We start from the raw sequence: 72,089 nt of genomic DNA, 5'->3' as shown, positions 1-72,089 counted from the left end.
TTCTGGGTGAAGAAATACTTTAGGCTTTTGTGGTCTGTGAAGATTTCACATTTCCCTCCATACAGATAATGCCTCCAAATCTTGAGAGCATACACCACTGTAGCTAATTCCAAATCATGTACAGGATAGTTTTTCTCATATTCTTTAAGTTGCCTAGAGGCGTATGCAATAACTTTACTGTGCTGCATCAACATGCACCCAAGTCCCTTCCGAGACGTATCACTGTATATAACAAATCCATCATCTCTTGATGGAATAGCTAACACCGGGGCAATGACCAACCACTGCTTCAACTCCTGAAAGTTCTACTCGCAAACATCGGTCCAATCAAACCTTACATTTTTCCTCGTGAGTCATGTTAGCAGACTCAACAATCTAAAAAAATCACCCACAAAGCGTCAGCAGAAGCCTAGCAAACCCAAAGAACTCTTGACCTCCTGGACATTTCCTGGCCTCACCCAACTCACCACTGCCTCTATCTTACTCGTGTCCACTGATATGCCATCCTCAGAAATCACATGCATGAGAAAAGTAACCTGCCTCAACCAGAATTCACATTTCTTGAATTTGACATATAATTTCTTTTCCCTTAACACTTGTAATACCAGCCTCAAATGATCCTTGTAGACTCTTCGAGTATACTAGTATATCATCAATGAATACCACAACAAACTAGTCTAGGTACTGATGAAACACCCGATTCATTAAATCCATAAATACTTTCGGTGCATTAGTCAATCCAAACGGCATTACCACAAACTTGTATTGCCCGTATCGAGTTCAGAAGGCAGTTTTTGATATGTCTTCTACCTTGAATTTCACTAGGTGATAACCTGATCGAAGGTCAAATTTGGAGAAGACCTAGGTCTCCTGGAACTGATCAAATAATTCATCTATCCTGAGAAGAGGATATTTATTCTTGACTGTTAGTTTGTTTATTTCTCTATAATCTATGCACATTCTCGTTCCCATCTTTCTTTTTCACAAACAGGACTGGAGCTCCCCAAGGCGAAACATTGGGCCTAATAAATCCTTTAACCAGCAATTCCTGTAATTGATCTTTCAATTCCTTCAACTCGGCTAGAGTCATTCGGTACGATGCTTTAGATATCGGTGCCGACCCTGATAGTAGATCCATAGTAAATTCAATCTCTCGATCTGGTGGTAAGCTAGGTAAATTCTTCTGAAAAAACATCTGAAAATTCTCTAACCATTGGAATATCAGCTTGTTTCATTTTTTTCTTTGGCAACTCTATTATGTAAGCAACATATCCCAGGCAACCACCCTAAAGCAGTATCCTCATATGAATAACTGACACCAACTGTGGCGAGGCACGCACATGTGAACCCTCAAATCTGTATTCTTGCTTACATGGGGGTCTAAAAATTACTTCTTTCTGATGACAATCTACCCAATATTACATCAAACCCCTGCATATCTAATATCACAAGATCAACTGGTAGTATTTTGCCCTGAAGGTCCACTGGAAAATTCTTAAGTACCTTCCTACACCTCATAGTAGATCCAGTTGGCATGGCTACAACCAACTTAACATATAACAGTGCTTCAATCCCAAGTAATTTAGCATACCCCGATGAGACAAAAGAATGGGTGACACCTATGTGAAACAAAACAACAGCTTTATATGAAAAAGCAATAAAGATACCTGTAACAATGTCTTTAGCAGCCTCAGCATCTCCCGGAGTCAAAGCATACACCCTCGTCGGTGCTGTGTTCCTATGCTGGAAACCCCGAGGTATGGGCCTCTTCCTCTGACTTTAAGCTGCAAAGCCTTTTTGCATGCCACTCTCGATTATTGTAGCTCTGTCCACAACCTTCACGAATGTCTGAACCTGAAAACTGATAACCTGCTCAAATAAATTCTGCCTCAGGCGTTCCTCAAACTTCCTTGCTTTCTTCCCATCGTCCGATGTCAAAAGTGGGGCAAATCGAGACAACTCTATGAAACTGGCTGCATATTACTGTACTGTCAACTGTTCCTGAGTCAGGTGTAGAAATTTTGCTACTTTCACCCTCCTAATGGTGGCAGGGAAGTACCAGTCAAAAAACAACTCCCGAAAATGGATCCACGTCACCACTACCGGATCAGACCTCTGTTCCTCAATCAACCTCGCTGATCTCCACCAGCGTTTTGCCTCCCCAGTAAGCTTAAATATCGCAAACAATACCTTTTGCTCGTCAGTACATGGGAGGACCGTCATCATATCCTCAATATCCTAAATCTAGTTCTCAGCCGCTAGAGGGTCTGCTCCTCCAAAAAATGATGGAGGTCTCATCCGCATAAACTGATCGATCGTGTAGGTACACTCCCCCGAGCTCTTTGGCCATCTCAGCCATCACCTGCTAGGTCATGTTGTGCAATACCGCATCGGAATCTCTACCCCCCATACTGGAAGGTCGTGCTCCATCACCCCCAGCATTCATACCACTACTCCTTGGATCCATCCAAAAAAGACAATAAACATAATTTAAAGACCCTATCTCCCTTACATATCTAATTTATTTCATCTAACTGAAATCTCATATTCACAACTAATTACCCTCCCTAATCTTAATAAAAAATTCAATCCTGCAACCTAGATACACGACCCGACAATAGTTAACTATGACTTTCCTGAAATCGTCACCCTAGGAAAGACATAGAAACCACCATGAAAATCTTGTACCCAAACCATAGAACAAAACCTCAAATTATTTTCCTATATTTTGGTATTATTTCCACTACATTCTTGAGTCTATAGAACCTAACAACCTAGGCTCTGATACCAAACTGTAACAACCTAAAAATTATACCATTTAAAAAAAAAAAAAAAAACATAACATTATGATACTCCTGAATTGTCTACTATAACCTCCCAGGCCCTAAGTGAGCACTGGGGAAAACTTGATTATATTACACACCTATGCAGCGGAAAAATATAAAACTGTTCATCCATATAAATAATACCAGAATTTAGTAACTCTTCCCAAGCCTTACACACATATATACACATCACCCTAGAATCATCTACTCAAAAATACTATCTCTCCTATACACTTACCCGACAAATAGAGTAGTGTACTTTCCCTCTCTATCTGCGAGCCTCATCCGCTCGCCTAACTGGATCACCTGAAAAATATTAAATCACTGGGACGAGACAACGCTTAGTAAGAGGAAATATGCTATTACTAGTGTGTGACAATTGGGCTTTCAAACATATTATACTGACAAATAACTGAAACTAAATTTAGCTAATAAAACATCTCATAGTACATCGTATATCCATATAGTTTAAAATACAACTAACATCTCTGAGTACTATTTATTCTTAATTCTAATACTATAGAATATTTGCTGTTGTTTTGTAAATCTATATACATAAAAAAAACTGTGATAATATGCTGTAAAACTGTACATCATGATTTAACCCCTCATGACAAGGTTGTGCGGCCCATAGGAGAGACTTAACACAGGTTGGCCTACCAAGCTTGATAAGTCAAACTGCACTCCACCAATCCTTAGCCTAGCTCTAACACAAACTCTATGGCACGGTAGCTGGAAAACTACACTCCACCAATCCTCAACCCGCCCCTGAAAAAAACTCCATGGCACGGTAGCTGGTAAACTTGTAACGACTTGCTTAACTCACCATATAATAAATACCTATAATATAGTCAACCCAAAGCCATGGGTAACGGGGACGCACACCTGTCATGCACAGTAGACACCTAAGCAACAGTAAATTTAAATTGCATCCATCAAACCATAAAGTACACAATACCAGAATTGTCTACAATCCATCATAACATTGTATTTACGTACAATTCCAGAAACATAAAAAATGTATTTATCTAGGATTGCTCAACAAAATCCTTCTGATCCTAGACCAAAAACTTACCCTCCTAGCGGGGTAACAACAACTGTTTCAATGGCGACCTTAGTCCGTCGATCTATCTGGGTTTCCTGAAAAGTCATTTAAACTGGGGGTAAGACACCTCTCAGTAAGAGAAAATAAACTAAATACAGATGTGTGGTAACATGAATATTTAATGTTACAATAGACATACAATACATTTCACATACCAGAGAATACTGAATATATCATGGTTGACTAAACATATAATTTCATAATTCTAATAAATCATAATGTTCATGAAATATCTGATATAACTGACAATACTATAATTTACCCAAGATGTATAACTAGCTGATGTCATGTATTACCCCCCATGACGGGTTGTGCAACCCGAAGGTGGGACCCGACAATGGCTGGCCGACCACTGCCGAGTCAAAAATGTCTGTAAGTACGATGGGTCCACCACACCCTGGTTCGGACTGTCAGGTGGACGTCTACAACTGTACACTAAAAGCCACATCGACTATCCATCTCCCACCCCCTCTACTTGTAGGGGCAGTTAGCACAAGTCTGAACTGCAATAATCTGATCTGTATAACTAGGGTACCGTACTCCTAAAACTGAATTGAACTATCATCCGGGTTCTGATAACATATAATACATGATAATATAATGTTTAACGTAAATAGATTGATAGCATTTCTGTAATAACATACATACATGCGGCCTTGCATAGTTTACTTTCATATCTGCGGCCTTGCGTCGAAATCATACATACATACGGTCTTACGCCGAAATCATACATAATACATTGCCTTGCGCCAGCTATCAATCACGGCCTTGCACCGAACATTTCACACATATTAATCTGAATAAACATATTATTTATCATATATTCAAAAATCATAATGTACTGCATTATTCTGTAATTTCTAAGAATCACTGAAACAAACTTAATTTATAAAATTGCCTTAACATATTACAATTTGCGTAAAATAATATTCATGCCACACATTGCTGAGTGAAACCATACATTCTATTCTCAAGTCATATTTTTTGGCATTTTATACTAAAACATACATTCCAGTGTAACAGTAGTATTTTCCCAAATATGCATTTTCTAAAAAATACTCAGATATAATACATGCTTTCTGAACAAAAATATGCTAATAATTTAATAATATTTTTTATGAAAAATTACTGCTTTAGTTTATTCCCTTACCCGACAATTGGAAAATCCCCTATGAAATTTTAGTCCTGCACCCACATGGTTCCCCATTCAACACCTTGAAATCAACATTTCACTAAACAAAACTTCAGTATTTCTCCATGTACAACATTTCCTATAACTATGGAAAGACCAAATTTTGAATAAAAAGCCTTACCTTGAATTTTGGATGAATTCCAAAGTAGCCCTACTGACGATCCACTCCAGCAGATTTGTAGAAAACTTTCCCAAGAGTGTCGTGGTGGCTTTAGATCATCGAACCGGCTAGAATCTGGCCCGAAATCTTAGAGAGAAGGGAGGAGGGATGAATTGAGGAGAGAGAGAGAGAGAGAGAGAGAGAGAGAGAGGAATTTTCATAGGATTTTCAGCCAAAAATGAAGGTTAGGCCTATTTATACACTGACTTTTGTCAACGAGCCACGTCACTTCATCGACGAGGTCAAGAATAGAATTCGTCGACGTGTGCTCAACTTCGTCGATGAAATTCAAAACTGCGTTATACATCTCTCGGTATCTTCTCGTCGACGAGATACGTCCCCATCGATGAGCCCCTCATGTGCGCTCATCGACAAATCCCCTGCGTTCGTCGACGAGACCTTGTTTAATTTCCTTCTTTCCTCACCTCTTCCAAATATTAAATCATGATAATTATCCGGGTCTCTACAGTCTCCCCTCCTTATAAAATTTCGTCCTTAAAATTTACTGTCCATATAACTCATCATCCCTTAAAGGTAAAACGGTCTACTTATTTTATTACTTACCCTCACTTATGGCGGAGGAATACTGTGGTTACATTCCAAGTTCCTAGTCCTTCAAAACTAAAAGACTACTCGCTAATCTAATTATTACATGCACCTGCAAAAGACATACCGTATATTTACTTACACTTCCTTGGTTATGATTGAACTTCTTGGAACAGTTGTGGGTATTTCTGCCTGATCTGTTCCTCGAGTTCCCAAGAACCCTCTTCTATTGCATGATTTCTCCACATGACTTTTACTAGAGAAATCTTCTTATTACGTAATTCTTGTTCTTTCCTGTCCAGAATCTGTACTAGTACCTCCTCATAAACTAGTGAATCACCAAGTTTTAATTCACCATAACTGATTACATGAGAAGGGTCTAGGACGTATTTCCTCAACATAGAAATGTGAAATACGTCATGTATCTTGGACAATACAAGTGGTAAAGCTAACATATAGGCAACCAGCCCCACTTTCTCTAGAATCTCAAACGGACCGATGAACGTAGGGCTAAGTTTACCTTTCCTTTCAAATCTCATAACCCCTTTTAACGGAACTATTTTCAAAAACACATAATCACCAATATCAAATTCCAATTTCCTGCGGCGGTTATCGGCGTAACTCTTCTATTGGCTTTGAGCTACACTGATTCTACCTTTGATAAGCCGAACCTTATCGTACACTTGCTGCACTAACTCTGATCCCACAACTCGCCGCTCACCCATCTCGTCCCAATATAAAAGAGAACAACATCTCCTACCGTACAGTGCTTCAAATGGTGTCATACCAATGCTGGCTTGATAACTGTTATTATACGCAAACTCTACCAACAGAATGAATTAGGTCCAACTACTCTCAAAATATAACACGCATGCTTGAAGCATATCTTCTAATATCTGTATCTTCTTCTCAGTCTGCCCGTCTGACTAGGGATGGAATGCTGTGTTAAAAGATAACTGAGACCCTAAAGCTTCCTGCAAGATTCTCCAGAAACATGACATGAAACGCGGGTCTCGATCTGACACTATAGATACAGGCACTCTGTGAAAACAGACTATCTCCTGAATATAAATCTCTTCCAAATGGTTAAAAGAGTAGCTGATCTTGATAGGAAGGAAATGGACGATCTTAGTCAACCAATCTACAATCACCCAAATTGCATTCTGGTCATGCAATGCCGATGGTAGCCTTGAAACAAAATCCATGGATATATGATCCCACTACCACTCTGGGATAAATAGTGGCTGCAACTGACCTACTGGCCTCTGGTGCTCAGCTTTTACCTGCTGGCATGTCAAACACTATGCTACATACTCGACAATCTCCTTCTTCATACCACTCCACCAATAAAACTCTCGCAGATCCCTATACATTTTCGTATTGCCAGAATGAATAGTGTATAAAGATCTGTGAGCCTCTTCTAAGATGGTCTTCCTGATATCAACATCAGCAGGGACACATAATCTAGAACGAAATCGCAAACCTTTGTCGACTATAACACAAAATTCTTCTCCCTGACCACTCTGTACTCTAACCATTACCTTTGCTAATTATGGATCCTCTTTCTGAGCAACTTTAATCATTTCCTGCAAAGTAGGTTGTACCACTAAACTGGAAATACGTACTGAAGAATCACTTTCCACCAACTCTATGTTGAGTCTCTCTAGATCCATCATGATCGGATACTAGGTCTCCATAGATGCTAACACTTGTCTTGTAGGCTTCCTGCTTAACGCAACAGCTACCACATTTGCTTTTCCTAGGTGATAACTAATGGTACAATCAAAATCTTTAATAAGCTCCAACCTCCTTCTTTGTCTCATATTCAGTTCCTTCTAAGTGAAGAGTACTTTATACTCTTATAGTCGGAGAAAATTTCACATCGCTCATCATACAGATAATGCCTAAAAAACACAACTTTCTCGAGCTAGAATTCGCATTTACTGAACTTAGCATACAACTTCTTTTCCCTAAGCGTCTACAAAACCTGTCTCAAATATGTCTCATGCTCCTCATAACTCCTCGAATAAACCAATACATCATCAATAAAAACAACAAAAAATTGTTCTAAATATGGATGGAAGATCCTATTCATCAAATCCATAAATATTGCAGGAGCATTTGTCAGACCAAACGACATAACAAGGAACTCGTAATGTCCATACCTGGTCCTAAAGACTGTCTTCGATACATCTTCTGCCCTTACTTTCACTTGATGATAGCCTGATCTGAGGTCAATCTTAGAATACACCTATGTACCCTGGAGCTAGTCAAACAAATCATTTATACGGGGTAGATGATACTTATTCTTAATGGTCACTTTATTAATTTCTCTATAATCTATACGCATCCTCATAGACCCGTATTTCTTCTTCACAAATAATACTGGAGTTTCGTACGGAGATACACTGGGCCGTATAAAACCCTTATCAAGCAAATCTTGCAACTGACTCTTTAATTCTGCCAACTCTGTTGGCGCCATTCGGTAAGGTGCTTTAGAAATTGGCGTTGTACCTGGAAGCAGATCAATGGAAAAATCTACCTCACAATCAGTTGGCAAACTCGGTAATTCATCTGAAAACACATCTGCAAACTCCTTTACTACTGGCATACTAGTAAGCTTCACTTCATTCCTTGTTGTTTCCTTCACGAAGGCCACGAATCCCTGACAACCACTCATGAGCAGTCTCCTTACCTGAATAGCTGAAACAAACTGAGATAGAGAATGCACTCGTGACCCTATAAATCTGAATTATGGTCTTTCTGGAGGTTTGAATATCACTTCTCTTGAACGGCAATCTATACTAGCAAAGTTAGTCACTAGCCAATCCATGTCGAATATGACATCAAACCCATGCATGTCCAGCACTATTAAATCAGTAGATAAAATTCTCCCATTAATGTCAACTGGACAGCCACGAAGCACCTTACTACACCTCACTACTGAGTCAGTCGGTGTAGTCACTAACAATTCAGCGTCTAATAACTGTGTTTCTACCCCACACAATTTAATACATCCCATAGAAACGAACGGGTGTGTGGCTCTGAATCAAATAATGCAATAATTTTAAATGAAAACATATTAACCATACCTATCACCACATCACCGGTTGTCTCAGCATCACCCGACGTCAGAGCAAAAACCCTGGCTGGAGCCATATTCCTCTGCTGGCCTCCTTGTGGCGCCTGATAGCCTCCCAGAGTAGGTCTAGGAGTGGGAGCAGCACCAATATGAGCTTGACAATCTCTCATCACATGCCCTGGCTCCTTACATCGGTAGCAAATGCCTCACCTGACACGACACTCACCCAGGTGTCTCTTCCCACAAGTCGGGCAAATTGGAAGTGGTTGCACATCTTGGAAACCACGATTCCTTGTCTCCTGCCTCCAGTCTCTGTAGTAGCCACCTCTCTTCCACGAACCATGACTGACCCCCTGCTAGGAACCAGAAGGTGTGGATCTCTTCTTCTGTTTATGCTCCTCAGCCTCCAATCGCTCTCCAACCTCGGCTATAGCTGCTCGGTCTACTAACTCAGCAAAATCTTGCAATTCCAGTATCGATACCTGCTTATATATCTCTCTCCTCAGACCCCTTTCAAACTGTCTTACCTTTCTCATCTCATCTAGGATAATGTATGGGGCGAAGGGAGATAATTCAATAAATATCGCCGTGTATTACTGCACTGTCTACTGTCCCTGCTTTAGGTTCAGGAACTCCTCTATCTTAGCTTCCCTTAATAAGGTTGGAAAATATCTATCAAAGAATATCTCCTTAAATCGCTCCCATGTCATCTCCATAGGTACTTACCTCTACTGCTCTAGGAGTTTCACTGTCGTCCACCATCTCTCGGCCTCTCCAATCAATTTATATGTAACGAAAAACACCCTTTGCTTCTTAGTACACTATAGCACTAAGAACACTTTGTCAATCTCCTGCACTCAGTTTTCAGCGACTGCAGGATCAGTTCCTCCTGAGAAAGCTGGAGGATTCATCTTAATGAACTTTTCAACCGAGCTACCGTGGCCTGTAGACGAACCACCCAGCTCTTTAGAATTCCTGGAAATTTCAGTCATGACCTGTTGTGCCACGCTGCGTAATACTACATCTGAATCACTGCCTGCAGCACCTAAGGGCCCAACACCCTCATTTCCACTAGCATGGGCGCTACTGCCTACAGGGTCCATCCTGAAAAATAATAAACTTAACTTAGGACCCTATCATTGTAACATGTCATCTAATTAATATATTATATCTTAAACTAATTCTTCACCCCTGATCTGGATTCAAGGTTCAATCCTGCAACCTAGATACCTAACCCGACGGTCGTTTAACATGGCTTTCCTAAAATCGTCACCCTAGGAAAATCACACAAACCATCACGGAAGTTCTGCATCTAGACCAAAAAACTAGACCTCAAATTCCCTTATCCTATACTCTCGTATTGTTACAGCTGCATTCTAGAGTCTACAGAATCTAGTATTCTAGGCTCGGATACCAAACTATAATGACCTACTTAACTCACCATATAATAAATACCTATAATATAGTCAACCTGAACTCGTGGATAACGGGGACGCACACCTGTCATGCATAGTGGAAACCTAAGCAGCAGTAAATTTAAATTACATCCATCAAACCATAAAGTACACAATACCAGAATTGTCTACAATCCATTATAAAACTGTATTTATGTACAATTCCCGAAACATAAAAAATGTATCTATCTAGGTTCACTCAACAAAAACCTCCTGATCTTAGACAAAAAACTTACCCTCCTAGCGGGGTAACAACAACTGCTTCAACGGTGACCTCGGTCCGCCGATATATCTGGGTTTTTTGAAAAGTTTTTTAAGTTGGGAGTAAGTCACCTCTTAGTAAGGGAAAATAAATTAAATACAGCTGTGTGACAACATGAATATTTAATATTACAATAGATATACAGTACATTTCACATACTGGGGAATACTGAACATATCATGGTTGAATAAACATATAATTTCATAATTCTAATAAATCATACTGTTCATAAACTGTCTGATATAACTGATAATACATTAATTTAACTAGGATGTATAGTTAGCTGATGTCATGTATTACCCCCCATGACGGGTTGTGTAGCTCAAAGGCGGGACCTGAAAATGGCTGGCTGACCACTGCCAAGTTAAAAATGTCTATAAGTATGATGGGCCCACCACACCCTGGTCCGGACTGTCAAGTGGACATCTACAGCTCTACACTGAAAGCCACATCGACTATCCATCTCCCACCCCCTCTACTTGTAGGGGCAATTAGCACAAGTCTGAATTGTAACAATCTGATCTGTATAACTACGGTACCGTGCTCCTGAAACTGAATTGAACTATCATCTGGTTTCTGATAACATATAATACATGATAATAAATTGTTTAACGTAAATAGATTGATAGCATTTCTGTAATAACATACATACATGCGGCCTTGCACAGTTTACTTTCATATCTGCGGCCTTGCGCCGAAATCATACATACATATGGCCTTGCGCTAAAATCATGCATAATGCATGGCCTTGTGCCAACTATCAATCATGGCCTTGCGCCGAATATTTCATACATATTAATATGAAGAAACATATTAATTTTCATGTATTCAAAAATCATAATGTACTGCATTATTTTGTAATTTCTGAGAATCACTGAAACATACTTAATTTATAAAATTGTCTTAACATTTTACAATTTTCATAAAATAATATTCATTCCACACATTTTTGAGTAAAACCATACATTCTATTCTGAAATCATATTTTCTAGCATTTTATACTAATACATACATTCCAGTGTAACAGTAGTATTTTTATAAATATGCATTTTCTAAAAAATACTCAGATATAATACATGCTTTCTGAACATAAATCTATAAATAATTTAATAATAATTTTCATGAAAAATTACTGCTTTAGTTTATTCCCTTACCTGATAACTGGAAAAGCCCTTATGAAATTTTAGTCTTGCACGCACAAGGTTTCTCGTTCAACACCCTGAAATCAACATATCCCAGGACAAAACTTCAGTATTTCTCCATGTACAACATTTCCTATAACTATGGAAAGACCAAATTCTGAATAAAAAGTCTTACCTTGAATTTGGGATGAAATCCAAGGTAGCCCTACCAACGATCCACTGCAGCAGATTTGTAGAGAACTTTCCCAAGAGTGTCATGGTAGCTTCAGGTCGTCAAACCGGCAAGAATCTAGCCTAAAATCTTAGAGAGAAGGGAGGAGGGATGAATTGAGGAGAGAGAGAGAGAGAGAGAGAGGAATTTTCGCAGGATTTTCAGCCAAAAAATGAAGGTTAGGCCTATTTATACACTGACCTTCGTCGATGAGCCACGTCACTTCGTCGACGAGGTCAAGAAGAGAATTCGTTGATGTGTGCTCACTTTCGTTGATGAAATTTCGAACTACGTTATACATCCTCTTGGTATCTTCTTGTCGACAAGACACGTCCCAATCGACGAGCCCTTCATATGCGCTCGTCGATGAATCCCCTGCATTCGTTGACGAGACCCTGTTTAATTTCCTTCTTTCCTCACCTCCTCCTACTATTAAATCATGATAATTATCTGGGTCTCTACAAAACTGATCTGAAATAGCAATGGTATCGTGCTTTATTGATAACTAATCTAATTCGTCAGGGTCTAATACTGTATATATGTATTATCTTGCCGTTTCATCATGATTTCAAAATAACCATAGCACCGTAAACTGATATGAAAATACTGTAATAACTGAACTAAAACATCTATAATAATTGACCTGTATTATCTGAACTGTATAAACTGTATTATCATAGTGTTATGGCTTTAAAGTTTTGGAAATCATGGTAATTTGTAAATACTGAAAATCATGGTAGTCTAAAAACTGTATAATGTAATTATCTGCTAATATATTGTAAAACATGATATTTGAAAGCTGTATAAATACCGTGCTAATCTGTTACGAGCTCATGCCACAAAACTAAATAAATAAAATCTCATGCTCGGGAATCTATATTTTAAAATGTACTAATAATTTGTGAACTGAATAATAATCTGGTAAAACATATAATTTTCTGATTACCATACTAAAATTCCTAGCAATACATATTTTCCTTACCTATCTGACTGGGAGGCTTGCCTCCAACTCTACCCTCACACCCTCGGCATAGCAATCTCTAAATCCTGCAATAATACATTTATACAAATTTTTGAGTGAATTGCTGAATTTCTCCAGAAAATTATCCACTCATATTTCCTGAACCTTCCTATTTACAATTTCTTAAACTTTAATATACCTGAGTTCCTAGAAACATACTTGCTAGGGTCCTCAACCCATGCCTGTAGGGTTTCAAAAACATCCTAACTCTGAGATCATAACACCCTAATTTTACTCCACAAAACTCCAGTATTTTCTTATATATTACAAAATCCAGACTCAAATAAGTCTGCTAGTACTAAAAATACCTAAATAATCTACTTACCCTGATTTTGGGATGATATCCAAAATGCCCAAACCAACAATCTACTCAGCAGACTTGTATAGAATCTCCCCAAGATGAAAGTGGCCGCTTCTAATCGTCGAAACAGGGCGAGAAATCTAGAGAGAAGCAGAGAGGAGTCGATCGATCTAGAGAGAGAAGGAAACAAGAAAAAAATGAGTTTCTTCGCTAAAATGTCATTTTTGGTTATTTATACTCCTCTTGCCATGTGGCCTCATCGAAGAGCCACGTTTCCTTGTCGACGAGTCCAAGAAGGAAGTTCGTTGACGAACACCTAACCATCGTCGATGAGTTTTAGGCCCCTGAAAACAGCCCCTTGGTAAACTTTCATCGACGAGACACACATGCATGTCGACGAGCCCAAGAAGACTGATTGTAGAAGAACGCTCTGTGTTCGTTGACGAGGCCCTACTGTCCCCTTTAAAATTTCCTTCTTCCTCTAATTTCTCTATTGTTTAACTCCTATAATTATCCGGGTTACTACATTTTCCCTCCGCCAAAAGTGATGGTATATTAATAAATAATTGGAGGTGCCACTGTAAGAACCCGATCCGTGGGATCTGAAATAAATAAATAAGAAAAGGGTAAAGTGGTAAATTGAGCAGGCTTCGTCGATGAAGGCCCTTCTGCTATCCAGCGACGAATTGTAGGTGCTCGTCGACGAGGAGAAGCTGGGAGGTTTCGAGAAATCTGGAAATCTCAGCCTCGTCGATGAGGCCACCGCTTTGTTGACGAACTGTCTACATTAACTCATTGACGAAGACGCTGCCTCGTCAACGATGTTGGCCCAAAGGTGCTATAAATATACATTTGGGTTGCTTAGAAGCTAAGTAATCAAGTTTTCTCTCCCTCTCTCTCTAAGAACTCGAACCCCACTCTCTTTTTCTAGATTTCTTCACCGCACGTTGTTAGAATCGACGATCCAACATTACTAAGAGGATCAGGGAATGATTCTCTTCGAGATTTGTGGAACGGATCTTTGTTTTGAGCGTTTTCTGGTTTTGACCCAAAATCAAGGTAAGGCTCGGTTTTCATTTCTGTTTTGGTAGTTCTGTAGGGAATGGAATTGTAAGTATGTTTTGTACTGTGATTTATAGGTTTTGGGAACTCGGTTCGTTGTTTAGGAGCCGCAGAGTTCGGGTTTTGGACTTTTGGGAAAAGGTAAGGGGATTTTGTTTATATCGGTTATTTTTGAAATCGGATTCGGTAGAACTGTGGTTCACGGTTCTGTGTGTGTTTTGACTACTCATTTGAGGGAATCTAATGGGTGAAAATTACAGGATTTTCATGTTACTGTTTTGGTAAAAAGGGGGGCATTGGGTTGCATATCTGGTTTCGTTAGAAAACTGTGAATATATATTATGATATATATTGTGTTATGGAGATGACCGTGCCTTGACTTGTTTTAAAATGTATTTTCTTTTGAAAATCTTGATTGTTGAGATTACGAAATGGGTATGGAATGAATTGTTATATGAGCATGCATGAGTTGTGATTTTCTAAAATGAGATATAGGAACGAGGTTCCGAATTGTTCCAGGCTTGATGTCCAGCTTTTGCCGAAGAGTGGGCAATACCACTAGATCGGCCGATTTTTACCAAAGGGTGTGTAAACACCAGATCTGCACTAGTTCAACGCTATGGGCTTATGCTTTGCCAGGTTATCGGGGACATTGACTTTTGTCGAAGGGTGTGAAATACCACCAGACAGTCCAGTTTTTGCCAAAGGGTGTGAAATACCACCAGACAGTCCAGCTTAGGCCGAAGGGTGTGACGACACCGGACCGTATTGCTTTGTATCGTTGGTATACTAGAACTATTTTTGTGAAAATACTGGAGCTTTATTGAACTGTGTATGTTTTATGTCATGATAACACTCATATGCCACACACCGATATGACCTGGATCTGCTTTACTGAGAGGTGTCTCACTCTTATCATTTGTACATGTTTTCAGGTCCTTCAAGTAACCAAAACTAGCATCCTTTTGTTGGGAGCATAGTGGTCGGTGTACTGCGTGAAGTACTTGTGTAAGTACTAGGACTATATCGGGTTGTCTTTTGGGTTTTGGCTGGCACCTGGGTTTACGTTTTGTATTATGGAGCTTAGACTCCTTTTGTATAGACTCTGGTATGGTACAATGTATGTATAGAAAGAACAATTTTTGCTGCATATATGTCATGTATGTGAACGTGTATAGGGTGTATGGGATTGGACCCTCATTCATTATTGTAGCATTGATATTTTGTATGATACAGGGACATGTTAGGTTACTAGTTCACCCTTGGGTCCCATTACCAGGTTTGGGGTGTGACAACCACCCTCCTTTAGTGAAAAAAAAAATTGATTTTACAAAAACACTCATTTTCAATTTCTAGATAGTAAAATATGAACCATAAAACAATGGACGAGTTGCACAAGATTGTCCCTCACAAAATGGGGATACACAAACTTGAGCCATTGCGATCTTTAACAAAAACGTTTAAGTCTTTTGCAATGAGACTTTGATACCAATTGATAGGAATGGTGTAATCCCAAGAGGGGGGAGAGGGTAAATTGGAGATTTAAAAATCTAGGTCGCTTTTTTCCTAATTTCAAACCACAGCCAGTATATCACAACCTAAGGTCTTTCTATACAATATCATATATCAATATCAATATATGCAAATATTTAAATCATGAACAACATTCAAAATAAATCAAATATAAACATATATGTGTTGTAAAGATAAATAGTAAATGGAGAGAGAGAATGACACTTGGATTTTTAACAGACGTTCGGCAAATCCCGCCTATGTCTTCGCCTTGTAAAAACCCCCCAAATATTTCACTATCCGCTTCTTAACAGGGTGAAGCTCCCTTTACATCCGCTTCTTCCCAGGGCAAAGCTACCCTTTACACACGTTTTCAAGTAGGGTGTAGCCCCCCTCTCCAAACGATACCCCATGTCCAGTCTGCTACTTCTAGGCGCAGATGCCTCTCCTGGCAATACCCCACGTTTGGCACTCCTTACAAGATGGAACCCTCCTTTACAATTAAAATTGAAATTTTTGTACAAATAAGTGCTTCTCAATAAGAAAAGATGTACAAATGAAATCTATATGCACTCTCGAATGATTTATTAAATGAAACTCAGTAGAGTATATGATTTTCCTCTCAAAAATATTTTTCAAGAAATGTGAGAGTATGGAAAATGATTTTTCTCATAACGATTGACCTTTGCAATATCAAATATGAGAAGCCTCTCAAGAAAGAATATATGAGTGAATATATTGCTCAAGGCTCTCTTAAGAAACCCAAAGAATTTTCTCCAACAATAATTTCAAATAAAAGGAGTAGGAGAAATTTAGAATATGATTTCTTCAAATAAAAATTGACTTTAGAAATCTTAAGAACAAGAGGCTCTTCAAGCAAGATATATTAAATGAATATATGTTCAAAGCCTAACTTGTATAACCCCAAGATTTTCTCCAAAAAGAATTTTCTAAATGAAAGAGTAGAAGTTGAACTTTGATCTTCAAAATGGAGTAAAAAAAATGAATGGAAATCAAAGAATATGCATGTATGCTTCCCAAAAGTTTTTCTAACATTTTCCAAGTGTCTTGGCTTAGTATTTATAGGCAATTTCAAAATATAGCTATTTTATGGCCATCGGGGGAATAAAATAATATTATAATTTTGAATTTTATGGCCATTGGGAGCTCAAATTGGCCTGAACCCGAGAGGTCTAGTCGACTGGCACTTGCTCCGGTTGAATGCCTTAGGCGATTTTCAAATCATTGAGGTTTGGTCGACCGGGGCTCAAGATCCATTTAGCCGGATCATCAGGCCGGTCGATTGGGCTTCAACAAGTATTTTTAGACCGGTCAGATGGGCTTTTACTTCTTTACTTTTTAATTCTTCATGGAATACACCAAGTTGTATGGGCTTTAAGTTCTTCCCGACTTCCATTTTACCTTTCCCTTATGTGTGTGTTAAGTTATAAACCTGCTTAAGCACTGAATGCACACATAAGATACTTGTGTTTTGTCATTATTAAAATAGGGATCAGACTCAAAAAGTCAACAAAATTAAATAGATGTATTGTTTTATAAAAGTTAAGTTTTTGTTCAGATATTAATAAATAAAATAAATGACTAAATGAGTATTGAATTTTGGTGAAATGTTAGATAAAAAAATTAAAATAAATAAATTATAGTTTTAAGCAGGTGTTTAATGGGTACTCGTCTATGACCTGTTTAATAAATGGTTTAATAAACGGACATATTTAGATTTATAAGTTATTTACCCGTTAATAAATGGGTTAACTCAAATCCAAACCCATTTAACCCAAACCCATTGATGACCTGCTCAAACCTAACCCATGAACCTAATTTTTTGTTGCAAGTATTCCTGTAAATTGGTTAATTACCTTGTCTTAAAAAATAATGGGTGTATTTGTTTCCTTGGTCTCCATTAAAATAGGGGGAATAGTAAAGTTTCAAGGTGGTTGACTTTGAGAGTGGATAGGACCTTTGTCCAACTACTATAAAAATTAGTTTACACTTTCTTTTCCCTTTTTTCCTTTGATTTTATTACTTTATATTTGTATATTTACTTGATTTATTTAAATTATTTTAAATTTGATACCAAGTACTTTAATTTTTATTAAACTCAATTCACCCCCCTTTTGGGGTTGTCACTTTGGTCCCTACATGACATCTCTTCTTACGTTTGTTTTGTACAGAAGAATCTAATGTGATAAACATGTTCACGTTCCTAGTGAATGAAAGGATTCCCATAAAATATGAGCATCATATTCCCATCTCCCTATTTCATGAGAATACTATTTCAATAGGAATCCTAATTTTTGAATCAAATTGCTCTCACTATTTTGACTTTTGGACAATAATGCCCCTATAAAAATAATATAATATAATTATATTATTATATTAAAATAATGAGTTAATAATAAACTATAATTAAATATTTTAAATTAGCATAAATATTAATAGTTTAATTAGAAAATATATATACCATGTTAACTAAAATATTAAATAAAATTTTAATTTAATTTAATTAATTTTTAATTAGGAAATAATTAAAATTTTTATTATAAATATTAAAATATTAATAAAAAGTTTAATTAATTTTTTAATTAGACAATATTCAAAGATCCTACTAAAAGTATTGATATTTATGTTAATTAACATTTCAATAGACATTTTAAATTTAATAACAAACATTGTATTACTATTTTAGAAAAAATTAGCATATAGTTAATATTTAGACACTATGTTGCCCTCAAGTATTTTGATTTTTATTTAAATTTAATTAATTTTTAATTAGGAAATAATTAAAAATTTTATTATAAATATTAAATTTTTAATGAAAAATTTAATTAATTTTTTAATTAGACAATATTTAAAATTTCTATTAAAAGTATTGATATTTATGTTAATAAACATTTTAATTGACATTTTAAATTTAATAAAAAATATTATATTATTATTTCATAAAAAATTAGCATATAGTTAACATTGAGACACTATACTACTCTCAAGTATTTTGGTTAACTGATTTTTAAATGTTAGATGTTTTAAATTTATAATCACCGAAAATTTTAGCGTCCAAAAATAAATTTATTCTTCTTATATTTGTTACACACATATCAAGAGTATAATAGTAAGTTTCTTGCCCCCATGAGCATGGTGCGGTGGAAAGACATCAGCACGTAAGAAGGAGCATCGGGGGTTCAATTCCAAGTAGATACACTCACGGAACCAGTGATGCCTGTGGATGGTGAGAATTTACTCTGTGAGTCAGCGGAGACCGTTGATGGTGAGAGGTATCTGTGAGCCAACGGAGACCATGGATGGTAATGGAGATGTGTCCCGGGGGTCGGGTTGGCCGAACGTCCAACTGATGCACGGAAATCGTGTTCGCATTTCGGACTTTACCTGATCAGCGAGACATAGGGGGAGGACGCTGATCCGTAGGTTTGGTGCCACACCAGGGATCTGAAGGGCTTGTTGATGGTTGGAATTCCTATGTAATAAAAAAAAAAATAGTAAGTTTCTTAAAATATTTTTAAAGATTGCCACATTGAACCAAAATTGACGCAGAAATTCTTTGTACATTTTTAGGAATCTTTAAGGCTCCATTTGGAACTTAAGAAATATTAGGAAAAGGAGAAAAAAAAAATCAAGAAATCCATATTTTTATATTTGATTATCGAGGAGAGTGTTTGATATATCCTAAATATATTAGGGTCAAACATTCAATTTGCAGCATTAAAACACATCCACAATCAAGGCCACCATCGCTCAAGGACAGCTGCCCTAAAGGGGTCAATCTCATATAAGCCAGAGCAATCCATGTTCGCGCCACAGACAAATGTTGTCAACTCCATAATGACCAGAGCGATTCACGCCCGTGCCATAACTCGCTAATAAATGGCCATACACCATTGGGTCAACTTTTGACATTATAAATAGGGACTTGGGCGAGAGGCCAAGGTAAGTCATTTTTAACCCACTTTATTATTGCATTCAATCTCATTGAAATATTCCCTTATTTAGGCATCGGAGTGATCCCTCGGAATATATCCCGGGTCCTCCAAGTCTATTTTGTTTTCACCCTTTTTAGGTCATCGGAAGTCGAAGAGCAATGTTGCAGGTCCCAACCATTTTTATCCCGCAACAGTGTTCAATATATTTGCATGAAAAAAAAAATTAAATAATAATTTATCCAGGCACATAAAATATATAGTTTTTTTTTTTAAATAATGGTGTCCAAAATTCTTTGAACACTCAACTAATCCATTGGAATAATGAGTCTGCCATTCTATTCTTCTCGACTTAAATACCAAGATATTATCTTTAAATGAAAACCCAAAACTCCCAAGATTTGAAACTAAAAATTTAGAAATAAATAATATTTTTTATAATTATCTGAAATGAAAAATAAAATTATTTTCCCAAATGAATAATGGCAAAACTTTTATTGTTTCCACTTATTTATTTATTTATTTTCGCATAGATGTTGCACAACTAAAAAAAAAAAGTAGCCCCTTTTAACTGTTGCAATTTTAAAAATAAGACATCTCTTCTCACTTTTGTTTTGAGCATATGAATCTAATGTGATAAACATGTTCACATTTCCGTGTGAATGAAATGATTTCCATAAAATATGGGCATCCTATTCCCACCTCCCCTCTTGTGTAAGGAATCCTACTTTTTGAATCAAATTGCTCTCACTATTTGAACTTTGGAACAATAATGCCCCTATAAAAATAATACAATATAATCGTATTATTATATAAATAAAGAATTATTAAAAAGCTAAAAGTAAAAATTTTAAATTAGCATAAATATTAATATTTTAATTAGAAAAAATATATATAAGATGTTAATTAAAGATATTAAATAAAATTGTAATTGAAGTTTAATTAATTTTTAATTAGGAAATAATTAAATTTTTTATTATAAATATTAAAATTTTAATAAAAAAATTAATTAGTTTTTTAATTATACAATATTCAAAGTTTCTATTAAAAGTATTGATATTTATGTTAATTAATATTTTAATTGAAATTTTAAATTTAATAACAAACATTATATTATTATTTTATAAAAAAATTAGCATATAATTAATACTGAGACACTATATTGCTGTTGGTCAACCGAATGTTAGATGTTTTAAATTTATAATCATTGAAAATTTTAGGGTATAAATTCACTTAAGTGCATATTCTTAATGAATTTTAGTGTCCACAAATAAATTTATTCTACTTATATTTATTATACATATATCAAGAGTATAATAGTCATTTTCTTAGAATATTTGTTAAGATTGCTACATTGAACTAAAACTGACGTAGAAATTTTTTATACGTTTTTAGAATCTTTAAGGCTCTTTTTGGAATTGAAAAAATATTAAAAAAAGAAAAAAAATCAAGGAACCCATATTATTATATTTGATTATCAATAAAAATGAGAGAAAAAAAAATAAACCAAAATTTTTAACAAAAAAATAATGTGATATTTAGTTTTTCTTAATTTTTAGTCATATTAAAATAAATTTTTATTTTTAATAGTATTTAATTGAAAAAAGAAAATATAAAAGAGGATGAGTTTTTTCTTTATTTTTCTTTTTTCTCAAGTAAAATTTTTTATGCAAATGAATTCTAAACGTGAACCAAATAAAAATATTTTTATTACATCTAATTTTAAGAAATGGAATTTTGAAAAACTTTAATTAATGGGAGTATTTTTAATACCGTCGACTGAACGCCTACCAAGTGTAGTTTGAGTTGCAGTTTACACTTCAGCCGTTGGTTTGGGAGCAAAACTGTCTTCCTTGCGATTCAAAGCTCATGCCTGCCCAGTTCGTATGCGCGTACTGCCGCCAAGAAGGTGAATCCGTTGGCTTCTCTCGCCTAAGCATCAAGACCAGTCTCCCTAAAACCATATCCTAGTTAATTTGTTACCAAGGAGCTTATGATGGATGCCGATGGCTCATCTCGAAGGACTCCAGAAGCATCGCGCTCTGTCTCTGCTCAAGACCCCAGATTCAATCAGAACCCTGTACCATCTGAAGGCTCTCCTCGCGTGTCTTCTTCGCGCCGGTCTTCACCAGAGCAGCTTTGCTGTTGGCAACTTCGTCGCCCATTGTTCAGCACTGGGGTTCATGGATTACGCAGCCTGCCTGTTCGACCAAATGCTCGAACCAAACTCCTTCGTTTGGAACACCATGATTCGGGGTTTCCAGCAAAATCACGAACCCAGAAAGGCTCTTCTCTTTTTTGATCGGATGAGGTTGCGGGATGTTCGGCCCGATTGCTTCACATTCCCTTTTGTGGTGAGGGCTTGTGCTGATACAAAGGAGATTTATAAAGGAATGTGCGTTCATGGTCAGTCGTTTAAGGTTGGTCTAGAGTTCGATGTTTTTGTAGGCACCAGCTTGATTGATTTTTATGGTGCTTTCGAGGATATGAAGGCTGCCCTGCAGGTGTTTGATGGAATGTCCGTGAAGGATACAGTGGCGTGGACCATTGTATTAGGTTTGTATGTGAATCAGTTTGGTGATATGGAAACTGCTCGTAGGTTGTTCGAAGAAATGCCCCTTAAGGATCTTGTGGCTTGGAATACAATAATTGGGGGTTATGTGAAAGTTGGGAACATTGAGCTTGCTAAGATGTTATTTGATCAAGCACCCAGTAAGGATTTATTGATGTACAATACATTATTAAGTGGCTACGCAAAACATGGTGAAGTCGATGTTTTGCTTCGTTTCTTTCGTGATATGCCTCTAAGAGATTTGGTGTCTTGGAACTCAGTAATTGGAGGGCTCGTGCATAATAGACGGATTAACGAAGCTGTTGCATACTTTCAACAGATGCAAATGGAGAATGTCAATCCTAATGAGGTGACACTAGTGACTATTCTTTCTGCTTGTTCCCAAGTGGGAGGGTTAGATATTGGAAGATGGCTTCATTCATACATTGATAGAAATAAACTTGAGTGGAACATAGTGGTCGGGACTGCTTTGGTGGACATGTATTCGAAATGTGGTGATTTGGAGAGTGCTGAATATATATTTAATAAAATGTTGGATCGTGATGTTGTTGCTTGGAATGCAATGATTATGGGGTTTTCCATGAATGGGCAGAGCAAAAGCGCATTAGAGTTCTTCTATAGAATGAGAAAGGAAGCTGTGGATCCCAATGATGTTACAATTCTTGGGGTCTTGTGTGCTTGCACTCATGCAGGATTGGTAGACGAAGGGCAGAAGTGTTTTGATAGTATGCCCCATGAGCTAGGCTTAACACCCAAACTAGAGCATTATGGTTGCATGGTTGATCTTCTTGGTCGAGCAGGCTTGCTAAATGAAGCCTACGAGTTGATCCAAACTATGCCTCTTGTGCCACATATTGGGGTCTGGGGGGCTTTGCTTGGGGCTTGTAAGATCCATGGCAATGTAGAACTTGCAGAAAGCGCAATCGAAAAATTGATCCAGCTTGATCATGAAGATGGGGGTTACCTGGCAATAATGTCCAATATTTATGCTAATGCTGGTAGGTGGGATGACGTTGCTAAGGTTAGGAAATTGATGAGGGACAAAGGGATTGGTAAGTTATGGGGTTGTAGCTCCATAGAGATCAATGGGGAGATTCATGAGTTTGGGGTACAGCAAAGGATTCACCCTAGAATAAAAGAAATCCACACCATGATAGATGAAATCTCCAAGCATTTAAGGATGGCTGGCCATATTGCAAGCACAAATGAAGTGTTTTTTGATTTGGAGGAAGAAGAAAAAGAGAAGGCATTATATTTTCACAGTGAGAAAATGGCCGTTGCCTTTGGACTTATTGCCACCGATAAGGGCACTGTGATTCGGATAGTGAAGAACTTGCGAATTTGTGCTGATTGCCATGGGGCTATGAAGCTAATTTCGAAGATCTATGAAAGAGATATAGTAGTCAGGGATCGAAATAGGTTCCACCATTTCAAGGAGGGTTCTTGTTCTTGTGGGGATTATTGGTGACTCCAGTTTTAACGTCAGAAAACTAGAATGAGGACCTGTAGGAAATCCAGTCATACACCAAAAAGGCAGGCAACCTGGCATGCATCTTCCAGAGCTAGTTTCTGTTTCAAAGCTGACTCCAACTTTGTCCTAATCATGGTTGATTACTTGTGACAAATCTCTAACAAGCAGAGACCGTACAAGCTTCCAAAACAAAACTCGATAAATCCATCTTCAGGTGTCAATTCAAATGCACCGAAGGGAAAGCGCAAGTGTGTGGCAGCAAAGCCAATTGAAATTAATTGTGCTGATCATTATTGAGCGGAGTAGAATGACCACCTTGAAAACTGGGATTTTGCATTTGTCCATTAAAGGTTTGAAAGTGAGATTTGAAACATTGTGTCATGCTTTTTTCTCCACATGTAAAATTAAAAAGAAGGCATGTAAAGGAAGAAAAATTGCTGCATCATCAAACAAAATGCAGAGTAATGGTTTTTGAGGACCGGTTTCTGTGGCATGGACTGCTGTTTTTTAAAGTTTTTCATATTTTGTTTGGGAGGTTCAAACTCATGAATAAATTTGGGTCTGAATTAAGAGATTGAGCATTAAATCATGCTTTCACTTTAATTAGTACTTCATCCACTTTACACTTGTCATGCAAGTGCTGTTTGATTCGAAGTATAGAAATCGTCATATCTAAACTGAAAATGGAATACCTATCTCATAGAAATATTTTTTCTTGGGTTTGCATTATGAGATTTGATGAATATACACATAATACCCGTATCAACATTTGACTCACAACAACGACAAGCCTTGAGTCCCATTAGGTGAGGTTGACTGCACAAATCCTTTTACGCCAATTCACTTTATTGAGAGTGCTTTTCTCTATTAGATTAACGACTATTAATTTTTTTTCCTACTATCTCATTTTAAGTTATTTTAGATCTATCTTTATCTCTTTTCATGCCAAAAATAATAATAAGTTACTTTTCCTTACAAATGCTCTATTAGACTTTTGAGTTTTAAATGCTTAAACTATCTAAGCTGCATCTCCTTTATCTTATTTTCAACTAGTGCTATGTTTAAATTATAACGTATATATTTGTTTTTTACTTTATATTTTAATGTTATACTACTCATCCACTTTTAACATTCACTTTTCAACAATTTTTACTCTTTTTTTTTTTGGATTACGCACCGGGTATCCACGTGTTTGTTTTACGATCCACGTGACTAATCTTGCGCCTCTTGAAGTTGACCCCACAACTTCAAAGGGATGGTAAATTCGGAAGTCCAGGGAAGGAAATAAGCCCAAGAGAGTTTGAACACCTGATCTCGTAAGAGGCACTCGCGTAGTCCGTACTACCACCTGAACCAGACCCTGAGGGTAATTTTTACTCATTATACGTATTTTTAGTTGCTCAACATTCCAAACCATAAAACATGAATCATGTCAACATTTGATTTGACTTGGAAATTGTAACAAATATTTTAAGAAGATTAATTACTCGTATATCCTTGATTTGTGTGTGGACACTATATGAATAATAAACATATATATATATATATATATATATATATATATATATATATTGTTAGTACAAAAACCCATTAAAAATATTTAAAAATTAAATCTACGTCCTAAAGATGTCAACCATGGTACAATGCATGCGGTCTTAAAACTTCAATGACTACGTTATACTATAATAACATAATAATTACTTTAATTAATTTTTATTATTATAATTTATGATAATTAACATTAACAACATGTAGTGATATTACTATTTTGTTCCCCATTGGGAGATGTTGTAAATAGTGGGGCTAGGTTCCTATGTAACTAATTAATCATGAGAGATAGTATGAGATTCTCTGTTCCTAGAAAAAGTAAAGTCACGTCACATTATTATATTTTTTAAATCTAAAATAAATATAAAAATAAGATGTTACTCAAAACTATTTTTTTTAAAAAACTCATAAACCAAACGACACCTCAATAAATGAATTTCTTTTTTTGTGTATATATATAATACATATACAAATTAGCTTAATTTACTTGTAGATAGTGTTATTTAAGCAATTGTTGATGCGTGAAAATCCTAAGATGGATTCAAAATGGAAACAGTTGATCAGATTCATGGATGTGCCGACTAGTCTCAAAACCAAGATGCCCTTCATGATGTTACATATACGTATATGTCCTATTTAAGTCTACTTTCCCCTCTGCACCTCTACCCCTTCTTTATTTCTTTTCTTTGTCTCTCTGTGATAATTCATTAGAAGATGAAGGAAGAGCAGGCGATGAGGAGGAGGCAAGCACGCATGCATGGAGTGATTGGAATGGTGGCGCTGGTGTTTGCATGCGGAGGGGTGATGGCGGCACTGTGGGCGGCCGCCTACTTGCTCAACCAGATGGTTCATCCAAACAACCCCAAACTGAAATCAATGCTGCCGGCGATTGCTGCCCTCGTCGGCGTTTGCCTCGTTGCCGCCTTCTCTTCCCTCTACTGCGCCGCCGCCGTCGGCTGCACCCTACTTACTGCCATCAGACGTTCCACCATTAATTCTGCCACCAACGTTCACGTAGACGCCCCTAACATCATCTTCTCTACTAGTCCCTGTTAATTAACTAGTGATTTTTCTTTATTTCTTTCTTCTTTCTGCCTCTTTTTAGTTTTAATCGATGGACAATTTTATTGGAACTTCGGGTTAGGTCATGCTTTTTTGAATCTAAAGTTTATTTTTTTTGAATATATCTTACATTGGATTTTGTCTTTCAAACACTGAGAGTAGGAATTTTGAAGGTTCCAAGTTTAATTGAGATCAACTTATATAGTGTTTGGAAGTTTTATTCTTTTGAATATATCTTACATTGGATTTTGTCTTTCAAACACTGAGAGTAGGAATTCTTAAGGTTCCAAGTTTAATTGAGATCAACTTATATAGTGTTTGGAAGTTTTATTTTTTTGAATATATCTTACATTGGATTTTGTCTTTCATATACTGAAAGTAGGGATTTTGACGGTTCCAAGTTTAATTGAGATCATTGCAATTCCTTCTTGTGACAAAAATAATTGAGATTATTGCAAAAGCAGAGGTTGTATTTTAATTAAGTGTATAGTTTACCGCATGGTTTATTGTACTTTTGATGTATTGAGCAAACCTATTATTTAGTTCTCGTCTTTGTGCTCACCATAAGATAAAATAGGGTGTTAGTTATATATATATATATTGACACTTACAACCCTTGAGATTTGATAAAAATATAACGACCTTAATTCTTAGGTAGACCTTCCCATGAGATTTCTAAGAAGACACGTTTATTTCACCAAAAACACAAATCTTTTAAGAGACATTTTTTTGATAAATTTCAAAAACAATTTATGACACTTTTAAAACCTAAAAATAAAATCAATGAAAATTTTAAAATTTCTACTTCTTTTTTACCAAACCTGAAAAAAGGTAAGTATCTTTTATCCTACACTGTACAAACCTAAACCCTAATGATTCCTTTAGGAGCATTCTGTAGATTGTCATAGCTTGCAATTAATTGTGACAAAAGGTCGCTCCATCAAGGCATGCATTCAGCTCTGAAGGCATTTTAGCAGTTTGCTTGGCTCTTTTAATATGTAAGTCATCTTTGCATAAAACCTGCTCAGCTTCTGGTTTGGTTCCCAAATTTTTCTTAGGAAAAAAAGACAAGTAAATATTGGTAACATTAACTTAATTATGAGTTTATTATATATTTGATTTCCTTTTTCACTTTCTTGATGATCAAACATGAATAAGTTTACTGTTCAGATTTTCCTTTTCTTCTAAATTCCAAAAGATGACCTAAAATTTTACTTCCAAACCCCACCATGTTAAATACAATAACTACAACTGTACTAAATATAATACTTGCAAATAAAATCATTGGGGGTAATTAATCCACAAAAATTCAGCAACCAGCAGAACTCATGAGTTCTTCCCTGCATTTTTTGAGGAAACCTGCCAACATATCATGCATATATAAACATAGAATTTTGCTATTCATCTAGAAAACACAAGTGATGTAACCTCCAATAATTTTTAAGTATGGGTTCACTTTTTGACACTATCATCAATAAATAAATAAATTAAAAAAACTAGCTGCTGCCTAGGCATCCTAATCCACAAGATATTTTTTCAACATACAACAATGTTAATGCAATGAATTTGAAAAACTGAATGTCATACAAAAATGGGGAAAAAAATATGTTAGAAGCCAAAACTTCAACTCTCAGCTGCTTTTGCAGCATCGACAGGCCACACCATGACTACAGATTAAGGACGTAACAATCATTACAAGCTACAAAAACAGTTGCCAAGAAGTGTCTACACTATCTTTCCTGAATGGGCTTATTAGTTTCTGAAATTATGATTTATGGGATGCATGAATCATTACAGATATGAAGCATAATTTTTAACATGGGGGGTAATCCCAGACCAGACCCTATTGTGTAACATTGTCCAGGAGGATAATGAAGAAAATGAATCATCTATCTGCCATTAATTTAAACCTAGAATGTCCATGCTCTGCAATATCTGCACGTTTGCACGATAAAGAAAATTGTTTCAAGTGCATAAGCAATTGATGCATCACGCAACTGAGCCTGATTGAACTTATGCAGAGAGAGAGAGAGAGAGAGAGAGAGAGAGAGAGAGAGAGAGAGAGAGAGAGAGAGAGAGAGAGAGAGATGTGGTAAGCCAGGATGGTCGATCGTCAGAAGTGCACCAAACTGTATACTAGAATCCATGCAAGCTGGACAACAAAAAAGAAAAGGGTAAGCAAGCCAGTGAAACAGCCAAGACCCCCATTGTTTAACTCCTGTAACACTGGGATTCCTAGACTGGAAAGAAAAATGAAAGTGTCCAAATTACCAAAAAGAGTGTTATAGAAGCAAAAAGTCCCTCTTGAAGTAGGGCTCCATGACCGCCAAATTCTTCTTCATCAATCTTTAGAATCATTGCATAGTAACCATATATAATACCGGAGGATAGCGCCAGGAATCTACAAAGCGAAAAACAGCTTCATATGTTGTAATAAATGATTACTCACTATTATCATGCATTTTCACTTCAGCTTCAGCAAATAAACAGTTCTAATACAACTAGAAAATGGCCCCAACAAAGCACACATGAAATTTTCACAACCAGCAAGGCTGCATTTTGGAATGAGATCTTGCTGCAGGACGCACCACAAGAAATTCACCCCTCAAATATTCAGTTTCTTCCAATGCCAACCTTCAATATGAATGATTACATCTGTATATATAGGGTCCTAAAATCTACTTTTCATAATTAAAATAAATATACTTTCCTAAAATAAATAACTGAAAATAAAATCAATCAAAATCTCCTAAATTTCATGAATAATGAATACAATTTCTATGCTAGAGTCCCTCTCCATGTTAGGCCATTGCTGCCCCCATTTTTCCCACCATAGAAAAGTTTTCATCCTTGAGCATTGACTGCTGGAAGGACTTGGTGCATAGAAACATTGTGGCCCGTACTCCAAATGGATCTGGATATTTGGGGAAAAGCTGGGAATGCAGTTCGTAGAAGAATGAATCCACATTGACGCTCATAGCATTTCCCTGCCCATTTTAAATCACATGATACTGAAAGTCTGAAACTGCCATGCTCTCACAATAACATGTCAAATGAATGGAAGTCACAAAGATAACAATGGAGCTGGAAAGTAACTCCACTCAACACTAAAGCTACATCCACATATGAAGAAACACCATCCTAAACCATGTCCGTTAACCAAATGCCTGCATTGTGTGGGTCCTAAAGAGTTGCAAACCCACCTTACAATGACAAGGGATCAAAATTATTTTGACTCCAGTGTGGCAGCATCCAAAAAAGTGTGCACTGGCTGCTAAGCTCCATTGCAGGCAACAACACTAAGAGCTCATTTAGCTTATGAGAGCTCTGTGCTGGCCTCCCTCAAACCCTAACAAAACTCATACTGCAGGTGACTGTTCACTGTTAACACCACCTCATCACTAAGCTGGCTTCAGTGGTTGTATACATAGTTTCTTTCTGTTCAAGCATCTCTTCCACCACATTCAAATGCTTCTTTTGGGGGCATCAATGGTAACAATGACCCTTCTTGCCACGCTCATAAAACTCCCACTAGTGTTTATTAGGCCAACACAGAGTGCCCATTCTTCTGGTCATTCTTCAGGCAAGCAACTTCATTTTTTCACATCCTCCACATAAGCTGCAGGTCACAGCTTGATCAAATGGAGTAAAAAAATGTTGACTATCGTTGTGCTTTATCCAGATCCCATGTTGTAATCCATCAATCCATTGGACAACTCACTTTCCTCAAACTGGCACCCTGCTATAAATTTGTGAAACTATTTCAAAATCTTTTCCATGCTGGGGAAAAGTGAGTTATCTAAAATAGACTGCCTTATTAGCCACAACGTTTCATTGTCTCGGTTTTGATGATAACAAAATATTTTGCACTAACCACTTTGTGTTTAAAGTTGTAAGTCAATAGGTTAAGCCATTAGGTGTGAAGAATTAAGAGAAGACTTGAAGCTGTTATTTCTTGATCATTTGTATTCATTTCTCTCAAATGTAAAGTGTTTCAATTTTTTATATCTATTAGAATACTATGGACATGGCAGTCAAGAACTTAAACTGGAAAAAAGCAAACAAAAACAGGAAATTGTTCTGAGCTGCTACCAGGGGTGGGCAACCAGCCTATATGGGGTGGTCGACCAGTCCAAGTGGTAGGTTGACCAGCCTAGGCAGAGAGGTCGAGTGATTGACTGGCCGAAGTGAGCAATTGACGGATTCAGCTTTTTAGAGACTCCAATAGTCAATTTTGCAGTCTAACAACTAGTGCCCAGTTGACTAGCTTGAGCAGAGAACCGACTTTGATGGGTAGAAAATGACTAGTTTTGCCCTAAACTCCATAAATATGCTCTATAAGCCCTAGGAACACAAGTGAGCATTTCCATATTGCTTTATCAATTGCTTAAACTCCCTTGTCTCTCTCAATCACTCTTGTGCTCAAAACTTGGTCATCTTAGAACTCTATGAAAACTCTTGTCCTAATCTTTTGAACATTCTTTAAGTGTTAGTTGTGCTTCAAAATGTAAATCTTTCCTTGCGAGATATTCTCTGTTGTAGTTCAAAATTTCTTCATTAATTGGTGACCTTGCCTTTGTCAAAGTAAGGAGCAGTGTAAAATGGTGACCTTGCCACCATTATAGCAACGGTTGCAGTGGAACCTCAAGGTGGTTGGCCTTGAAAGAGTGGCCATAGGATGGAGTGTTTAAATCTTTCTTCCCTACTCTCCTTAATTTAATTGCTTTATTTGTGTGTTTGCTTGATTTGTCTAAATTGCCTTAAATTCAGTAATCAAACACTTAATTTTATTAAACCTAGTTCACCCCAACCATTCTTGGGTTGCCACTTGGCCCAATATACCTAAGCATTGTTAACGGCATGATTTGTGGATGATAACTTATTTTCTTTGGTTCCAAATTTTCAATCTATTGTAGGCTCTTCCAAGTGGTTCCCATGCAATGGTTCAATATTTCACAACCATGTACTTGCTAGCCCCCCCAAGACAAGTAATAGCTAGATTTGCCTAGTATTCAATCCTCACTCCTCTGGTATTTTCCAATTGATTAAACCAACCACACAGATCATCGGTTTGCCTCCTAGTAAAGGTGAAGGTTTAGGTAAAGTGATTTTCATACTGTAGTCAGGTAGATAGGCATGGGACAACTTATAGATGGAACTCTAATGTGTGCTCAGTTGAGATGAACAATAAAGCTAGAAGAGGCACTTGCATTTGCAATCCTCTTTTTTCTGTCACACTACGATATCAAACTGGGACATAATAGTGCTCAATTGTTCGCCCAAATTTGCAAATGTCCGGTCCTGTCAGTCTTGACTCACATTCAATCTTTACATCATAACATGCATATTATCCCCTCAATCATTGAGGTTAGCAACATTGCATTTGCACATGCTCAAACAGGATGTCATTAACCTTTTTTTTCTGCATTCGTTGCACCAAGTTGATTCAATCAAACCAATTTAGACCATGCACTTCAAGTTAAGGGCAGTTTGGCTTGTCTACCCATTTCATGACTTAACTGCTTCAGAGAACTGGTTTAATAAAAATTAATCACTTATCCTTTGTCAATTTTTTCCCATGACCATTGCAAGGCCTCTTTTAATCAAAGGCCAATCAAATGGTGATTGTTAACAAGGGAATTCCACGGCAATTGGTGAGGGGGCTACATTCTCTCCTAAAGATGATGGTGAATCGTTGATGGTTGACTTTGACAATGACATGGGAGAAGGCTGGACAGGCCCTCTCTCAATTTTACCAAGAACGCAGAATGTTCCTATTTCTAGATCATGAATTGGATCACTACAAGGAACATGCTCTAAAATGTGGAATGTTAGGGGTAAACTTACATAAATACATTGGTCAAAAATGTGTAATGACATTTGTATCAAATATCTAAATGTTAAAAAGAGTTTCTTTGGTGACGGAGATTAATAATCATTGGGGGAAAAAAAAAAACACATGTGATAGTACTCCGGTTTTACAAACAACAGCTGTTGAGCTCTCCGATAGCAAATTGAGGCCAAATGGCACTCCAAGAAACTCGCAGGTAAAAACCCTAGAAGTCAAATATTCAATTTCTCAAAATTCCTAAGCTAACCTTTAACAGGATTATACCCACATATAGAGTCCTATAATCTACCTTTTCAATACAAAAAGAAATATACTTTCCTAAATTTCTTGAATGGCAAATATTGATGGATTCCAACCCCTCTACACATCGGCTATTACTACCCAATCAAATATCTTCCTCAAAGCAACAAACTAGGTTATCCAAATTCCCTATATGCCATGATATATTCTTTGCTACAAGCATGTGAGACATTTACTTAAAGGAAACCATCAATCAACATTTAGTAACACCAATAACAACTCTTATGACTTCTAGACAGAGTGAAACACCAGAAGCCACAAGCCATAGAGGTGAATAAATCACACTATTGATGATTGTTCTCTCCTTTAAAATATATAGGTACAGATATAGATGTCTTAGAAAAATACATGCCCTCCTCCGCCCCCTACAAGTGTGGTTTAGGACCTCATGTCCTTACACAAGAAACACAAGCAAAAGAAAAAGCTTCCATACATGAATGCACTGCTCCCCATTGCTGGTGAGGCTTGAAGCTCTTCAGTGCCCATGAAAGCAGGTTGCGCTGCAGGAGGATCCTTCAGAGAAACAAGATGATGAAGGTTATCTGTGCGGATGACGAAGAGGACTGTGATGAGTTCCACTGGTCACATTGGCGATGAGGTGGTGCAGGTCTGCAAGGAAGGAGGATCAATGGTGAACTCCGCTGCCACTGGTGGTAACACAACAGACAGCAAGGGTGCTGTTGTTGAAGGAGGATCAATGGTGAACTTCACGATTAACAGTGAACTTTTCTGTAGCTGACAACAGACAAAAAGGGGGCCATCATTGAGGCGGGAGGATGGATCGGTGGATGATGGGGGCATTAAAGCACCAGGTTGGCTCTTACACCAATTGCAATTGGTGCAGGACCACATCTTCGTCCTCATAGTATAAGGGATAAACCCTCACATGCTGAATACAATTAATTTACAATCACTACCATACCTAATGAAATAATACTATAAAATTTTATGAAAATAGAGAAATTTTCAGAAAAATAATAAATTACAAGATTTCCCCCAAAAAACTTTAAAATCCCAAACATGTTGAATTTGTGTTCTCAAGGCTCAAATTGCATCAATGTGTCACAAATGATGTGAGCAGAAACATCTCAACCAACCCAAAACTTCTCTTAACCATGGAAATGGCAAAAGAAAGAAGGGGGAAAAAAATATTATAAGAAAGCAATATATCTACAAAGTTCTCGAGAAATTCCCCCAATCATCTTCAAAGAATCTAAGGAGTGAATGAAGCAGAGATAAAATAAAGGATCGCCATAATTTAGCTTACTATATACAAATGTTTTGGACAGCAAATGATGTCCATAACATGCAATAATTTCAGATAGAGCTGCACATATCCCTCCATCAATATTAGTATTTTATTCAGTAAACGCATACCCAATCCCTCGAGAGAGTATCCAATCTAATCATGAAAACAATTTGTTAAATTCTTTGCAAATCATCTGTCATTGGGTAAACAGACTTAAACTAACTTGATCATGAAACTTGGCACCAATAGCAATCAAGAGATGCTAAGATGTTTCATGTATCTTCCCTTTCCAAAAATAATAGCTTCTATGAATTTCTAAGAAACTTATACCTTTTAATGTGGCAGTTGAGGTGCATTCCTTGAATGAAATGCAATTTCAAATTTATAACTCCAAACAGTACAAACAAACAGTTTTACATATCGTTTGCAATATGGTGGGAGAGGTAGCCACATTGGTTAGATTCCTATAATCTGCATGATAATTAGTTCAGTGCCAGATCAACAATCATGTATGCAATCTCTTCCATTGCTATTCTGTGAGGAGAAACCACAAGCACTTCTGAAGGCTTTGGGGGCTGGCAATATGTGACCAAGAATACATGAATCAGTTCTTGACTCTTACTATATCTCATTCTAAAATATCAGAGGGTTAACTATGTCTTGTACATTTGCCATCATCAACCATCACTCATCACTTATGCCACACATTCCCTCTCCCTAGACAAGCCATAATTGATCACCTTAATCATCCAATTATAATGATTCTTCACTCTTCAAGCTTAAAGGTATTTCAAAAAGTAAAGGACGTTAGATTGGTACACTAGTTAGAATAGGAAGAGAAGAGAGAAAAAGAAGGCAATCCCAAGAGTTGGGGTTGGATTTTCATGTCTTCAAAAGGCTTTCTAACCTTTTCTTACAGCAACTTGTAATTGGATCATATCACTCCATACAGATGCATTAAGTAATCTTTGTTGCATCAGCCCAAGAACAGCACTATGCAATCAGCAATGCTTGAATTTATGAAGGTTCACTAATGGTGCATAGAATATAAGGCTTCGCATGGTGAACTCTTTTCTAGATCAATCATGAGCATGGATGTAGATGCAAAAAACAGTTCTGGCCCTTATTATAGCCTCTAGTGTATAAATTTTTAATGAGAATTATTCAGCAATTGACAGCTCAAAATATCTTAGACAACTTCTACACCTAAGCACCACAGAAGCGAAACTCCCCTTCCAATTAACCTTAAGACTAGAACTAACTAAAACAATCTCAATGATATGCTTGCGAAAATTAAGTGCTTTAACTCAAGATTACCAGTAACAGATTTTCAAAATATGCCTAGATCAATAACAATCTAAATTTATGGCAGGAAATGTCTTCCAAGAAGGGGAAAAAATGCAAAAATGCATCTAATGATTTCATGTGCGCCATAAAAGGAAAATAAATACCCTTTATGACATGACTTTGTTTTAAGCTATTACAATTATAAAGGCAACCTTTCTTTTTGATGTTCCCTTCATTCTTTCCAAACATGCCCATCATCAAATTCAATAAAAAAGTTACATTGGAACTTGATTTCAAGTTCAAACTTATATTTTAAAATTTCCACTAAACTCTACTTCCCTGCAATCTTTCTACACTATTCTCGTATTATTTTCTGACATTTTCCTAAGATATAATTTGTTGTACCCACACAGTGGGTGCCACTTGCCAAGTATTCTAAGAATTGAGGCTCATAATTATGTTGCTGATCTACGTTAGCTTTTGAGGTAAATCTTCAAAAGCAAGTCCGACACAAACACATCTTACTTTAAATTCACTCCTATAGTTCAACTTATCCATGTGCAATAAAACTGCTGTATTTCAAAATAAGCAACTAGGACAGCAGCAATGCTTACATATTCGTACACAATAAGGCAAAAAAAGTTGACAAATTCGTACAACACACATTCATGTTTAACCAAGATTGCACGCAACTAGATAGGGAATTCAAACAATTGCTTTCATTAGAATAAATCTGGACAGCAATTCTAATGAAGGTCTTACATTTTACAAAGAAATGGTCTATGATCGCATAAGTTGCGGAAAAGGATTCATATAGCCGACCCCCCCTAGTGGTAGTGGCACTTAAGGCTTGGTTTTTTTGTTGTTGTTGTCGTCTTACATTTTACAAAGAACCAATTACGATTATGTAACTCTGCCCAAAATGTAGCACAACACTCATTTATCTTACTCTTTGTTAGCAAAATGGAATAGGAACGGAATGAAATTGCTAATAAATAGGAATGTAATTGTTGAAAATAGAAACTAATGAGATGGTGCTATTCTAAGACAACTATGCAAATGCTGGTGTCATTTCAATTAACATAGAACAGCATAAATATTAGTGAAATTTTGGAGTCATTATTCTTAGTCCATTCCATATGGGTTGGAACAACACCAACTTTTGTGTGGTATTAGATATTTGTATAAAAGAATTGGGAGAGAAAGCGACAATGCAAGAGGATTAGGTGGTGGAGTTTGAAGGGAGAAAATATAGAAAAATTTGTAGATACGATGATCAATGAGGGTAGTTGAATACTAGGGGACAAAGTAGATGTGAACACTATGTGGAATAGAATGGCTAACTCTATTAAAAAGATAGGAAAAGAGGTTTTAGGTGAATCCAAAGGAAGATTCTTGGGTAGCAAAGAAAACTAGTCATGGGATTATGATGTACAAAAAGCCATAAAGACAAAAAGAATTTGATATAAAACATGGCAAAGTTGTCAAAATATAGGAAAATCTTTGAAAAGTGCAAAGAAGCAAAAAAGGTCATTAGTAAAGTTAAACATAGAGCCTTTGATCACTTATATGCTAGATTAGACAGTAGACACTAAAGAAAGGGGAAGAGACATATATAAACTAGCCAGAGCTAGAGAAAGAAAGTGCAAAGACTTAGATAATGTAAAATGTATAAAAGGACAAGAATGATAATTTTTTGGCAAAAAAAAAAAAAAAAAACAACATAAAAGAGAGATTGCAAAGGTACTTTAATAAGTTGTTTAATGAAATCCAAATTGGAAGCTTAAACATAGAAGTAACAAATGAAGAATATACTAAAAACTTGATATTTATTCACAAAATTAGAGTCATTAAAGTTGACATGGCTTTAAAAAAGAGAAGTGGGAAATATATAGGGCCAGATAACATCCCAATTGAAGTTTGAAAATGTCTAGGAGATAAAGGAAGTATATGATTAATCTATTCAATACTATTATTATAACCAGGAAAATACCAAAGGAATGGAGGAAAAGCATGTTAAGACCTATATACAAAACAAAGGTGATATTCAAAACTATAATAATTATAGCACAATTGAACTCATGATTCGTATGATGAAACCGCGGGGAAGAGTAATTGAACAAAGAATAAGAATAGACATGAGGATCTCAGAGAATCAATTTGGTTTAATGCTTGGGAGATCGACAACATGATGTATTTATCTTCTAAGAAGATTAATGGAAAAGTCTAGGGAAAAAGAAGAGGGAGTTACATATGATTTTTATTGATTTAGAGAAAGCATATGATAGAGTACCTAGGAGGTCCTATGGTGGGTTTTAGAAAAGGAGAATGCAGTGGATATACTGATGTTATTAAGGATATGCATGAAAGAGTAACGACTAACATTAGGACAATAGGAGGAGGGTCTAAAGAATTTCCAATCACAATAGGTGTACATCAAGGTTCAACTTGAGCTCCTATATGTTTGCTTTTGTGATTGATGAATTCATAAGGAGCATCTAAAACTGGATCCCATAGTGTATGTTGTTTGCAAATGATACTATTTCGATTGATGAAAGTAGAAGTACATTAGAATTATGGAGAACAATTTTAGGGTTTAGAGATTTTAGGATACGTAGAAATAAATTAAATATATAAAATGTAATTTTAGCCATGTAAGGAGGAGTATTGAAGTAAGATTAAACTTGATAATCAAGCAATCAATAGGATTAGTAGATTCTAATATCTTACATCTATTATGCAAGCAGAAGGAGAAATTGATTAGGACATAGTACATAGAGTTAAAGCATGTTGGATAATATAGAGCAATGCTCCGAGTGTGTTGTGTAACTGTGATCGTAGAATACCATTAAAATTAGAAGGAAAGTTCTATTGGACAGCCAAGACCAACCTTGCTATATGAATTAGAATGTTGAGCAACTAAGAAACAATATATCCAAAAAGTAAAAGTTGTCGAAATACGAATATTAAGGCGGATGAGTGGTATAATATTAAAGGATAAACTAAGGAATGAACAAATTCGCAAAGGCATAGCACCAATAGTGTTAGCCCCAAGGTATCATGAAACTAGTTTTAATGATAACAAACTATTTTGTACTAATGACTTTGTGTTTAAGTTATTTTTAGCAAAATTTCAAGTTATTAAAATTGAAGAAATGAGAAGATTTGAAGACTTTATTTGTTTTATTTGTATCCATTTCTCTCATATTGTAATATTTTTTATTTTGTATATCTCTACGCATATCAAAATCATTACACTAAGGCACTTAAACTGGTAAAAACAAATAAAATTGATAAAATGTTTCGCATTGTCCTACCAAGGCAGTCTACTGGCCAAGAAAGGTGATTGATTGGTCCAAGAAGAATGCTCAGACGGTCGACTACCCATAGTGGCAGGTCAATTGCCCCTAGTGATAGGTTGACCCGCCTAGGCAGAAAACTTGAACAGTTGATTGACCTAGGCAGAAAGCTCAAGCAGTTGACTGGCCTAGGCAAAAAGCTCAAGCAGTTGACTAGCCCAAGAAATTGATTGGCCGGTCTTGCTTTTAGAGACTCCATTAGTCATTTTTTCTCTCTAACGGCTAGTGCTCAATCTAACAACCTATAACACAAGTAGACTGGTCAAAATAAAAAACTAACTCTAGCAGGCAGAAAATGGCTAATTTGATTCCAAACACTATAAATATGCCTCTAAAGCCCAAAAAACATTAGAAAAAATATACCTATATTGAATTTCCAAGTGCCCAAACTCTTTCTTCTCTCTTATATCATTCTTGTGCTTAAAACTAGCTCGTCTTAAGAGAAACATAAAGAACTCTTGTACCATCCTTTGCATATTCCTTAAGAGTTCATTTTTTGTACTTCAAATTGAAAATCAATCCTTGTGAGGATAATTTCTATTGTAAGCAACTAATGTAATTGGTTTCCAAGTAACAAAGGGTGTAATTGATGTCCTTACCACCATTAAAGCAAGATGATTAGTGGAATCTCAAGGTGGTTAGCCTAAAAAGAGTGGGTGTAGGCGAGGATAGCCAAACCAATATAAAAATAGTTTGCATCTCTCTTTTCCTACTATATTTACTTAATTGCATTAATAATTGTGTATTTTCTTAATTTGTTTAATTTTCTTTAAATTTGGTAACAAACATTTAATTTTTATATAACCCAATTCCACCACACCCCCCCTGCCTTTCTTGAGTTGCCTTTAGAACAATAGATAGAAAATAAGCTAAGGGAGGGGCATCTTAAATGGTTTGGAATTTAAAACAGTGTCAAATAATGCACTAGTTAGGAGGAGTGAGCTAGTTACTGTGAATGGTACTAGAAGAAGTAGGGGACTAGGGGTAGACCTAAAATAACTTGAAATGAGGTAAACAACTTTTACATTAGTTAAGGAAAATTCCCTTAATCGTGTGAATTGACAGAAAATTATTCAATTTGCAGACCCAACATAGCAGGACTTAAGGCTGGTTACTGTTGTTGTTGTTTAATTTAGAATAACATTGACCTTTTATGTGCACTATTATAATATGATACAAACTCCAGTCCACCTTGATCCATTCCTCTAACTTAACATAACTTGAGTATGCAAACACTATTTCTAACCACATGAATGAATGTCATAACTCATTAACAATTTAACATATCATTTATGGGTATATCCTATCCTACATCTAATACCTGATTCTAGAGATAACAAAATTTAAGTGAAAATGAAATGTTAAAAAAAAAAAAAAAATCAACAAGAAAAGAGCTGAAAAAAGGTGTGCCTCCAACTTACACAATAATCCATATGCCCCCAACCAAAGGAACAGCGCCCCATAGGAACCCACATAGCAGGGCCACCACTTGCCGAATCCAATGCAACACATCCCCCAACTGATCCTGAAGCACAAAGAGAAGTATATCAATTAGAAGACTTCAAATTATTGCAATAACAGCCCGGAGCATAATTTCAGAGAAGTTGGCACTTCAACACATGATGAAATGACTAATTAGAAACTCAGCCAAAATTTAATAATAATCACATTGGAACTTAATAATAGATTTCGGCCAATTACGTCGTCAATGCATTAATATAACTTTGACCGTCCAACAGTCGTAAAATCATGAAATTTATTGTGAGCCTAGAATCCAAAAAGAAACCACTCCTATTTAAAATCATTGAAATGAATCTAAACTTATTCCCACACTCCTCACCCCAAAAACTTTACCCCTTCCCTTCGAATTGAAACACAACAAAATCCTATTAATTCTTCAGCATATCCCAATCTCGAATCCACCACAGACGCCCTAAATTCGAAGCAATAACACGAAAACGAACAATAGGAAGTCAAATTCTTCACCTTGTCCCAGGAAGCTTCTGGATCAAGCAACTTGGCGAACTTAAACGGAGACAAGTGCCCGTTCTGATGCTGCTGTTGCTGCTGAAGATTTAACTTCAGTGATTTCCCTTCTTTCATGACGAAAATTGGGGAATAATTCACGAGAAAACTTTCAGAACCAGAAACAATAACGAACGATTCCTTACACCGACCGACGGCGAAATGAGATGATTAATGCTGTTAATTGGGGTTTGTACTCGAACAAAAGAGGGAATCAGAGAATGCTAGGGTTTTGAATTCGGCCGCAAGAGGAACAAAGAGAAGACAAACTAGAGCGTGGCTGGAATCGATCAGTGGAAGACAGTAGATACTGGAGCAAGCTGCGCTGTAGATCTGAGGCGGATGGGGGGGATACTTTAGCGCACGAGAGAGAGAGAGAGAGAGAGACGGAGATGGTGTGAAATACGAAAGTAGGAATTGCTTATGAGTATGATTAGGAGTCCAGGTGGACTGCACATGACAGTAATCTTTAACCTCGCCTCGGTCCACGGAACTTTCGGATTGGATCTGGCCCAGCTTTGTCTAGGCCCATTATCAGGCCTTTCCTTTGAATTAAATATTTGGATTTTTTTAATAGAAAACTCTTAATTATGGAAAGGCTTTTTCACAAAAAAAATGATGAAATTGAAAATTAATTGAGTGTAAATTTTTTAAAAAATTTTATAATAATTTTTTTCATAAACAGTGAATTTTTAATTTCATAAAATATATTTTCATTATTTGTATTTATTTTTATATTTTATAAATTATTTTAATTATAATAATTTCAACATATTTATTGAGAAATTTCTTCATAAGTGATATAAACATACTTTGCTAAAATTATTTGATTATAAAAATTTTAAAAATATTGTGTTATTTTATATAATGAATATTAAATTTTTATATTTCTTGAAAATGGCGTTTGAATATGTTTTATTAGTATTTGGAAAACTTTTATTGCTATAAAAAAAATTCTTCTTATTTTATATTTTAGATGCTAACTTATTTAGAATTAAATATTATGGTGAAGACTAAAGAGATTATTAGATTTTATTTATGTAATTGGTAGAATGAGAGTGAAATATTGAGTGGTATTTAGTATTTAAGATAGCATTTAGAAACATGTGTGAATTTAAAACTTAGGGATCTTAATATTTATAAGTCTCTTTAAATGAATTTTTCATGGGACAAACAAATAAAATCATATTTTATTATATATATATATATATAATAATAATGATAATAATAATAAAATTGCATTTAATAATTTATTATACGTTTTTTCACTGATATTGATAATTAATAAAATAATAAAGAGCCACATGGTTTAAGAATGCATTTAGAAGTTTTTTAAGATATGATTACAAACTTTGAGTTTTTAATTAAAAATAATTAATTTAAGATAAATGTAGCACAAAAATTCATGAAATAAAAATGGTATTAGTTACACATGAAATTCCTTTGGCTTTCGATTTTTTTTTTTTTTTCTATTTTCATTGTTTCAAAAATTTGTTTATAAAAAAAATATTTTTTGTTATATGCATTAATTTCAAAAAACAAAGTATATGTTTTATTCAAAAAAATAAAAAGAGTATTGTACAATTTTGTTTTTGATACTGTACAAAGTAAACTTGACTTCAAAAAAATAATAAAAAAAATTAAAAGATCATAAACAATCCAAAAAAAAAAAAACACTTTTAACATTGATGAGTTATTTTAAAAGATTATGTGCACAATAAATAATAATAATTTCTAAATCAGGTTTTACGGCAAGTATATAATTTCAATTAATAATGTTAAATACAAGATTAGCTATTGTAATTATATGGAAATTAATTATAAAAGTTAAAGTTTAAAGTGAGAAATACTTTATTTAATATAGATAAATTTTTTAAAATTTCTATAAATAAAAATATATATTTGATATACTTTTTTTTAATTTGTAAATTTTATATATTTTACTCCATATGATACGGAGGCCCATGTAATCATTTTATTAATCAATCAAAATTCATTAATTAACGAACGCCAAGAAGGAAAAAGAAATTTTGTTTGAAAAAAAAGTTGATATGTTCGCTAAAAGGAAGGTCAGGCCGAGCCTGTTGGGATGGGCCCTGGCCTGGCCCAGCCAACCACACCCCAGGCCCAACAGTCAGATTGCTGTGCTGGCAGTATTCAGATCAGAAAGATTCCCAAACCCCGCCCGCCCACGAAGTACGTGAGGACACGCGCCAGCGTGCAGTGGCAAAATGGACATTTCACTCGACGCCCCCGAGCGAGTAGCGCAAGACACCTGGAGCAGAAGTCTTCTGCTCCAAAGGAGGGACACTCCGAAAAGACTTCAAAACCAGGTAGAACCGTAGAACTGCCAAACACATTCCCCTCTCTTCTCGCAGGCCTTGCCACCCATTCTCTCTCTCTCTCTCTCTCTCTCTCTCTCTCTCTCTCTCTCTAGGGTTTGAGTTCTCTGCAATTCGTCGGTTGCTTGGCCCTCGCGCTTGATTGATTGTTCAGGGAGGGAGGCCTTTGGTGGATCTCCTAACAGGTGGATCGAATTAGGGTTGTTTAATTGTTCTAGGGATGGGTAGCCCTAAGAAGAATGAAAGTAAGGGTTTCTTCGCTGCCATGACTTCTGGCTTGTCCATGTTTGGTAGCGCTATGCACAGATCTGTCAACGGGTACTTCCCTTTATATAATTATAATTATAATTATAATTATTCCATTTTGAGTCATTTCTATTTTTCATCTTATTGCTTCGTAGATTCATTCTTCATGTTTAATTTTGCCTTGTGGATCTCTATTTCGCTTGTCATGTTATTTGTGGGCTTGAGCTTTATGCCTGCTCTGATGGAACTGCGTTAAGTTGTTGCTATGTTTGAACAAGCGTTCGTGATCTGTTGGTGACATGGTGTAGCGTAATTTGCTATTTCTGCTTTGATTTTTTTTTATGCTTTTTGCGCCCTACAGTTTTGAAACTAAAAACATGACAGGCTAAATATAACGTAATTGATATTTGAAAAGAGAAATGGTTCTATTGTTTAGCTGAAAAGAGTTTCTGATTTGTCAAATTTATGGTAGAAATAGAGAATATGGGGCTGGCTGAGTTTCTGAAGTACTATAGAAATTTGATTTGCGGTTGTTGCAGCCTTGATGCTTTTAATGATAGTTTTCTCTTTATACAAAACAAAAGAGGGTGGGGGCAAGTTGAAATAAGAGTTCTAGAAATAGGAGGCTTTAGAATACCAAAATTATGGAAATTATTTCTGGCTTCCTTGGCTGTGAAGAGCTGAGCAATTGTGTGTCTGGTTGTTTTTACTAGGCTGGGCACTCCCCAGTGTTTCATGCAGTGAATATTCATACAAAACTGTTTTGGTTATACAATTTTACATGTGGGGATTGTGGACAGATTGCTTTCACGGTTGGCAAAAAAAATTCTAAAATGTTCTTTTAATATTTTCCCTTTTTGATTGAGGGGGGGGGGGTGTCAATATTTATGGATTCATTTTGAGGTTTAGTGCTTGTTACTTGAAAAATTAATAATTGTTGTTTTTTTTATTTCCAGGAAAACAACATTATTAGTCTAATTCCCTGCAATAAGTTTATTCTTACTCAAGCAATTTATTTGTAGGCTACAAAATCTTATTTTAAAGAAAAATTGTAAATGTGTAATTTGTAGATGATTTAGCAATAATAATTCCCAAGTTGCTGTGTGTAGCATTTACCTTGAGGGGGAGGGGAGGGGAGGGGAGGGGCTGTGGGGGGCACTTGGGCACCAGGATAGTCTACCAAGTTTGTAAGGACATCACACCCTTTTTGACAGATGTTCTTTTCATTAAAAAATTATTTTTACCCAAGAAAGAGAAATGAAATTAGCGTTACACTTGTCCCTGCCTCTGCAGTAATGTGTAAAAAATGGGCTTCTTTGTGGTGTTCTCAGGATTATAGGAACAGGTAATTTAAAATTTTCAGGTGCACGACTAGATTAGGCAACTGAAAAACAACATATCCAAAAAGTGACTAGCAAAAACACAAAAGAAAATCCAAAATGTGAAAGTTGATGAAATCAGGATTCTCTGGTGGATGCGTGTTATTACCCTAAAAGATAAATTAAGGAACGAAGATATTTGTGATAAGAAAGATAAGATATGGGAAGCACAATGAGGAGGATTGTTTGAGCACTTGCAACATAGGACAAGTAATGGAATAGTGAGGAGTGAGCTAGTTAATTACTGAATTTTAGTGGTAATTTGGTGCCACTGGGGGAGGGGGAGTGGTTTAGACCTAGAATTACTTTAGTTTGAGATAGTAATGATTTGACAATCCTCCATCTATTAGAAAATATGACCTTAAATTGATCAAAATCTCAGAAGAAGATTTAAGTAGCAAGCACCTCGTGGTGGATCTCTCGTTTTTGTTTATAGTATCTTGGTCCTCTGCTTAAGTTTAGTTCTGATTGATTTTCATTGAAAATGATCATAGGCTTGTAGCTGCTTCTTCATTGTCAATTTAATATAACATGTTATTTTTTTGTTGCTAAATGCTAAGATGCATGTTAATCAGTTATGCTGGAGCTGATTAATTTTTTAATTTAGATTTTGCCTTCGTACCACTTGAATGAGAATTTTTAAATTGTCACCCATCTGTTGCAATGGGCAACCTCTATTTGTTTCATGACTAGGAATATGACTTCTAAATGATGCAATTATTTCTTTCCTCCTTCAGGTTGCTTGGTTATGAGGGGGTTGAGGTTATAAATCCAGAGGGAGGCAAAGAAGATGCTGAGGAGGAGGCCCAAAGAGGGAGATGGAAGAAAGAGGTTTGTTTGCGTCCTTCCTCTCTTTCTTTCTTTTCGGATTTTTTTTTTGGCGCCAGGGGGTTGAGGTTGGATTTTGGAAAAGCGGCACACTAAACTCATTCTCCATTTTTATTTGTCGTATTTATGTGGGCTTTTATTTATTTATTTATTTATTTTTGAGTATCTTGCTTATTATTATATGCTTCTATAAAGTTAGGAGAACTCTGTTCCTGAGATATCATGGCTTCACGGCTGAATGTGTTAACTGTTATGAGTCACAATTGTCTGCTGGTAATGCTACATTATGTTTACCCCTCTGTTTAGCTCAGTTTTATTGTGAAATTACACCATTTTTTGTAGGTTAAAGTCCATCTGACTGAAAATTTGTAATATATTTTAGGTAATTAATGCTTCCATTTTCTCCTTTTGAACTCTTAGGTATATCCACAAAGCTGAAATAATTCCAGATATATTAATGGATGCATGAATTCGTTGATTTCGGCCCATGGCCCTCATTACGTGATTTGATTTTGAGCTTTAGTTAAATGTTTAAGTTCCCTTCTTTTGGTTGGTCTTTGATTTTGTTTTGGGCGGCGGGGCGGGGCGGGGCGCCCCAGGGTGGAGGGGGAGGCTAGGATAAAACAGAAGATTTCAACATCATCATTAAAGTATTTTAACTTAGAATGGGAATGGCAGTGTGTTAATGACAAGTGAGACCAGACAGCTGTAAATGGTGCCTCATATGGTTTTTGTATTATGGCAGCAGGATTCCTTCAGCTAAAGCACTATTCATCATGTCCAATCTTTTGGGCAGTGGAAATGAAGTTTTTTGTTTAAAGCAAGCTACCTGAGACCCTTTTGCCATGTCATGTATTTGTAGTTGAGTTTTTGCATGCCTTTTGAAAGATACAGTGTGGCCATAGCAAACAAAGGACAGGTGCAAATTGCATTTCATGCATGTAACATAGATATGTCGTATATAAAACAAAAAAAACCCATCCAATCGATTGTGATATTCTTCCTCTGCTTTTATGCCGGCATCTCAACAGTCCAAAGAAAGAGATCATAGAAAAAACTACAGATATATTAGGTAAAAATTACTAAAAGTTAAGAGCTGTCCTGCTCACTGCTTGTCTAGAATCTCAAGGGTTTTTTTAGTTTTGGAGGCGCGGGGGGGCTGGTCACCGCTGGTTCTACAAAAGCTTCTTAACTTTTGCTCCTCAGTGTTAGGGAGAGATAAGCCCCTTGGTAGTAGAGGGTAGGTGATCATTGACAGAGAGGAAGTGAGGAGGGTAGAGTAGAAGATGGGTGGTCTCTCAATTGTGTTAAGCATAATTTTTTTTTTTTGATTGAATAAGATGCAATTAAGGTGGTGTTTGGTAATTGGGAAGCAACTGTAGGAATCAGAATTGGAGTGGTTGATTCTCATTCCTAGCATTTATTCTGCGGTATTCTCATTCCGATTCCCATTGTATGCAGGAACAGGATTCCCCCTTTTGCTTACTTTTTGATTTCTGTTGTCTCTTACTCTAGAATCAAATTTTAATTCCTGAAAATTCAATATTTATTACCGTACTCATTATAATGCATATATATATATATATATATATATACACATACATACATACATACATACATACATACATACATGCGGTGCTACATATTGTAATATGATATTTTATATAATATACTAATATAGTATAATTTATATTATGTAAATTTTAAAAATACTATTAATATTATGATATAATTGCGGTATGATTATTGATTTATTATATTATTATTTATAATTTAAAAAATAAAATGAAACAAAATATTTACTATTATCATCAATTATAAATATATAATAATATAATTTAATAATGATATAGTATACAAAAGAATATAATACTATTTTTATAAATATACATGAGCGCATATTTATTATAATATAATATATGTTACACAAATCTAAAAAATAATTTCAATATTATGATATCATTAAATATAATGATATCTGTAAATATAAATATATAATAATTTTTTTAACATAAAATATTATAACCATTATTATTAGTATTTGTATTATATATAATAAAATTATAAATCGTAAAAAGATTATAGAATAGTAAATTATGATTATTTATTATATTATTGTATGAAATCTTGAAATAAGATAAAATATTTATTATTAATATCATTAAATACAAATATATAAAAGTAAAATTTAATAATGATATAATATATAAAAGAATATAATACTATTCCGTTATAGAATATAATGCTACTGCTATTGTTTCATCATATTATTATTTTATATTAAATAATAAATTATGTTATAATATTATAATGTATGAGATTTTTATTTACATATATTAAATTACATATTAAAATATGATAATTATAAAATAAAAGATAAATTGTACTATTACTAATATAGTGAAAAAAATATTAATAAAAAAATATGGTAAAATATGGTATGCAAAATATAATCGAGTACATGATTATCAAAATGATTTTACTGTAAAGATTTATTTACTGCATAATTTAATAAATTATTTTATACAATAAATATATATTTATAATATTGTTATTCCATACTAAATTAATTGAATAACTTTTTATATTATAATGTCATATTTGCTAAACTAGACTCATTTCTGATTCCTATGTATATATATCAAACACTATAATTCAATTTTGATTCCAAGTTTGTTCAATCCAAACATGAGAGATGAATTTGATATTTTGTTTCTAATTCCAATGGATTCCAATTCTGATTCAATTGTGAACCAAATGCTACCTAAAGGGTATTCAGATGTGCAACCATATTGATCTTTAATTTAAAGTTTTTTAAAGTGAGCAGGTCCCATTTAGAGCCTATTCCCCATGTTTCAGACAAAATATTCCATGTATTAACAATGAAAATGGGCAACTCTAAATACAATCATTTAATGTGCTGTGTATATTTAGTGGAATAATTGCAAGGTTATTTTTAGCCTTGCCCATACTTACTAGTGCTAATACCCACCGAACTGTAAATTTGTACAAATGTTCAAAACATGGTACTGTGTTGTTCTGGAACCCTAAATCTAGCAACCCATGGTTCATACTGGATATTTCCGTATGACATATATTTATTATTGAAAGTGGATAATTGTTGATTGTCACATTAGGAGTTTCTTTTCCATCACTGTTGATCTCCTTCGCTGAAGAAAACCTATTTTAAATTTAGGAACACCTCAACATCCTCTCTTAAATATGCAAAAAATATCACACATTTTTTCTGTATGCATCTATGTTATATATCTATATTGTACCAAATTTTAGAGCATGTGTTGTACTGTCATATTATGAATTTTTTTTCCATCACTTTTGATCTCCTTCGCTGAAGAAAACCTATTTTAAATTTAGAAACACATCAACATCATCTCTTAAATATATGTAAGTAATATTACACATTTTTTCTGTGTACACCTATGTTATATATCCACATTGTACCACATTTTAGAGCATGTGTTGTACTGCGATTCCATTTCGATTCCAGAAGTAACATTGGCATTGCCTATAGAGCATGGATATATGGCATGTGCTTTTCCCCATGGTTGTATGGTTTACCCATACCCGTGTACTTCTGAAAGATTTTTCTAGTTTGAAACCATGTTACATTGTCATTGACAATGAAATTGTTCTTTTATTTCTTCACAGTTCACAGGTTACTCTTTTGTCTCACTCTCTCTGTCATGTTTACAGATGTGGAATTGTAATTTTCACAGTTGTCTTGTTCTTCTGGTCTTATAGGAACGAGATAGTTATTGGAAGATGATGCACAAGTATATAGGTTCAGATGTTACATCAATGGTGACACTTCCAGTACTTATTTTTGAGCCGATGACAATGCTTCAGAAAATGGCAGAGGTTTGTTTGATTTTACTTGCATATTGTTCATGGGTTTGCTTTTCATATCTTGTGCGAAGCCTATGCCATGGTCTAAAATGTGCAATGGCCCTGGCAGTTAATGGAGTACTCCCACCTTTTAGATCGAGCAGATGAATGTGAGGATCCATACATGCGGTTGGTGTATGCTTGTAAGTATGATCTTGCCTTCTTGTTTTTTGTAATTAATGTACAAGCATTATCTGATGTAATGGACCTTTTCTTTAAAAAATCAATTGCAGCATCTTGGGCCATATCTGTGTATTATGCTTACCAGCGAACTTGGAAGCCTTTTAATCCAATTCTTGGTGAGACTTATGAAATGGCTAATCATGGTGGGATTACATTTATTTCAGAGCAGGTGAGCCTCTAAAGATTATGACTTCCAAGTTCCAAGCATCATGCTTAGTTTTAATATTTCTCATTTTCATTTCAGGTGAGTCATCATCCCCCAATGAGTGCTGGGCATGCTGAAAATGAGCATTTTACATATGATGTGACATCAAAGTTAAAAACCAAATTTTTAGGAAACTCCGTTGATGTCTACCCTGTTGGAAGGTGAGACGTGTGTCTGTTTGTCACTAATATTATGTTTCTTTTAGTTTATGCTTCATCTAATTGGCAGGGAGTCCAAGATGCTTGGGATATTTAGATGCTGCTGCATTTAATTTTGATCATCAAATAATACATCAGAAGATTAGATGAACTTCCTTGAATTTTTATTATAAAGAATTGTGTCAGTTACATTTTATTATATGTTTGATTAATTTTTGTGGTTGGTTTTCAAGTCTTTGTGGCTGTTTTCAGGTTCTTTTTAGTTATCATATATTTTAATCTTCTCATTTTCATTATCAAGATTTAATTTGTAAAGCTCATAAACAGAATGTATCATCATATGGTTTTTATTGTATGCAGAACGCGGGTGACTCTTAAAAGAGATGGTGTAGTCATAGATTTGGTGCCTCCTCCCACAGTGGTAAACAATCTGATTTTTGGACGGACTTGGGTTGATTCTCCAGGGGAGATGATCATGATAAATTTGACAACTGGAGACAAAGTCGTGCTATACTTTCAACCATGTGGCTGGTTTGGGTATGTCAATAGTTCTTTTAACGAAATCTTTTTGGATCCTTACTACAATATCTGTGTTTCTGTATATAGACTTGGGTGAATTTGATGGTATTGTTATTTGAGAACTTTTGAGATACGCTGTTATGTAAAGAAATCTGAGATACATTTATGACTTTGATTCTCTTGAGAACACTTTTTTTTTTTTTGGTATTTTTGATTGTTTCTTCTTGCCATTGATGCTTGTTCCTATTTCCTCATAAATCTGTGTAAGGTTGCTTCTTATGCCTACCACATCCCTAGTGTCAGCATACTTATTATTTTTCCTCATTTTTCTTAAGAACTTATGTAAAAGTTTCAAAATGATTAATTTCTCGGTTTGTGTAACACCCTAGGCCCTCCCTTAGAAAAGCTAGTTTTGATTATATGTGATTTTCCTAGACCTTATTCATATACAAGATCTCCAAAGTGCACTACTGATGTTGGCTGTGGCTTGTGACAATTTCCTCCATTTAGTCTCTGATGTTCTTCCTTTGGGGGAGGGACCAATCCCATGTAAGGCATGGTTAGGTCCAATCCCATGTAATACATTGGCCGAGTCTCCAAACACTGTGGCTGGCCTAGGGCAGCTTGTATATCGTTTGTAACTTCATGTACTCTCCCTTAAAAGAAGTAAGTGATAACTTGAGTTACTTCTAATTATCAGCATGTGCATGGTGTTGCTCTCTAGGTGTTACATATTTCTGTTGGCTGTGGAGTCATTGATCTGATCAAAGTAAATAAGAAGTAAATAATTAATCAAAAGCTTGTATTGAAGTCAAAGACTGTTAATGAGAGTCGATGATCATGAAAAGTGGCACACACAGACATAGAGGCAGATAGGGAGGGACATGTTCATGTGGATACTTTGACAGAGTAGGGCTAGAAATTGAGACTCAGACGAGACTTGTGATGAGTAGAATGACACAATGGTAAAAGAAAAATTAATATAATTTTCCTTTGAGAAACTAAGTGGGTGAAAACCAGGGGGAGGGGGGGATGATCTGGAGAAACTAAAAAATTGAACTTAAGCTTGTCTCCTCTAGGAGGAAAAGAACATAAGGTGTGGACATAGACCTAAAAAGTAGTGCTGTAGATGTTAAAAGACTGGGGACTAGAATTATAAAAATTAATATGGTTTTAGGATAAGAGATAATAAAGGACACCAATGCTTATGCCCTTCAAGGCAGGCTTAGCAAAAACCCTTATAGGCAATTTTGGGAAGTTGTGGATAATATTTTAAGAGTGATATTAGGCAGTAAGAAAATTCTCATAGGTGTGGATTTGAATGGTCATACATGAAAGGTTATGCAAGGATACATAGCAGATGTGCATATGGAGGTAAAAATGAGTCCGGTGATATAATTTGAATTTTGAAGGGTTGCTATGTCATATGGCCTTATAACAATGAATGTGTGATTTGAGAAAGAAAGAGATAACACTTAATATCCTTCAAGGTGGTATTTGGTAATTGGGAATCAACTTTAGCCATCCAAATCAGAATTGGAATGGTTGGTTTCCATTCCTAATATTTGTTTTGTAGTAATCTCATTCCTATTCCTATTTCCATTCCATTCAGGAATGAGATTCCCCTTTTGCTTACTTTTTGATTAATGTCTCTTACTCCGGAATCAAATTTTGATTCCTGAAAATACAATATTTATTATTTAACTCATTAAAATTCGCATATATATATGCATACATACACGCGCCCCTACATATTACAAATCTGATGTTTTATGTAATGTAATATTTTATACTATGTAAATATATAAATGTTTTTATTAAATATAAATATGTAATAACATATTTTAATAGAAATATTAAACCATCATTATTAATATTTATTATTATATTTAACAATATTATAACATATAAAATTTATTAAATTAGTGTTAAATATTAAAATATTGTGATGTAATTGCAGTGTGATTATTGATTTATTATATTATTATTTATGATCTTAAAAATAAATAAAATAAAATATTTATTTTTATCAATGATATAGTATTCAAAAGAATATAATAGTATTTTATAATAAATATACATGCGCACGTATTTATTAAAATATAATATAATATATATTACATAAATTTAAAAATAATATTAATATTATATATAATAGAATAATATATATTGCATAAATCTAAAAAATAATATTATTATTGCAATATCCTTAAAAATATATATATATTAAAAATTTAATATAAAATATTATAATCATTATTATTAATATTTATATTATTTAATATATATAATAAAGTTATAACACTAAAAAATAATAGAATAGTATTAAATTATGAAGTACTATGAAATAATTGTAGTATGATTATTTTTTATTATATTATTGTATATAATCTTAAAATAAGATGAAATATTAATTATTAATATCATTAATACTAATATATAATAGTAAAATAATAATGATAAAATATACAAAAGAGTATAATACTATTGTGTAATAAAATATAATGCTACGACTATTGCTTAGTATATTATTATTTTATGCTAAAAAATAAATTTTGTTATAATATTATAATGTGTGAATTTTTATTTATATATGTTAGATTACATATTAAAATATGATAATTATAAAATATAAGATAAAATGTAATATTAATAATATAGTTAAACAAAATACTAATAAAAAAATATGATAAAATATAGTATGCAAAGGATAATCAAGTATATGATTATCAAAATGATTTTATTGTAAAAAATCATTTATAATATTATTATTTCATATAAATTAGTTAAATAAATTTTTATATCATAATGTTATAATTGATAAACTGTATTCATTTTAGATTCCTTTGTCTATATGTACCGAATATTCTAATACAATTTTGATTTCAATTTTGTGTCGAACCAAACATGAGAGAGGAATTCTACATTATGTTTTTGATTCTAGTGAATTCCAATTCCGATTCCGATTCCGATTCCGATTCAAACTATGAACAAAAAGCTACCCAAGAGTGACAAAAAAATATAAATCAAGTAACATTTTTCTTAGCTAGGAGGCGAGATAATTTATCATGTAAGAACTATAAAGTCTTTCCAAGTGCAAGTTTAACTACAAAACATAGAATTTCAGTACTAAATATATGCATTAGAAAATGGAAGAGAGAAGGATAAAATAGATATAAGAGAACTAAAGCATGAAACCTATACGGAGAAAACATAATAAAATTTAAAGAAAAAATGATAAATGAAGGCAACTCTACAATAAAAAATAACTTATATAGGAACACCTTTGGTGTAGGATGGCTTATTCTATTAGGGACATAGCAAAAGAGGTTTGGGGGGGTTTGAGGAAAAAGCATGGCCATTAAATGGAGTTGGTTGTGAGATGAGGATGTCTTGAAAACGATTAAAACATGAAGAGTGTGGTTAAAGCATGGCAGAAGTAGGGGTGCAATCGGTTTGGTTCGGTTCGGTTATGGGCCAAACCGAAAACCGAACCGAACTGTGTGGTTTTTGAACTTCCTGAACCGAAACCAAAAATCGAACCGAATGTGTTATCCCTCAGAGAACTGAACAACGGCAGTTCAGTTATGATTTTTTCGGTTTTTAACCAATTTTCTAAATATTTAACAATTACTTTTCACAATGTGGCGCTCTGAGCCTCTGATAGCCTGCTTCATCTGTACAAGACACAATAAAGGTGCTTAAATTTATGCAGGCGGGTCATATTACAATCTCGTAGGTTGAATTAATTGCTTAGATTTGCCCCAATGAACCAATCCAACAGTTTGGTTTGTCGACCTAGCAACCAAACCGCAACTCACGGTGCCCCAACATGGGCAATCTAACAGGTGCCTCAAAAAGGTGCAATATAGACTGTTAAGAGATAATAGACTGATTGATGGAACAGATTCAAACCTGAACACCGGAGGCAATCATAAAAAGAAGCATAAATATTCCAGTAAATTGGCAACGAATTAGGCATTTCAAAACTTTACTAATTCCTGTTATGATGAATGGCTGCATCAATGGAAAAAAATCCACAAAATAAAAGAGAAAATTTAAAATCAGCAAGGGGATCTGCGAGTGCAGAGGCAAACCGTACCTTAGGTACTCAGCTGCTCGAGAGTTGAGATGACAGGGGACGGAGGCAGAGCTGCAGAGGCCGCCAGCCGTCGACGACAGTGGTGCAGCACAGCTGCGCTGCCTGGCGTCGACTTCAAGTGTGAGACAGAGAGAGAGAGACTGAGAGTCGTGAGACAGACTGATGGAGAGAGACTGAGAGTCTGAGAGAGAGGCAGTCAGGCAGAGTTGCAGGGAGCACTCAGAGCAGTGTGAGTATACTGAAACCCTAGTCCCTTACGACTCCCAAGCCCATATATGTGTGTGTGTGTGTGTGTATTAATAATTATATTATATATATTAATTTAAAACGGTTTTTTTTTTCAGTTTTACTGTTTGGTTATATTTTGAAACCAAAACCGAAACCGAAAATTTATAACTTCAAAAACTGACACTGAAACCGAATACAGAAAAACCAAACTGCTTGTGATTTCGGTCCGGTTTTGGTTTTTCGGTAATTTTTGTACACCCCTAGGCAGAAGTGCTGAAATGTAGAGAACTTTGAAAGGTAAAATGACGCAAGAAAAGATGAGAAAACATTGTGAGTGAAGATGAACTTAGAGTATATGACAGTTTCAATATCATACTAAGTATGAAAGATACGGGCACAACATTCAAAATTGTTAGAGCTGGAGAAATGTATTAAAAATCAGGACGATAGTGTTTTCATTAAGGAAGAAGATATGAAAGAAAGATGTCAAACTTATTTTAATAAAATATTTAATGAAAATGAAGTTTAAGGTTGCATTAAAGAACATTAAAATAATATAAATTATAGCATTTGATGACTTCTTTATTGAAGTTTGGAAATGCTAACTTGATAATAGATTAATATGGTTAACTAATTTTTTGAACAAAATTATGAGGATTAAAAGAATGTCAGGTGAATGGAAGAAAAGCACTCTAAATACATGAACATAAAGGAGATATTAAAAATTGTAATAATATTGTGGAGTTATATTTATGAGTTATAAAATGAAACTTCGGGAAAAGGTAAGTGAATAAAGACTAAAGCTAGAAATGAGGATTTAAAATAAATAAATAAATAATTGTTTGGTTTTATGCTCAGGAGACCAGTCATAGAGGCTATATATATATAAGAAGATAAATGGAAAATTTTAGGGAAAAGAACAAGGACTTGCTCATGGTTTTTATTGATCTAGAGAAAGCTTATAATGTGGTACTTAGGGAAGCTATATTGCGTGTTCTAGAAAAAAAAAAAGGAGTTGGTAGGTATATAAAATGTCATTTAGATACGTACAACAAGATAATCACTAGTCTTAAGACTCTTACGAGGAGAGGTTGAAAATTTACAAACCACAATAGGTGTATAAAGTGTGTCTTACCTGGAGTCTTTATCTTTTTATTTTTGTTATGGATGGGCTTGCTCGACCTACATCCAAAATGAGATTCTGTGCAGCTTGTTTGCAAATGATATTGTACTGATTGTTGAAACTAGAGAAGTATAATCTAAGCTGGAATCTTGGGGAGAAGCTTTAGAATGTTAACGTTTGAAGTAAGACAAAATACTTTAAATGTAATTTTGGTCATTTTTTTGGAGGGATGGTGATGCAGGGGCAGCACCAATGATCTCCAACCATGAGAGATAGAAGGGAGGAAAGGGGAAAAAGGAAGGGGAAGAGAGGAGAGGACATACAAGGGGGAAAACACACTTTCACTTTTTCAATTCAAATTCAACGGCCTCCTATAACATGGCTTTCACATACTATTTATGAGAAAGCCTCTTAACACATGAAATTACACATATTCCACAAAAACTACATTACATTACAGACATGCCCCCATAATTCACAAATATTACAAACAAGCCCCCAAAAATACACATAATCCTATGCTAATTAAACCAAACACACAACTAATATCAACTATCCCTTGACCCATTACGAACAAGGATTTTCTCAAGGTCTTGCGTCTTGTCTTACTTCAAATCTCCCCCCTATTAAAAAAAATCAAACAAACCAAAAAACAAAACTCAACCTAGAATTTTGAAATGTTGGAGGATTAGAAGTAAGAAGCAAACTTGGACCCTTCGAAAGCCAACACTTGAGTGGTACAAGAAACCTCGCTCCATTGACAGCACCATAGACTTGAATTGAGAATTTGCATTAACGAACTCATCAAGGATGACAAACTCTACAATAGGAATGTTTGAAAGACTTTGGATGCCTTCAAACACATGCATTTTCCTTCCTTGCAGTGTCTTTCAAGTTGAGCAACTCTGGTGAATTCTTGGTTGATTGGTAAAGCGGGCTTCAAAATGATCTTCTCACCATTATAGTGGAAGGCATATTTGTTCTCAAGTCCTTGAGTCACACCCAAATCATCCAACCTAGGAGTACATGACCAATATTCATGGGTATGATGATATCATAGCAAACATTAGCAAGATATTCACCCATTTGGATAGGAACCAAACTTCTTTCACAAACATGTAAAGCAGAGATATTAACCCAAGATATCTCATAAGGCTCTGGATGAGGTCCCAAATAAAGTTGCATACAAGTGATACATTCATTTTTCCACTAAACTATTGCCATGGTGCTGGATTTTTATTTTTATTTTTATATATTGTTGAAATCCTGAGTATCATTGGGTATATTGAGTAAATTAGGAGAGTAGGTAAATATAGAAGATTGTATATTATTGAGAGTGATTCTATAGGGAGATTGTTTCCATATTTAGAACCTTCGATTGTATTATATATTGTAATTTGGGATGTACAAAATATTGAATTCAAGGAATATAGAAATTACATTCTATTTTCATGGTATTAGAGCTAGGGTTTCTAAACCTTAGTTAGCAATGGTCGACGGAGCCGTGAACAGCAAAGGGTCAAGCTCCTCTGAAACTCTCGACGGCAATTCTGAAGCCACCTCCATCGTGGGTTTCTCAAGATGGGAAGACCCCACCGAACTTCTTGGGCTCTCACCGTCGGGGATCGACAACCTTAGATGCAGCGACGAAGAGGAATCCATGGAGGAGGCCTTCTGTTCTTTGCTCCAATCTTGCGAGTATTCAAGTCCTCAAGAAGAGCATCTTCGCCGCCTCCCATTCCGATGGCAAATCAAAGGATAATATCATTGTCGATTCGTCGGGCTTTGGCGGGATTCCTATGGAGTCCACTAGAATCCTGATGGTTTCGGTGTCAGATAATTTGAAGGACGAAGACACGACTTGCGACGACTTCGATACCCCTCTTGATGAAGAGTCCCTGGTTCACCTCAGTAACTTCGATGCGCAAAGACGTATGGCTGTTGATCATCGCACTGATAAGGTTATCGACGGTGCTCGCGATGGTGATTCTGCAACTACGGGCAGTAATGGGGCATTTGATTTGGTGAAGGACTCGAATTTTGGGTCCTTAGAAAATTATAGTTTTTTTATGGGAGTCTCAGTGAAAAGCTCATCTTTCAAAGGAGCATCTTTTTTCAAAACCCCAACTTTCTTCCATCGAGACTCAGACCCTTCACTCAACTGAACACCATCGATCCTTTCTTCAGGTTCTTTAGCCCAAAGAGGTAATTTTTTGCAAGCCTTAAACCTCTAGATCCAAAACTCCTTAGATAATTGATTCTGGTGCTTCTGACCACATGACTGATGCCTATAATCTTTTTTCATCATATTCACCCTGTCATGGAAATTTGAAAGTTAAAATTGCAGATGGATCACTCTCGTCTGTTGCAAGCAAAGGAAATATCCGACTCTCTGACTCCATCACACTAGAGTCCATTCTTCATGTTCCTAATTTATTCTGCAACTTACTATGCATTATCCAGCTGAATAAAAATTCCAATTGTTATGCTAAATTTCTTCCCTCTCATTGTGTTTTTTAGGACCTATCATCGGGGAAGACAATTGGTAGTGCTAAAGAGTGTGAGGGACTCTACTACTTTGAGGAGGTTAAAACTACTATTTGTGATCCTGCATCTATTTCTAGTGATAGTGAAATTTTGTTATGGCATTTTAGGATGAATCATCCAAATTTTCAGTATCTAAGACATTTATTTCCTTCCATTTTTTCAAATAAAACGTCTTATGAATTTCAGTGTGAGATTTGTGAACTTGTACAACACTAGCATAATTCCTTTCCAAAATTCACATACAAACCATCCCGACCCTTTACTATGATTCACAATGATTTATGGGAGGCCCTCACGCTCTCTTAATCACACTCACACGAGATGGTTTGTTACTTTTATTGATGATCATACTTGTATTTTTTGGGTTTACTTGTTGAAAGATAAATATGAAGTCCGTTCTATTTTCGTCAGTTTCCACTCCATGATTCAAACACAATTCCAAACTCACATCCAAATTTTGCGTACTGATAATGGTACGGAATATTTCAATGCTATCTTGGGACATTATCTTCAAGAAAATGGAATTGTTCATCAAAGTTTGTGTGTGGATACCCCTCAACAAAATGGGGTTGCTGAACACAAAAATAGACATATACTTGAAGTAGCTCGGGCATTGATGTTCACTACAAATATGAAAAACTATTTTTGGGGTGATGCCATTAACAACTACATATCTCATTAGTCGAATGCCGAGTCGGGTCCTTTCTTTTGCCACTCCTCTCCAGAAATTCCAGGAATATTTCCCCAACTCTCGACTCCGCTCCAATCTTGCTCTGAAAATCTTTGGTTGTACTGCATTTGTTCATCTTCATGCTCACAATCGGGATAAATTGGAACCTCGTGCCATTAAATGCGTCTTTATTGGTTACTCTCCTACTTAGAAAGGCTACAAATATTATGACCCTGTCTCCAAAAGAATGTTTGTTAGCCTTGATGTCATGTTCTTTGAAACTACTCCTTCTTTCCAAAAGCCCTCTCTTCAGGGAGAGACGTGGAGTGAAGATCGGTTCTTTGATTTCTATACTACTGAATCCGTGCCATCTACTGAGTCTTCCCATTACATCATTCCCTGACCCATCTACTGAGTCTCCAATTGCATCATTTCCTAGCCTGTCATATGCAAATGATCACTTAAACTCAAGGGGAGATGCAGAAAAACAAACTAATAAGGAAACACTTGTTTAGTCAAGAAAGCCGAAAACAAAGAACAGGGAGAATCTCATGCCTAAGGCACCAAAAGAGTTGGAACCGGTGATAACTTCGAACAACCATGAGTCCACGCCCAGTCCCGGTCAGGTAATCAATGGCCATGAGCTTTCTTCTGATGAGTCTGCACCTGATGACATCAATTTACCCATTGCAGTCAAAAAACAAACTAGGTCATGTACTCTTTATCCCTGGTCAAAAGACGCCTTATAAAAGTCTGTCTACAGGATATCGTGCTTTTACCTCTAACCTTGACAGGATGAAAATTCCAAAGAATATTCAGGAAGCCCTGGAAATTCCTGAATGGAGGGAGGCTGTCATGGAGGAAATGTGGGCCCTTGAGAAAAATGAAACTTGGGATGTTATGAATTTGCCGAGAGGGAAGAAGCCAGTTGGTTGTAAATGGGTCTTCACAGTGAAATATAAAGCTGATGAGACAGTTAAACGATATAAAGTCAGACTTGTTGCAAAAGGATTTACACAGACTTATGTCATTGACTACATGGAGACATTTGCACTAGTGTCAAAATTGAATACAGTTCAGGTCCTCTCCTCATTGGCAGCTAACTTAGAGTGGCCACCACAGCAACTCGACATTAAGAATGCATTTCTAAATGGCGAGTTAGAAGAAGTTTACATGACGATACCGCCAGGTTTTAGTAAGAAAGGTGAAGAAAACAGAGTATGTAAACTCAAGAAGTCCTTGCATGGACTCAAGCAATCTCCCAAAGCATGGTTCGACAGATTTGCAAAAGTGATTAAAATTTAGGGATATTGACAAAGGCAATCAGATCACACTATGTTCTTCCAACAGTCTGAAAGTGGTAAGAAAACAATTCTGATAGATATGTTGATGATATAATCCTAATAGGGGATGATACAGTGGAGATGGAAAGGTGAAAGAAAGTCCTAGCTACTGAGTTTGAAGTTAAAGACTTGGAACAAATGCGGTACTTCTTGGGAATGGAAATTGCTAGATCAAAAAAAGGTATCAAGCGAAAGTTTATCCTTGGTCTCCTAACCGAAATTGGCATGCTTGGTTGCAAACCTAGTGAAACTCCGATTGAAGCTATGAAAAGGGTCGAAGAATGTGGAATACCAGTTGAAAAAGAAAGGTATCAGAGATTGGTTGGTAAACTAATCTACCTATCGAATGTCAAACCCGACATTGCATTTGTGGTAAGTGTGGTAAGCCAACACATGCATTCACCGAAAAAAACTTACCTAGATGTTGTGTATAAGATCCTTAGGTACCTCAAGGGTTTCTTTGGGCAAAGGACTTTTCTTCAAGAAATGTGAAAGCAAGGAAGTAGAGATCTTTACAGATGTGGATTGGGCAGAATCAGCGAAAGACAGAAGGTCTACCACTGGATATTGCACCTTTGTATGGGAAAATTTGGTAACTTGGAGGAGCAAAAAACAGAAATTAGTGGCTCGAAGCAACGCTGAAGCTAAATTCAGGGCAGTTGCACAAGGAATATGTGAGGGATTGTGGTTACGGAAACTCTTGGAAGAATTACAAATTACGATGAAATTCCCTATCAAACTCTATTGTGACAACAAAGCAGCCATCAGTATCTCTTTCAATCCAGTTCAACATGACAAGACTAAGCATGTGGAAGTGGACTGACATTTTATCAAAGAGAAGGTTGAAGAAGGAACCATCTGTATGACTTGTGTACCTACCAAGGAACAAACTGCAGACATCTTTACTAAAGGGTTAGCATAGCGGAACTTTGATGATTTCATTGGCAAGTTTGATATGATCAATATCTATGATCCAACTTGAGGGGGAGTGTTGAAATCCCAAGTATCATTGGGTATATTGAGTAAATTAGGAGAGTAGGTAAATATAGAAGATTGTATATTATTGAGAATGATTCTATAGAGAGATCATGTCCATATTTAGAGCCTTTGATTGTATTATATATTGTAAATTGGGATGTACAAAATATTGAATTCAAGAAATACAGAAATTACATTCTATTTTCATATATATTGCAACTATATATCACCAAAAGCCCTCAACACAATTCACCCACAAACTTGACTAGGGGTGAGCATAATTTGTAGAAAACCGAATTAACCGATTTAACAGGCTGAAATTGGTCGGTTCAGTTCGGGTAAAAAAGCCGATTTGGTTGGTTCAGTTGGGCTTTACCAAAATTCGGTGAATCGGGTTTCGGTTCGATTAACAAAACATATTAATTTAGTTAACCGATTAACCGATTTATTAATTAACTAATTTTATATATAAATTATTATATGTTAAAGGGATGGGGCTCGACTTGGGGGGAAAAAAGGTGGAGCTGAGGGCTAGGGTTTTTGCTTGATGCTGTGCATCGTTTTCATGGCGCTGAGGCAGCCAGAGTATTTCCAAGGCACGGAGTACGAGATTCACGTGACCAATGGGTTCAGGACCAACTCTTTAACTTCGCTGGTGATATGGTGTTCGTCGGAAGAGGATGATCTTGGGGGGCGAGCACTGTAGGAGGGGGAAGAGTTCAGTTGGGGACTCCGGATCGACTCCTAGGGAATTGTCCAATTCTCATGCACCGTCAAATGGGATCGCCGGAGGAAGAGGTTCGAGGCGTTGTAGGTTCACCGGGACGACCACCGGTGTTTCGATCTCAAGAAATGCTTTTGGCTGGTGAAGGAGGATGGGATTTACTTCAACAGCAATGAGGTGAGTTGGAAGAAAGATTTTTCATGGTTGTAGAGTTACTGGATTTTGGAGCATTCCCTGGTTATTTTGGTCCCTGTGGTAAAAGGAAATCAGTTCCCCAACATGTTCACACATTTTTTTTTTCGCAATTAATTATAATTTTATACTGTTTTTAGCAATTAATTACAAATAATTTCGGTTAAATTTGGTCGAGTTCGGTGAGGCAAGGTTTGGCAGTTCGGTCGGTTTGGTTAACAACATTTATTAACTGAAATTTTCGGTTAATTCGTTTAATTGCCCGAATTTGGTTGAATCGACCGTTTGCTCACCCCTAAACTTGACTCCTAATTTCTCAAGAACCTTATTCAATTCATGTGTAGTCTTGATTGTTGTGCTGAAATGAAACCAAATTCACTTAGAAAATTCACAAAATGCAGCAATAAACTTGATTTTTGATCCTAGATGCAACAATTTCTCGTTTCTTGTAACAAATCATCACGCTTGCTCGCAAAATATAAGATCCATAATCAAAATATCTTGACACAGATCAAAATATCGTTGATGGACCAATTTCTCGTGGGACTGGCAATTGCAAGTTAGGTGGAAATTTTTCTCATGCTCTTCGCTGGCGCGTGAGTTGCCAGCAGTGAATTTCGGAAATGAAAATCGGAAAGATAGAACAGGCAATGGGCATTGCAATGGTGATGATGGTAGCAGAAAGAATCCCAGTAAATTAGGGATTTAAGAGGGCCAACAGCAAGAAAACTTTCTGCTGGCATGTGGGGACACATCGCTGGTTGGGTGGTGATAAAAATTTGAGGGGAAGGGTTTCAGGGGGTTCTGTTTTCAATGGGATGGGTGTTTGGAAAGTGGTGTTCGAACAAATGGGGGCACAACTGGAATTTTTTGAATAGTTCAGAACTGCTTTTCAGGTTTTTTTTTCTTTTTTTTTTGTGGGGGGGTGAAATCTAGGACTGGAGATTATGAAGGATGGGTAGAAAGCTAGAAATAGAGAGAGATGGAAAGAATTAAGAAGAAGAAGAGCTCATTGGATAGAACTAGAAGAAGAGGAGAAAAGAAGAGAAGGGGTCAAAGAACAGAACAGGAGAAAGAAGAGGGCATCTTCTTGGGATAGAACTAGAAGAAGAGGAGAAAAGAAGAGAAGGGATCGAAGAACAGAACAGGAGAAGAAGGCATCTTCTTGGGATAGAACTAGAAGAAGTGGAGAGAAGAGGGGTTGAAGAAAAGAACAGAAGAAGAAGAGGGCTTCTTCTTGGGATAGAATTAGAAGAAGAGGAGAAAAGAAGAGAAGGTATCGAAGAACAGAAGAGATTTTGGGATAGAGCTAGAACAAGAAGAGAAAAGAAGTAAAGGGGTCGAAGAACAGAATAAGAAGAGGGCAGATACTGCTGGGCAACTGGCGATTAGGAACAGAACAAAGGGTCTAAACCAGAGAAAGATCAGGGGCAGCATCAATGATCTGCAACCATGAGAGAGAAGGAAGGAAAGGGGAAGAAGGAAGAAGGAAGAGAGGGGAGAGGAGTTACTAGGGGCTCTTACAATATGGCTTTCACACCCTATTTAGAAGAAAGTCTCTAACACATGAAATTTCATATAACCCTAAAACTACATTACATTACACACATATCCTTGGAATACACAAATATTACATACAAGCTCCCAAAGACACATAATTTTGTACTAATAACTAATTAACTAACACAATTAACTACTACCTAAACACCAATCCCTTTACCCAATTCTTCTTAATTATTCTCCAACGAGGATCTTTCCAAGGTGTTGCTTCTTGTCCTACATCAAATAGTAGGAAAATATTAAACTTGATAGTTAAAAAATTCCTAGTAGAACTAGATTTCAGTATATCGGATCTATTATGCAAGTTGAGGGAGAAATTAAGGATGTAATACATTGAGGTGGAGCATGTGAGGTAAATTGGAGAGGTACATGATGGTAGAGTACCTTTAAAATTGAAAAGGAAATTCTATTGAACAGCTATAAGACCAGCCATGGATTAGAATGTTGGGTATTAAAGAAACAACATATCCAAAATGTATAAGCTACACAAATGAGAATGGTAAGATGTGTGAGTGGTATTGCATAACTTTAAATGACAAAACAAGGAATGAAGACATTCATGTTAAGCTCTAGGACTTTGGACATTTGAAATGTAGACTGAATAATGTTCCAATGAGGTTGGATATAATGAGGGCGAGCATGGACCAATGACAAGGTTGTTACTTTGTGACCAGGTTGTACCGGGTTCAAGTCTAAGGAAATAGCTTCTTTGCATAAAAGTAGGGGTAAGGTTGCATAGATTGTGATGACCTTCCCCCTACTCTCACAAAGCGAGGAGCCTTTTGGCTTGAGGGCTTGCTTTCACTATATATAAATTTATATGATTACTTGCACAATATAAAATTAACTTGATTAAGCTTGCAGTTAGAATTCTGAAACTTGAACCTCGTTAAACTACTCAAGTAGTTCAAGCTCAACTCAAAATTGTGTAGAATTGATCCAAGTTGAGTTATAGAGTTAGTCGAGCCAAACTAGCTTGTGAGCCTCGACTCACCTACACCCCTAGATAATTGAAGGGGGGAGTGCTAGCTCTAGAATAACTTGGAGATGTTTTGAGAAGGATTTGACAACATTTCAACTTCATGAGCATACTGCCTTAGATCTTGCAGAATGGGAGAAGAAAACTCATGCAGTCAATTCTTCCTAGTGGGACTTCTGTTTGTTATTGTACAGTTGGTTTGGGCAATCATCAATTTTTACCCCATCAACATGCCATCTGAGCCGACGCTATTGTTTTCTCTTAAGTATTTTCGTGGCAACTAACCAAAATCCACTGGGGCTGGTTGGTTTGGGTTGCTCTGTTAGATGCACAGCCCTCTTCCATGTACAACAAGTTATTGTATAGTTGGTTTGGGTGATCACCATTTTTTACCCCGTCAACCTGTCATCTGAACCAACACTATTGTTTTCTCCCAAGTATTTTCGTGGCATCTAACAAAATTCAACTCAGGCTGGTTTGTTTAGTTGTTGGGTTGGGTTGCTCTGTTAGATGCGCAGCCCTCTACCTTGCACATCCAGTGTATACCCACTATACAATCGACGTGGGGTATGTTTTGTCACACTCACTGATTGATCCAAAATAAGTTTCTGAAATGTTTTAATTGTATCATGTTTACCTGCAATCCATTTGCTTGCTGCTGGTGTTATTTAACTAGAACCTGTTTGCAATTGCAGGGCTGGTCGCTATGAAGTCGATGGATATGTATATAATGCTAATGAGGAACCTAAAATATTGATGACAGGGAAATGGAATGAGTTTATGAGTTATCAACCTTGCGATTTGGAAGGGGAACCTCTTCCAGGCACAGAACTGAAAGAGGTTGCTCTCATTTAAACTCTGTTTTTATTATATATATAATTACCTCAAACATGGAACTGAGGTTCATTTTTTGTTTTCTGTTCATTTAGTACATATAGTTTTTTAACTTCTTTCGTTCATGTATCTTAATGTATCAGGTCTGCATTTCTTTGACATGTTGGAATGTTGATATATTTTGAACTGCAACTTTTGAACTGCATTGTTGAAACAACATAGTATTTGTGTCTATGGTGCTACTGTATTATTAGTTGCATCTTTGATAAGTTCCTTGCTGCCTATGATCTTTGATTGGTGCCACTGACAATTTTTCCGCATTCATATTGGCTGGTGCATTCATTGGTCTTTGTTGCAGATGTGACATGACCAAAACTTCTCAAAGTTTCTCTAGTTTTCTATCTGTTCTTTTATTGCCATTCACGCTTTACATATGCATGGACAAACTCGTCCTTATTTTTGATTCGGAGATGTCGTGCGCTTATTTTTTATATCCCATAAATGTCGGAGTATAATACTCATGTAGATGCATGTATTTAGCACCAGGGATAAATGGCAAAAGAGGCATGATATATTATTTGCAATTGTGTGCATCCTTTTTAATTCCTATAATTGGTGGCTAATTTTGTCTCTACTGGTAATTGAACTTACTGGCTGCTATTCTGGTGCTTTTGTTCTTAGGCTTGGCATGTTGCTGATACTCCAGAGAATGACAAATTTCAGTACACATATTTTGCACATAAAATAAACAGCTTTGACACTGCCCCTAAGAAATTGTTGGCATCAGATTCTCGTTTGCGTCCTGATAGATATGCACTTGAGAAGGGTGATTTATCAAAAGCTGGTGCTGAAAAGAGCAGGTCTCACTTCTCTTGCTCCCACTCACTATATTGTACCAATGATCTTAAGCATTTCTTTGTGGTGCCCATAAATAGAACATAGATGTGCATTTTAGTTTCTTATCAGTTAAAAAAGAAGCTATGTTTGAAATGGTGTTGCTTTTAAATTTGGACTTTATCTCACTTGTTCAGTCTGGAAGAAAGGCAGCGAACTGAGAAGAGAAACCGGGAGGCCAAGGGGCATCAGTTTACACCAAGATGGTTTGACTTGACGGATGAGGTTACAACTACACCTTGGGGTGACTTGGAAATCTATCAATTCAATGGTAAATACATTGAACACCGAGCAGCTGTTGATGGATCGGATTTTGTTAATGAAGATGATGTTAGATCAACGGAGTTCAATCCGTGGCAGTATGGTAATCTGAGTCTGGAATGAGGTACTCCATCCCATTATTACATTGATTATGTTGCATCGATTCTGCTGCTAAGTTTATGGAACCTTTTGGTGGTGTGATACGGTGGGAACCTAAGGTTGTTGGCCATTGTACATTGTAATCCCAGTTCATAATTTTATATAGATTGTGCTTGATAGGTCTCAGTTTTCATCACATTTGCCTGCCTCGTGTGATTGCTTTCACCTCTTTTCCTTGGGAAGAATTTTAGCAGAGTTGAAGGCCCCTTTTTTCGACTTTCTTTTTTTAAAATGCCTGATCGAAGGACATCAGTATGATGAAGGAGCAGCTGCTTTCTGTGGATACAGGGGTGAGTATCCACATGGCGCGTCCATTGCCAACTGGGATCTTTATGTGGAGGAGAGAGGAAGCAGGAAGGGGGGGTGTTGGAGTTCAATTTGTGGGCATGAATCCACCTCCTTTTTTTTTTTTTTTCTCTTCAAGTCCATTGGGGCAACTGGCCCTATGATTTTCCTTCCTGAATGACTATCATGATTTGATGGAAAATAGGGCAGCGGCTTTGGAAATGTACGGGGTGTAGTCTGTTCTCTTTCCAGCTTTGAGGAAATTAGGCTAGCTGTGCTGTCAGCGACTGGAGTTGTGGGTGATATTAGTTTTATTTGTAGCCTTGAAACAACATCATATACTATTCTTTCTATTTTTTTTTTCCCCTTCTAAACTTAATCCCGTGAAGCAGTGGACAACTCGTTGAAGTTTTCTTTCGACGAGTCAGTTAAAGTCATTAATGGAATATAGAAGACTATTGCTAGTTTCCTATTTATTAATAGGAGGTAAATCATCTCTTATATTATTTTTTTTTTAAAAAAATTGAGGTAGAAGTTTCAAATTTTGACATATTCTTGAAGATATTTTATCGTGCTTACTAAAATAATAATAATAATAATAAAGGGCAGAAAAATAAGTCTTTTGTACCTTTGGGTTAAATAAATAAAAACAAGTTAATTAGAATTGAAATTGACGTGGTGAAATTAATATATAATTGGTTTGTAAGTTGAATATGGTTGAAATTTTTTTATCTACCTCTATTTAGAATCAGTGGTAGAATTAAGGTTTTGTTTGAGGGATATATATATATATATATATATATATATGTTAATAACCAATCTTTAAATTTATTGATAATTTCATATGCTCATGATTATTAGGCATCAATTTAAATAATATAAACTTTGTTGTTAAAAACTAAGTTTTACTTTCGACTTTTGTATTATTTTATTGTATATACTTTGGATATGTTGTATGCCCTCATTTAAATTCAAGTTCAAATGCTTATTTCCACCTAATCAAAATAAGTCTTCTGAAAAAATTAAAAAATATATATAATTTTGTGATTGTTTTTTAATGTTCAATAATTATTAAATTATAATTTTAAAAATAACTCTAGTTATTATATTACAAAATGATTTTTTGATCGGATCGTAAGAAGAAGTTATATTAGGATGGGAATGATGGATTATTTGTTATTTGTGACGGATTATTCAATCTAAGCTGCCATAACTTCTCAACTTAATTAAGTCAGATATGAATTTTAGTATCTCACCGGATAATTTGCTTAATTTGCCATAAATTATTCTGTCAAATTTGCTTTGCTTTGCTTGGTGTATTTTAGGTAGGATTTTTGTTTTTACGTTTACTTACAAAAAGTAGTCACCTAATATACGATTTGGGGTTTAATTCCAAATATAGGAATCCGCGTTTGGATTCTCAACACGAAAAATTCGTTTCCTCTATCTTGAATGCAAAAAATAGATTAAGTAGCTCACAATAGAATGGGAAACAAAAAAACAAAACAAGACAGCAACACTTTTCCAAACATATCCTTGGCTGTTGCGTTTCGTAGTTGGTTTTACTTTTACATTCTTGCTATCCATTCTCGATCCGCGTTGTTTAGATTCAATTTTCAAACCAGTTGAATGCATGAATTATATTAGTCTCTCTTCAAAGAACTGTGCGAAAGACTAAATCTAAATATGATAATAGTCTGAGATTTCATTTCATAAAGCTGAATTCTCTTGACCTTCAACGTTTCTGCCTTCACTTCTGTTTGAAAGTCCAAACAGATGGCTCCTACTCCCAAATATCTGATACCAATTCACCATTCAAAAATTTCAAACAGGGTCACTGTTAATACAGTAGATAATATTATTTATTTACAAATGTGTCAAGTGGAGCATTCCGGCACATTGATGTATTCCAATTTTTCATTGAAGGATTATAATTAATTTGAGTTTTTGCTTCACTAAAAGGATGCATGACAATGGAGTCTTTCATGTTTCCCCTTCTGAATCAATGGAGTCTTTTTACTCCATTTGAGTAACATAAATTCTGCCGATTCTTCAAGTGTTAAGGAAAAACTTGCTGTAGTGGCTACCTGTTAAGACTGAAGGAGCCAATGGGTGGGCTTGATACACATGGGTGAACATCAAATTGACCCAAAAGCTTAAGCCTTTTGGGTCTTGGACCCAACCATGTATATAAGCACCCATCATCCAACTACTCCCCCTTGAATGGAAACCGTCATTCTGCCGATTCTTTAAGTGTTAAGGAAGAACTTGTTGCAGTATCTAGCTGTTAGGGCCGAAGGAACCCATGGGTAGGTTTGATACATATGAGTGAACATCAACTTGACCCAAAAGTTTAAGCCTTTTGTGTCTTGGGTCTAACCATGTATATAAGCACCCATCATCCACTCAAATTTTTCAATATGGGACAAACTCACAAGGGGAATTCTCAACACTAGCTTCTTGTTTTTACATTGCGCTGGCTTTTTGCAGGCAGCTAGCTTTGTAGACTCTTTCTTGTTTCCCCTTTTGAATCAATGGAGTCTTTACTCCATTTGAGCACCATAAATTCAGTCAATTCTTGAGTGTTAAGGAAGAACTTGTAGCAGTGTCTAGCTACTTGTTTTTGCATTGTGCTGTTCTGCTTTGTTTTTTGCAGGCAGCTACCTTCTTAGACTCTGATGTACCATTTCACGGTCCAGGTCCATGCTCAACTACTGCTGTCTTTTTTTCTTGCGTGCAAGAAAGATTCAGGGCTTAGATCTGCCCTTTCCTTACTCAGCATCCCCTTACTAATAACAGGTAAGAAGTCTTTGCCTTGATTCAGTTGTGCATGTAAAAATTTAGACATTTGGTCTGTTGTAGAATTGTAAACAAGGAAGTTCTACAAATCTCTGGATCGTTACAGAACAGTGTATGTAGGTGCACCAGTAGGTTGAAAATTTTGTGTAAGGATGGTGATTGACATGCATGTGTTCAAAGGAGTGAAAATGGGAGACATTGTAAAGCCCTAACATGCTCCTGTTTTTCCTCATAATAACCAATTTAGAGTATAAAATAAAAGAAAATACACGATAACCTAGGGAGATATGAGTATGTAAAAATGGGAAAACGTAGTATGAGAAAAAGTGACAGATAATTAAGGACCATCAAGAAATTGATAGATATACTTTCATGAAGAATCCTTTATTACAGTGTCTTTAGATTGCTAAAATTTGGTTGGAAGAAGCCAGTATATATATATATATATATATATATATATATGTTTGTTTAATTAATAATATATATATATATATATTATTAATTAAACAAACCCAAAATCCTTTTTCAGCTTGGAGTTCTTAGCTAGGAAAAGGATGGTAGTAGAAGTATTTGCTTTGGTGTGCAAGTATTGTCTTTTGTCGATCTAACGGACGTTCAAAATTTTTTAAATTTAATCTTTACTTGGGAGGGGATAAGAATAGATTCTGGTGTGTGCATGTGCACACAAATGCATGTTATCTTTGATTTTTATTTTTAGTTGATCAGATCAGAACATAAGGATGTGTGAAGAATTATGGCCTTCTAGGATAAACTATCAAATTAGCAAGATTAATAGTATTTTGTTGGAAGGTCAACATACAGTGACAGGAATAGTATGCGATATGTAGATCGCAATACAAATTGTCAGAGTTAATTTGAATTGTCAAGGCAATATGAATCGATCCATCAACACAAAGACAACCCAATATAAATTAAGTAGTAAGTAGATGATGGATGCTTATATATATGGTTAGACTCAAGACTCAATGGACTTAAACTTTTGGATCGAATTAGTGCTGGATCACCCTCTATATCAAGCAAGACTTCCCGATTCTAACAATTTTAGTTATTTTCCCAACTGGATTACCACACTAGCTGGCTTATGGCCTTTGAAGAGTTAAGCAACTCCTACACATCCATAGAAAATAGGCCTTTGGTTTTACATGGAATAATTGTGGGTGGGCTTTGATTTCTTTGTAGCTTTGAAAAATTTAGGTTAGCCAGTTAATTGTTTTGGATGTAATTGTGGTTAATCTCAATAAGTCTATTGGGTGTTTTAATTTGAAATTAAAAATGCCATTTTTTTTGTTTCTATTTTTAAAAAATAAAAATAAAAATAAATTTAGTTGTGTGATATATATTTCGACATGTGTTTGAATTTTTTAAAGTAAGGACATGTGCGATAGTTCCCAATATAGAAACATTTTTTAACTGATATGTACCTAGTTGTTGCCTTCTAAATATGGCTTAGTGACATTTATGGAACATAGACCAGTTACTATTTGAAAAATATTTTATTTTTATCCTGACCTATTATTGCCATCTAACCATCACAACACTACTTAAAATTTCGATAAATAAGTTCAGGGGTTTAGCTACTCTTCTCAAGAAAATTATTGTAAAGAGAAATTTTTGTTAGTATGGAATCCCAAAATTTATTAGAATTATTTGACCATTTGCATTTTCTTGAAAAGTGTATTGAGTGAATTGTGTATCAAATTCTAGACTACTTGAAAATAGGGGACAATAATAAATTATTTTTTGGTACATTAGAATTTAGAGACCCACAATGTGCTTGGGTCATACAACGTAGTCGATTTTCCATTTCATATCTTGAGCTACAAACAAGCCGAGCTATCCTTTCCATGCTCAAGCTTATATATTAAATTTTTAACTAACCTCAAACTTGAGTTAATTAAGTTCAAATGAGTATTAATATATTAAATTTTTTCTCTCAGTGTGAGAAAAAGGTTCGTTACTAATACTATCCTAAGAGTTTTTTTTACCCCCCATCGAGCCATCCTAACTATTGGCCTTTAGCATTTGTCGTATCACTAAATTCACATTATGAAATTTGTGTTAAATAAGACCAT

General features: G+C 35.5%; 3 protein-coding genes across 4 annotated transcripts; 2 read left to right on the top strand and 1 right to left on the bottom strand.

The window, feature by feature from the left end:
- The first annotated feature begins 21,611 nt into the window (after positions 1–21,611).
- Positions 21,612–24,457, top strand: LOC131149594 (pentatricopeptide repeat-containing protein At1g08070, chloroplastic-like). Its single transcript, XM_058100180.1, has one exon. The coding sequence runs from the start codon at positions 21,829–21,831 to the stop codon at positions 23,866–23,868; it is 2,040 nt and encodes a 679-aa protein (XP_057956163.1). The 5' UTR covers positions 21,612–21,828; the 3' UTR covers positions 23,869–24,457.
- A 3,735-nt stretch (positions 24,458–28,192) lies between these two features.
- LOC131149056 (uncharacterized) lies at positions 28,193–40,995 on the bottom strand. Its single transcript, XM_058099109.1, has 4 exons — positions 40,514–40,995; positions 39,949–40,052; positions 28,753–28,882; positions 28,193–28,633 (listed from the first exon to the last, which is right to left on the bottom strand). The coding sequence occupies exons 1-4, from the start codon at positions 40,628–40,630 to the stop codon at positions 28,595–28,597; spliced, it is 390 nt and encodes a 129-aa protein (XP_057955092.1). The 5' UTR covers positions 40,631–40,995; the 3' UTR covers positions 28,193–28,594.
- A 1,814-nt stretch (positions 40,996–42,809) lies between these two features.
- LOC131147978 (oxysterol-binding protein-related protein 3C) lies at positions 42,810–67,688 on the top strand. Of its 2 annotated transcripts, XM_058097682.1 has the most exons (11): positions 42,814–43,212; positions 45,257–45,350; positions 49,110–49,226; positions 49,324–49,396; positions 49,487–49,605; positions 49,681–49,802; positions 50,160–50,336; positions 65,460–65,604; positions 66,280–66,458; positions 66,630–66,877; positions 67,033–67,688. In XM_058097682.1, exons 1-10 carry the CDS (start codon positions 43,115–43,117, stop codon positions 66,874–66,876), a joined length of 1,371 nt encoding a protein of 456 aa, XP_057953665.1. In that variant the 5' UTR covers positions 42,814–43,114; the 3' UTR covers position 66,877; positions 67,033–67,688. The 2 variants fall into 2 exon arrangements, with proteins under 2 accessions (XP_057953664.1, XP_057953665.1); XM_058097681.1 differs by having other exon boundaries at positions 42,810–43,212; positions 66,630–67,048.
- The last annotated feature ends 4,401 nt before the right edge of the window (positions 67,689–72,089 follow it).

The sequence above is a fragment of the Malania oleifera genome, chromosome 2, assembly GCF_029873635.1.
Source record: "Malania oleifera isolate guangnan ecotype guangnan chromosome 2, ASM2987363v1, whole genome shotgun sequence".
Taxonomy (NCBI): domain Eukaryota; kingdom Viridiplantae; phylum Streptophyta; class Magnoliopsida; order Santalales; family Ximeniaceae; genus Malania; species Malania oleifera.
This window is presented reverse-complemented; position numbering and strand designations above follow the sequence as displayed.

What these genes read in the sequence shown, in the direction of transcription:
- LOC131149056 (XM_058099109.1), bottom strand. Translation starts at nt 40,630, where the DNA reads ATGAAAGAAGGGAAATCACTGAAGTTAAATCTTCAGCAGCAACAGCAG. An exon ending in CAGAAGCTTCCTGGGACAAG is followed by an intron (nt 40,053 to 40,513) that starts GTGAAGAATTTG and finishes TTTGTGCTTCAG; the next exon opens with GATCAGTTGGGGGATGTGTT. An exon ending in CTTCTATAACACTCTTTTTG is followed by an intron (nt 28,634 to 28,752) that starts GTAATTTGGACA and finishes TTTGTTGTCCAG; the next exon opens with CTTGCATGGATTCTAGTATA.
- LOC131147978 (XM_058097682.1), top strand. Translation starts at nt 43,115, where the DNA reads ATGGGTAGCCCTAAGAAGAATGAAAGTAAGGGTTTCTTCGCTGCCATG. An exon ending in CATGCGGTTGGTGTATGCTT is followed by an intron (nt 49,397 to 49,486) that starts GTAAGTATGATC and finishes AATCAATTGCAG; the next exon opens with CATCTTGGGCCATATCTGTG. An exon ending in TTACATTTATTTCAGAGCAG is followed by an intron (nt 49,606 to 49,680) that starts GTGAGCCTCTAA and finishes TTTTCATTTCAG; the next exon opens with GTGAGTCATCATCCCCCAAT.
- LOC131149594 (XM_058100180.1), top strand. Translation starts at nt 21,829, where the DNA reads ATGCCGATGGCTCATCTCGAAGGACTCCAGAAGCATCGCGCTCTGTCT.